The sequence below is a fragment of the Anolis sagrei genome, chromosome 4, assembly GCF_037176765.1.
Source record: "Anolis sagrei isolate rAnoSag1 chromosome 4, rAnoSag1.mat, whole genome shotgun sequence".
Classification (NCBI taxonomy): Eukaryota; Metazoa; Chordata; class Lepidosauria; order Squamata; family Dactyloidae; genus Anolis; species Anolis sagrei.
The window spans coordinates 43,200,153-43,272,241 of record NC_090024.1 but is presented as its reverse complement, the minus strand read 5'-3'; the positions used below and the strand labels follow the sequence as shown (position 1 = coordinate 43,272,241).

General features: G+C 38.3%; 1 protein-coding gene across 3 annotated transcripts; it reads right to left on the bottom strand.

Annotated features, from left to right (window-relative positions):
• Positions 1-18,693: 18,693 nt before the first annotated feature.
• On the bottom strand, positions 18,694-66,840 carry TRPA1 (transient receptor potential cation channel subfamily A member 1). Of its 3 annotated transcripts, XM_067467398.1 has the most exons (29): positions 66,748-66,840; positions 56,787-56,933; positions 50,893-51,052; positions 49,484-49,659; positions 47,425-47,532; positions 46,821-46,929; positions 44,677-44,822; positions 44,154-44,290; positions 42,845-42,893; positions 42,337-42,436; positions 42,153-42,253; positions 41,595-41,764; positions 41,347-41,511; positions 40,284-40,398; positions 38,344-38,510; positions 37,320-37,413; positions 36,448-36,507; positions 34,506-34,604; positions 33,610-33,680; positions 32,402-32,546; positions 31,653-31,742; positions 31,327-31,496; positions 29,093-29,222; positions 27,707-27,889; positions 26,414-26,482; positions 24,935-25,045; positions 24,096-24,193; positions 23,092-23,243; positions 18,694-22,392 (listed from the first exon to the last, which is right to left on the bottom strand). In XM_067467398.1, the coding sequence occupies exons 2-29, from the start codon at positions 56,901-56,903 to the stop codon at positions 22,388-22,390; spliced, it is 3,297 nt and encodes a 1,098-aa protein (XP_067323499.1). In that variant the 5' UTR covers positions 56,904-56,933; positions 66,748-66,840; the 3' UTR covers positions 18,694-22,387. The 3 variants fall into 3 exon arrangements, with proteins under 3 accessions (XP_067323499.1, XP_067323498.1, XP_060631461.2); XM_067467397.1 differs by having other exon boundaries at positions 18,694-23,243; XM_060775478.2 differs by lacking the exon at positions 66,748-66,840 and having other exon boundaries at positions 18,694-23,243; positions 56,787-57,130.
• Between the last annotated feature and the right edge of the window lie 5,249 nt (positions 66,841-72,089).

Below are 72,089 nucleotides of genomic sequence, written 5' to 3'. Positions count from 1 at the left end.
AGATGGTTCTGAGATGAACAATCACAAAAATTAACATTTAAGTTATAGGATAATAAAGGTCATGCCAGCAATTTACACCCAATGCCAATAATCTGTGCTTAGAAATACATACCTCAAAGGCTTGTGAAATGCTGTGGTTATGCTTTAGGCACCTGTTTTTAATTAATTCTTTCATGACTGAGATCTACTTCTAAGCGATGAAAGAGCTGCCTGAAAACTGATTATACCGAATTGTCATGGACCCTGATATTCTCTGGAATGTTTATGTTGAAAATAAACACATGTACAACATTTGGATGATTCAAGGGTACTTAGCAATTTTTGAATGTGCAAAGAGAGATGCCTATAATGAAGATCAAACTGAACGAGGCTCACAAATGAATATCAAATTTGCTCCCAGGCAAATTATTTGTGGGTTGAATTCCAAGAGAGGAAATAATAAGGACAGCTAAACTCATTTCTATGGCTCACTGAATTCAATAAAAATATTTTTGTGCTTGTATTACAGATCTAGGAGAGACCTTTAAAGCTAGTCATACAACCAAAATGGGAGTATAAACCTGTATTTACTTTTGTTTAGATAGGGTACACACACACATATACATACAGAGATGCTACAGCATTTCAATCTTAAAACAATACTATAAAAACTAAAATGATAAAAGACCACTTTAGCTGGGATTATTTTGTCATTACCAAATTTCACAGCATTGCAGAACAAGTAAGTAAAAACATTTATTGAATAAGTCAGCAGATCACATTAAATATTGTTAATAAAAAGAAATCCAGAATGCACACAGAGTGCAGTAAATGTGGAAGAAAGGGAGATGGAACCTATTATATTGCTTTCACCAGATATTTTTTCATAACAAGGAACATTTTAAAATCCAGCTGCCATAAGAAACAAGGGCCAAATGTTTTGCAAAAGCAGGGGAATGGATATGTGAGGTCATTGTGGAGTTTTATGAACTTTATTCATAATACTTGTTGAATCAATAAGATGCAACGATGGTTTTTGAAAAGTTGATGCATGACTACACTTTCTCCAAAACACTCACCTTCAGACAGAAGAGCCAACCATATGGTTGGAGTGGAACCTTCGAATCCTCCCCATCAACAAGATCAAGGTCCCTAGACTGGCATTCCCACCAGACTGCAGAGGAGAGGGACTTAAAGCGAGCTTCCTGTGGTTAGCCCCTCCCTGCCGCATTTGGCAGTTCTGGAATATTGTTTGAGTCAATAATTACTAATAATTACAATTACAAATATTTTGGGTTAGTGTTAAGGTCAGGGTTCTGGGAAAATTTAGTCCTCTGCCAATATTAAGCAAATTGTGTATTGTTTTGATGATATGTAATTCTTTTTTATGTGTGGCACCTTGAGTGCCTTGTTAGCTGCCCCAAGTCCCTTTGGGGAGATGGTGGAGGGATACAAATAAAGTTTATTATTATTATAAATAGGTGTCACTGGCAGGAAGTGGGGAGAGAAGATGGATCAGTGTACATCTTGTCACCTCTCCATTTTGGGGTGAAGGGGGACCTTTGGGACGACCTCTATAGGTTATGTGCCTTATGGGGTTCCCAAAATATCTCCTTGGGACTTACTTGGGGGGGGGGGTTACATCTCTCCTATTGGGTTATGTGACTTGAGAGGCAAATCTCCAGGGACGGCTATCCAGTAATGTCTGGCTAGTATAGCAAACCACAAGTGTGGAGTGCCCCCGAGATCGGGTGCTTTGCTCAGTGGTTGGCTTGGCAGGTAGTCAGGGAATGATACCTGGCCTCATGCCATTGCCCATGTCGCAGTGCTCCCCCACAACTAGTCACTTAGTTCAATTACCATTTTTTTAATTAGATTAATAAATGGCCCATGATTTCTCCATATCTTGTGTCTGGTCTCTTTATTTCAAGGTGGAGATGCAATATATAGGAAGAAATATGAAGTCAAAAGCAACCAAATAATTTCAAGCAAAACTGGAAACATTTCTCAGGGATCCTCTAGAATTCCTTAGGTTTGTCTAAAAGTTGCATTTAAGCTGAATTTGGAAAATCTATCTTGGAAAAAAATCTAAAGACTTCTGAAGACAACACCAAGAACTTTAAAGATTTTCTGGACATAGCCACAATAGTTGTAAAATTATGATTTTTAACCTTTAGTCAAAGATTTTGGCAGGGGACTACATTTTGCCAGAACCCTGACCTTAACACTAACCCAAAACATCTGTCATTATCCTTGGCTCAAACAATATTCCAGAGCTTATCCTGTACAAAGATGTTTTAAAAGAGAGATGCACTCAATGCACTAGGAATAAACACTCAGTTTTAAAAAGCTCCAAGAGCAGCTTGCATATTGCTAAAAAACAAAACAGTCCTATCTAGTAGAGGAAAAGGAAAGGAAAGGAAAGCAGAGGAAGAAAGAAGAAAGGAAAGAAAAATGCTGACATACATTCTTGGTTAAAGTTATTTTATGCCACAATGTTGAACTAGACTTGATAGCCATTTTCCCCCAATTTAGTCTGGTGGACTTGGGGGAGTGTTACTAACATATTTCAGGTAAACAGAGAGTAATGTTTTTCTTTGCCAAACAAAGGGTGATATCAAAAACCCATTGCTTCAGAAAAAAAAATCTGCAATAGTTAGACAATATTTGTTTTTCTGTCTTCCATTTCCTGTCTGCCTCATACCTCAAGGAGCAATTTATGAACTCACAGCTAATACTGCATCTGCATTTTAGAACTGACATGAATTAAATTGCTCTTGAATACGATAACATAAAAAGCTATTTTCCTACCTTTCTGAGGCTGTCAACACTCAAAATAAATCTTGCAAAAGGTAGCATTCCATTGTTGCATGTACTTCCACATTTTAAAATGAATAATTAAAAGAAAATAATGAGGTTTCTTTGACACAATTTTTTTACACAATAAAAACAAAGTTAAATGTTCCTCCTTTATTAGTCAAGGCATCTCAAAAATGTTACTGCATTTTTTCCTTTATCTACAAAATCTGTAACTCCAGTTACCATGCCATATCTAACAAAATTTATAAGACGATAATTGGAAAAATACCACCCTTAGATAATAACGGTGATCTCAATTAATAACAAGAATCCTGTTGGGGTCTTACTTCTTCATAAGTAAGCGTGTCTGGATGAATTAGAATTGGGCAGTTCTGTAACATCCATATTCAGTAGCAGGCTGCTGTTAGATTACTAAATAACAGAGCCAGCAAAACAACTAATGCACAGTGGGAATAATGCACAACTAAACTGATGTACCATGGAGTGTGCACTGCACTTATCCTTATGCACATATCATCAGTCTCAAAGTGCATTAGACACTCTTGCTAGGGTCCTGTTTCTTATCTTCATAATCTACTAAGGGGATTTTAGAGCCTCTACTTTGTAGCTGGGTATGCATAAAGTTACACAACATAACGGGTCATTTAGGATTCTGGCAGATGTGGCTTGCTAAATGCTCAATTCTTAAACACGTTTACTCAGAAATAATGGATTATTCATATCATGCTCCTCCAAATTAAAAAAGAACCCACTCAAAAGTGGGAATAAAATGCTACAGCAAGTGCTGGGAATTGCTAGAACATAGACAGGGACAATTAGAAATGTAATTTGGACAATACTGCAACCTCCCAATATATCTTCCCCATCTGGATGATGTCTCTCTCTTTCTCATATGGGTTTCTGTGAGTGTGTGTCTCTGTGTATATTTTGGTTGTTGTGTTAAGCACTCAGTAAATAGTTGGTGTATTTATTTATTTAGTAAGTTATTTACAGCATTTTAATCCCACTCTTTTCAGCCTGAAAACTCAAAGCTCAGACTCAAAGCGACATGAAGATTGGCAACAATTAGATGCCACCACATACATATCAATTAAAAACATTTAAATCACATAATAAAATCCCATATAAAACCATGAAAACTATAATAATCAATGTTTTCCAGTTCAACTCCCTATCCATTTACATTGTTTAAGCCATTCCGTGTTCGTTATTTCATCGTACTGTGTTTATTTGATTACACTGCGTTTTCAAAAGCTTGCTCAAAGAGCCAGGTTTTTATTCTTTTCTGAAAGATCAGGAGGAAGAGGGTCGATCTAATATCCCTAGGAAGGGAGTTTCACAGCTGAGGGGCCACCACTGAAAAGGGCCTATCTCTCATCCCTACCAAATGCACCTGCAAGGAAGGTGGGATCGAAAGCAGGACCTCCCCAAACAATCTTAAATTTCTGGATGGTTCGTAAGGAGATATAGTTCGGACAGGTAATCTGGGCCGGAACCATTATACTGGAACTGTGTATAACCACAGAAAGCAATTAGAAAAACTTAGTAATCAGTATGTGGGGCATCCGTGATTTCAGAGACCTCATTCATTCATTCAGCTACTCCTGTTCACAAGTACTGTTGAAAAGACAGAGAACAGCCTCATGTAGCCCATTCAGAAATAGGCTTGAATTCAGTGACAATGATGTTCATTCAGATGATGCACTCACCCACTGATCAATATTTAAACAGAGCATGGCCTGAAAAATAGTCAATCCACTATTGCCCCGTAGTTTCACTTTGCTAGGGAAGGAAAGTTGGGGTGGGCATAGTGCGTTTTTTTCCCCTAGAGATCACTGCAGCTCTTTGTAATCATTGTCCTCTATTACAGACCTTTGCATCCAAGGAGCTACAAAGATTTCCAGGGGGGGAAATGCAACAGATAGAAGTCATGGGAGATATACATTAGCTCTTTAATACTAAGCAAGAGCTTGTCTTTCTGGCTTGCATTCATGTAGACATATTTCTACAAATCTATTTCAGACATGAACGTCCATATGGGAGTTATGTCAAAGGCTTGCTGTTTTCCTTGTTTTGTTATATGCATCTTAAAGTGGTACAGGAAAATGTTATAGAAAAGGTCAAGTGAGTGAAAGTGATTTGCTTAGAATGAATGTAACCACCAGTGCATTATTTCACGTAATTTAAACAGAGTTTCAGGCCACAGTTCATCTATCACCCCTTGGATGTAAAAGAGACTGCGTCTGATGCTTTCCGACAAATATTATGTTTCTTGAGCAGCCTTGTGCTGTCTTCCACATTTCCTGCCCCTACTTTGATTAGATAGGTAAACAGCCTTGTTAAAACATAGCTCGAGTTTTGCTCTTGAAACTACAAGATAAGGCTTCCATAAAAATTCATCAATATTCTGATGCTGTCTAGGCCGAGAAAACTTTGGAGATCAGAGTCTTCTTCAGTCTTCCAAGATGAGGCAGTAGGCTAATAACAATGATTTATACAAGTCTTTTAATAGATATGTCTGAGGAAGACATAGAAGTTGGGGGAGGATGTTATGCATTGCTCAGGCTGCCTGCCCTCTCTCCGCTGGAGGAGGAGGTCTGGAGTGGGTGAAAAAACAGGACAAAGCAGTCTAGCGGCCATGAAATATGTCTGATATTGTAAATGGTGCTGGCAGACATGCAGCTGCTAACAAGCATCACTCAAAGCGCAGAGAGTGCTTCTGATGGAGGATGCAAAAAGAATGGAAAAGCAGATGAAAGGGAGAGAAATCACAAAGGTACTAATGAACGAATCACAGATAATTGTGTGTTTCCTTTCATTTCAGCCGATGTTTAACTCTGAAATGCATGACACAGATTAAAACTAATCTAAGGCCCTGGAAGCTACAGTTTGGCTTCCTTTTTTGAAAAAAAAACAAGAATAAACAAGCATTGGATAAAATTCTTATCAACAAATCATTCAGCAACCTTTTTGTGACACACAAGTAAATAAAGAGAGGCAATGGAGGTAAAGCATACATTTTCCTTAATCCAAAAGTGCATTCTGCCAGATAAGAAAATTTACCATATGTATCAGACATAATTTGTCTTTATTACTGCACTGTATTATCCTATCTGTTTAAACTTGTGCACTCAACATGTGAAAATTGAAGAGAGGAACGCCATCAATTTAAAATATGCTGATGACACCATACGCCTAGACTGCTGCAACACACTCAACATGGGGTTGCCTTGGAAGACTGTTTGGAAGGTTCAAGTAGTCCAATAGGTGACAGGAGTGGTGGACAGGGAATGTACAATGCCCATTATGTCAGCTCCACTGGCTGCCAATTTGCTTCCAAGCACAATTCAAAGTGCTGGCTTTAGCTTATAAATCCCGAAATGGTTCTGGTCCAGCTTACCTGTTGAATGTATCTCCCTTTATGATCCAATGCAATTGTTAAGATCTTCTTAACAATTCCCCATCACAGGTGTGGTTGGTGGGGACGACAGACAGGGCTTTCTTGGTGGTAGCCCCACAGCTGTGGAACTCCCTTCCCAATGACATAAGAACACCCCCTCACTCTTAAGCTTCAGGAAAAATCTTAAGACCTGGCTATTTAAGCAAGCCTTTGGGGATTAATATGACCCATAAATATGATGGAATCTGTATAAGCATGGCGAAAACGATTGATTGAATGTTTACAAAGCCCATTTGGTTCTAGTCTTTTCATATGTTTGAAATGTTTTGATTGTTTGAAAGACTATTTAATTGATATGTATATTTTTTACAGTTTTATATTATTGTGTTTTATTGTTATGCTATTGTCTGAATCTGGCACTGAATTATTGCCATAGTTTGTTAGCCACCCTGAGTCACCCTGCAGGGGTGAGAAGGGCGGGGTGCAAGTACAATAAATAAATAAATAAATACTAGCAGAAGATAGTAAAAACTTGGAATGATTGTTGAAGAAAGTCACTGAAGAAAGTGCAAAGGCCAGTTTACATGTGAACCCAAAGAAAATAAAAATAATAACTACATAATTCTAAAGCCCCCGGTGGCACAGTGGGTTAAAGCGCTGAGCTGCTGAGCTTGTTGACCAAAAGGTCACAGGTTCAATTCTAGGGAGCAGCGTGAGCTTCCGCTGTCAACCCCAGCTTCTGCCAACCTAGCAGTTCGAAAACATACAAATGTGAGTCATGCCGGCCACATGACCTTGGAGGTGTTTACGCACAATGCCGGCTCTTTGGCTTTGAAATGGAGATGAGCACCACACCCCAGAGTCAGACACAACTGGACTTAATGTCAGGGGAGAACCTTTACCTTTACCTAATTCTAAAGCAGACAATGAAGACATTTAAATGGTCTGAATCTGCAAGATCCATGATGATAGAGTGACTTGGAGGATTTTTGTTCATAAAACCACCCTAAGTTAAAATCAGGTTTATGACAGTTAGCAACAACAAACTCATACAAAAATTAACACTATAGACTAACCATAACATTGACACATATTTTTGAGCAAAAACTGAATATTCCAGCTGCAGGGGCGGCTTATAAGAGTCTTAGTCTGAAAAAATTAACTTTACAAATTCCTGCTGCTACTCACCATAGAATCAGTTCACTCAATCTGCATATGGAATGACCTCTTCCAATATTTTGTGGGTATCTTTCCCATTGGGTTAAACCCTTGTGCTGGCAGGACTGAAGACTGACAGGTTGAAGGTTCGAATCCAGGGAGAGCACAGACGAGCTTCCTCTGTCAGCTCCAGCTCCCCATTGCAGGGACATGAGAGAAGCCTCCCACAAGGATGGTAAAACATCAAACATCTGGGCATCCTCTGGGCAACGTCCTCGCAGATGGCAAATTCTCTCACACCAGAGGCAACTTGCAGCTTCTCACGTCACTCCTGACACACACAAAAATGTTTCCCATGGCTGTAACATGTTAGTGTTTTAACTGGAGATCCTAATGATTCCCAATAGAAGCATGTGATCTACCATTGTTTTTGCTTGTTCGCTTATTTTAGAGAGCCAGTGTAGTTTAATGGTTTGAGTGACAAACAAGGAGTCCAGGAGACCAGCTTTGAAATCCCCACTGAGCCCTGGAAACCCACTGGCTGACCTTGGGTAAGCCACACTTGCTCTGAATAAATCTTACAAAGAAAATCCTTGGCTATGGTTACAATAGGTCAGAGTTGATTCGAAAACATAATATAACAACAAACTTGCACATAAAAAGCACAATAGTGGCAAAATTGTGCCCAACTTATATTAAATCAATGGGATTTAATGTGTTTCAGTCAGTTTGGAGCACATCCAAAATAAATTGCATTATTCAAAGATAATATATGGTTATGATTCAGAGAATGGTGTAGCTTGTCATTTAATACATTTTCCTCACAAATTGCAGTTCTCTAGACCACTGATTTTGAAAAGCCTGACAAATTCAGACACAGAGAGATTCCATGATGGTTTGCTGCTCGAAGTGTGGAAAACATACATTACAGTAAAATATGTCCTTGGACACATCTAAAGGAGTTTTCTGGATTAGGGCCTATATATTCATTAGCTATACATCCATTCCCAGTTATTGGACATCAATTAATAGTTCATGTTGAAATTCTAAAGAAAAGAAAGAAGAGGGACATTTTGGGATCCAATACTTTATAGGGTTTCTTCACTATTACAACAACATGGATTTCTGCTGTCATTTTAAAAATATTTTTATTCTAATTGCGATAAATGCACTATACTCCTACATCAATAGGAGTATAGTGTCTAGGTCCAGCGAAGTCATGCTACGTCTCTATTCTGCCTTGGTTAGACCACACCTGGAATATTGTGTCCAACTCTGGGCACCGCAATTGAAGAGAGATATTGACAAGCTGGAAAGTGTCCAGAGGAGGGCGACTAAAATGATCAAGGGTCCGGAGAACAATCCCTATGAGGAGCAGCTTAAAGAGCTGGGCATGTTTAGCCAGAAGAAGAGAAGGCTGAGAGGAGACATGATAGCCATGTATAAATATGTGAGAGGAAATCATAGGGAGGAGGGAGCAAGCTTGTTTACTGCTGCCCTGGACACTAGGACGTGGAACAATGGCTTCAAACTACAAGAAAGGAGATTCCATCTGAACATGACGAAGAACTTCCTGACTGTGAGAGCTGTTCAGCAGTGGAACTCTCTGCCCCGGAGTGTGGTGGAGGCTCCTTCTTTGGAAGCTTTTAAACAGAGGCTGGATGGCCATCTGTCAGGGGTGCTTTGAATGCAATGTTCCTGCTTCTTGGGAGGGGGTTGGCCCATGAGGTCTTTTCCAACTCTATGATTCTATGATGCTACAACTCAAATAATTGACAAATATACTAAAAGATGTCTGTTAAACTTTGTTGGTAACTTAAGAGTGAAATCATTATAAGAACTTAGAAAATTACTTTTAAGAAGAATGATTTTTGAAGCCATCTGTTTCTTTCTCCAGAAAGATATCATGGTCCATAATGCCAAAACCACTCCAAGATCCAAGAGAATCAGAATTGCTAGTGCTTTTATGTCTTGCTTATCCAAGTTGTCTGAGACAGTGACCACAATGTTGCTGTAATAAAACCAAGCCTGAGACCTAGCTAATATTATAGACTGTACAAATCAGTTCCATCCAGCAGTTTGTGGAATTGGCCAGCCACAAAGATCTATGACTTTGAAGGCTTTTAGAAAGGATTTATGAAGGACCACACACACAAGATTAGTTGCACCACCTGTCACACATTTCTCTCCAGTTACTCTTCAGCTACATTGAAGGTTTAGGATGTTAATTATTTATTGGCTATTTACTTAGTAAACAACAAACTCTTGGTATCTAGTGGGTTTGATTCCAGGACTGCCCCCCTCCCCTGCCTTGTAGTTACAAAAGTCTATAAGTGCTCAAATCTCATCATATACAATGCCATAGTAGAATGGTATCCATTATATAAAATAGTAAAAATGAGGTTTATCTTTTAGTTTTATTTAAAAAAATAATGGTTGAATATGTGGATGCACAATCTGTGAATATGGAAGTTTGAATGTATTGTATATAATCACCGCAGCTCCAATTGCCTATTGGAGCTATAAATGTGTAACTTAGAGTTAAACACTTGTAAATGTTACATATTTATGATTCCTATATAGCCTCTACTTTAGGGTCTATGCAAGGATTATGAAAATCTCCCATTTGGCACATACTGGGAAGCAGCCCCTGTGACTGATGGGAATCTGACAATCCCACGCACACACCCTTCACACAAGTGATCTCAAGTGTAGGGGAAATTTGTGTAAATGTCCTGCTTGTGCCTATCACACCAGAGATTGGAGAGGGGACAGAAGTTGACTGCTTTCCAAGATATTGTGGAACAGGCCTCGGTTGATTGCAGGGCTTTCTTTCCATTAACTGGAGATGGAGGTCGAGTTAGGAATCACTGTGTAGTGTTGCAACTGTGGTGCTTATGTGTACATAAATTCCCATATAGGATTTTGTCCCATATGTTGTACATACTGATATATTTTAGGAAACATTGCAAATATAGACTCATTTGGGGTTAACCAAACTTGGGCCACCCTTTTGGATGTCATTGTGGTGACTATAGGTTCATTAACACATGTTTTGAGCAGATTATGGACTTGGACTTTTCTATTAAGTTGTCTTGAATCTCAGCTTTCCCAGAAATAATAGAATAGTATAGAATGTATCCCTTTGTACTTGGTGAAAAATCATTGTAAAAGTAAAAAGCCTGGTTCATGAAACAGTCTTTTAACCAGAATAGCCAAGTTTCTACAATTGTAGAGTTGGTCTGATTCCCTCAGTACGGAAACAACAACTGGGAGATTGCTAAGTACAATTATATCTCTCCAGCCTTTGAACAGCTGGCTCATAAGTATAGAGGGAAAGAAGACCTGCCTCTGCTCCTAGTTAAGGCTTTCATTGCCTCTTTTGTACTCAAGAGTAGCTACAACAAGCATGGTGCCTCCACAGCCAGTCCATCTCCACAGAGCCCTCTCACTATTATTGCACACCAAGTGAAGGCCTTGCAGAAGGAGGTGCTGGATCCTTCCTTCCACAAGACCCCAAAAAGGACCAATGCAGGGTAAGCTCCCAGGGGACACCCAGATGTGTTACCATCCTGTGGGAGGCTTCTCTCATGTCCCCACATGAGAAGCTGGAGCTGACAGATGGGAGATCACCACACTCCTCGGATTTGAACCGCCAACCTTTTGGTCAGCAGTCCTGCCAGCAGAAAGGTTTAACCCATTGCGCCACCAGGGGCTCCATTGGGTGAGGTATGATTATAAAGCTTAATTGTTCTGGAGCAAGGAATACGGCATTTTTGCATCAAAATGTTTTTATTTATTTATTTATTTTCCCAGGCTCAGCCAGGCCTTCAAATGCTAATGAAGGTGGTCAGTTGAAACATTCACACCTAGCTCCAGCAGAGAAGAGCTCTTTGCCCCACCCCAGCCATTCCACAGATATATAAACCCATTGTCCTAATTCCAACAGACCTCACTACCTCTGAGGATGCTTGCCATAGATGCAGGCGAAACGTCAGGAGAAATGCCTCTAGAACATGGCCCTATAGCCCGAAAAAACCCACAAGAACGTAGTGATTCCAGCCATGAAAGCCTTCAACAATATTTATTTATTTATTATTTACAGGATTTATATTCTGCCTTTCTCAACCTGCAGGGGACTCAGGGTGGATTACAATGTACATATACATGGCAAACATTCAATGCCATAGACACACAACATATATAGACACACAACATATATTAACTACACTTTTTCCAAGCTACTCTGGACATACTAAAAGTGACAAGAACATGTATCTATGAATTAACAGTGCCTTAAATGGACAATCCCCAAGTTACAAACAAGATAGGTTCTCTAGGTTTGTTCTTAAGTTGAATGTGTTTGTAAGTTGGAACAGGAATATTTTTGAAGTGTAACTCCAGCCAAAGAGAGAGAGGGAGAGAGGGAGAGAGGGAGGGGGAGGGAGAAGGAGGGGGGGAGCGAGGGAGAGAGAGAGAGTGCTTTGCATCTCATTGCTGTCTGTGGCCCTGGTTAGAAGATTTCACCTCACTTTCTGTCCCTGTGATAGTTGGATTCTGAAAAATGGCTTGTTGTGGCAACAAGAATTGGAGATAAAGCTTCAGTAGAGACACCTTTTCCCCATTGATAACTTTTTCAGGAGTGAATTTCCCAGGAGTAGATTTCTTAACAATGAGTCATGTACTTAAGATCAGGGTATAAATCCACATAGGGCTGACAACAAAATGAATCAACAAAAGTCAGTGGCTACATGTAGTGATATTTTAAATGTTGTTTTCACTTAGGATATTACGTGCTTTATGAATATCCCAGGGCTCATTTGGGCACTGTGTAGCTAGAAGTAGATTTTATAACTCTACTAAAGTGAAATGGTGACTCATGGTGCGTGTTCTTGTTTGATTGACCCCACTTTGAACTCTCTCTCTCAGCATGTGTGTGTCTCCTTCTTACTTTCCAGAGAACTATTAACATTTCTTTTGCTCATCTTCTTCTCTATCAATATATATGCAGTCTCATTACATGTCTCCAGTTCAGGCACCAACTTAATTTCACCTGCAACTCATCATCCTCTCCATCCATTTTCCCCTTCCAAAGGTTGACTTCATTATCTATGGCCCAAATTCAGAAAAGCACTTAAGAGGATGAGCTGCACAGAATACGTGATTCTATGAATCATTGTTCCTATATGGGATGGGAGCAAATTTCATACACCTGTTCTCTTCCCCTTTTCATTTCCCAGTTTTGAGCCATGTGTTTGCTCTCTTAAGCCAACAGACACTTACATTGTGACCTTCAACATCCATCATTTTGCAAAAAGGAATCAATCAGACAGGATGTGGAAGATTCGTTGTCAGGGTGCAAGCATTGGGGGGGGGGGGAGGTGGAATAGTACAAACCTACAACATGAACCATGCAAAAAGATGGTTTTAGTTTTCACCTTTTCTACATTTCTGAAAAATCACCTACCTTTGCTACCTTTAATTATAACACCCATACAGAGAATACAACAGACAAGTAACTGTTTTGTAAAGTTGTGTCTCTTATTGTTGTCACGTTAAAGGAGAAACAGAGAGAAAGGGAAGTGTGTTGTGTGAGAGTGATGTCCTAGAAGACTTGGGATGTAGAGGTATTTTTGCAATATTTATAACATTGGGAGATATTTAAATAGAAGGATTTAAGTTTCACAAGTGGGAAACTTGGTCAAGATTAAGCCAGCAGGCTACAATTTCTCTCCTTCTCTCTTCTAAAGAAGGGGTTTCAACTGGGGCCACGCAAGGAGGTTCAGCAGTTCCAATTATTGTTCAAACCTATCCTGCTTGTAATTGGCTCCAGGAAATCTCCTAAGATCTGGACAATAGATCATAGGAATAGAGTTGGACAAGATCAAGGCTATCCAGTACAACCCTTGCCAAGCAGGATTACCCAGTCAAGATATGTGAACACAAGAAAATGCATTTCAGACATCAGCTACAATTCATTCTCAGCTTTCTTCCTGATAATATTGGGACCCATATCCCCCTACTTTTCCAATATTAAAAGAAGTATGGTAGTGATCACAACAGGAGAGAGGGAATTCTGACAGATCCCTTACTAATATTAAACTCCTTTGCTAATAACCAAAGTTGGAGAGGTCATGAGTTCGAAGCAAGCCTAAATAAGCTCCCAAGCATTTGTCTAGCTTGCTGTCGACCTTTGCAACCCAAATGACAGTTGCATCTGTCACAAAGGAAATATAGGTACTGCTTTATGCAGGGAGGCAAATTTAACTAATTTACGACACCATAAAAATATCCAGCAGTGTAGAAAAGAATGAGGAAGTACTCCATCAGTATCACAAGTGGACAGTGAAGTGACAGCTCCCTCGGTGGCTGGAATTCATGCATACTGTGTGTCTATTGCACTGAATGTTTGCTATGTATGTGTGCATTTTAATCTGCCCTGAGTCCCCTGTGGGTGAGAAGGGCAGAATATAAATACTGTAAGTAAATAAATATTGCAAGCATAGTGGAGTTGTTGAAGGCTTTCATGGCCGAAAAAAACCCACAAGAACCATAGTGGAGTTGTTTGAATGTTGGACTATGATTCTGGAGACCAGGGTTCAAATCCTTTCCTAAGTCAGAAATGGCTTGAAGACACACAGCAACAACATTTTGCCTGGTTGTATCCCCAATAACAACTTGGAGAAGCAGAATAAGTCAAACAAATATCATGAATGTTCCTATAAGACAGAGATGATGATGATGATGATGATGATGATGATGATGATGATAATGATGATGACAACTTTATTACCCACGTCTCCTCGCAGCTTGCTATATCTCCATCTATGTAGCCCATTATGGATGTTGTTGCCTGAAGCAAATAACAATGTTACACCCATTGCAGGCTGTTTATATGAAAGTCCAATGGGCTGTCGCTGTCAATTGTATTTGTAGTAATGACATTATGATAACCTTATTTATTACACCAGAAAGTAGTAAGACATATTGCATGGATGCAGAGCTTTGTCCTCCAACACAGTACTCCCATTGGTCACCACTATCCCTACTGAGTGCAGCAATAAAGCAGCACCAGCACATATCCTGCTCTGAATGGATATATGCCAACTCTTCTGGAATCTATGTATCCACTCTTATGATCACTATTTGTAACACATTAGAAGGCAAATGGACCTAAAGTGAGTCAGGACTGGCAGAATGAGAACAAGAAGATAAATGCTAAATCAGCCCAAAGCCCAACATTTGTTGATATTTGTGAGAAACCCACAATCATGGTGTGAAAGGACCAGCAAACATCACCAAGGTAAAGGTGATCCCAGGAGAAATTGCCAATTGGCATTTCACTCTGCCCAATATCATCTGGTGCATAAATTCTTCTCCATAAGATGTGTATTTTTACACTTCTTTCATTTTTTTCTTTCTGTGCAGAAAAAGTTTTGTCTCTACAGTTACTCAATTAAGCATTGCAGTTTGTCTTTTTCTGGAGAGATGCCTTCAAATCTTTTGATAAATCAGAGGGCTCTCTCTCCCCTTCCCAGCTTCACCACAATCCATGCAGTCACATATTGGTATACCTTTTTGACTGTATTCTTTTTTTTCTTGGCTTATCTTTATTCATGAAGCTTCTGGGGTTTTTTAAAAACATTTGTATAACTATGGGTCAAGTAAATGTTTTTCTAAGCTGACTGCTGTGGGAGTATTCCTTGGGTTTATTTTTCACTTCAGTATTCCCTACCCAAACACCCATTTTTGAAAACTATTCTGGGCTTCTTTTTTTCCTGTGTGGTCTCTAGCAGTTTGCACGATGTTTTGAGGTTATATGTTGGTTGAATCATTGCATTTATGATACAAATGTCAATTTTCTGTATTCCTATTGATAGCACTTTGCTTTCAATCTGGCAGTCACTGAAAACATTTAACTGCTATCAAGACTATTGTATAACATTATTGTTAGTCTGATCTGTATGTAGTTCTCTGCTAAAAATGTTTGATCTCCAGTGTTTACTTGGTTTTTGTTGGCCATTTAATTACCCTTATTTCTCTTCCCTGATTTTACTGGTTGTTTCAGATTTCTTGCAATATTACTTCAAGAAGAGTTTTAAATCACATGAGCAGCTTGCTTCATTCTTATCTCAGCAGTTTATGCTTATATATTCTTCTTCCATTTAATACAGATTTATGCATAATTGAGTGTTTTGTGTTTTTTGGGTCAGGAGTGCCTTGAGAAACTGCAAGTCACTTCTGGTATGAGAAAATTGGCCATCTGCAAGAACATTGTCCAGGGGATGCCCAGATGTTTTGATGTTTTTTACCATCCTTGTGGGAGGCTTCTCTCATGTCCCCGCATGGGGAGCTGGAACTAACAGGGAGCTCATCCATGCTCTCCCTGGATTTTAACTTCTGTCAATGTTCGGTCCTGCCAGTACAAGGGTTTAACCCATCACGTCATTGGGGGCTCCTTGTGTTTTGTGTTTAAGTGTATTAATTATATATGTTTTGCTTGAAAAGACACACTAATTCAATATTTGTTGTTTTTATTAAAGATTTGTGATACGATAGTTGTTTATTCAATCATTAGGATTGAATAAACAACTACTGTATCACAAATCTTTAATAAAATAAAAAATGTACTCAAGGGGATTTTTTCACACTCCGTAAGTGTAATCTGTTAAACTTTAAAATTCCTTTATAAATGTTCACCATTTTAATTCAGTGCTTCCTTTAAAATGATAATTCTTTTATTATTGTTGTTGTTGCTATTGAAATTATATTAAACTGTGTTCCTTTAAAATCTATGTTGTAAACTGTCTTGGAGCCTATAAGGAGAAAGAAAGTGTGATATTAAATAAGCTTGAGCAGACTGGGCTAAATGGTGAGCCTGTCATAACAAACTAAGTGTGCTCAGGAGGAAATAATGCTTTCAGTGGAACATTCTGAAGTATGCTTTGGATTCTATCCATACATTGCAATCTCACACATGTCTGTTCATAAGTAAGCCTGGCTAAGTCCAGTGAGTATTGTCTTACATGTTGGGTTTCTGAAATACCTGTGCTATGTGAATATATGTGAAGTCAGTCACTGGCAGATGAATGGGTCAAGTTCACTTTTGTAAATAGAAAGGTATTTATTTATTTATTTATTTACTATATTTGTACACTGCCCTTCTCAACCCTTAGGTGACTCAAGGTACCAAGGTCTTCAACAAGATTGGGGGCAACAATGCAGCAGATATCCAGAAACTGCTCTTTAATTAAAACTGTTGTTGATCCCAGGTATGTATGAAAAATAGGGGGAAACATAGCCATATTTCCTTTAAGTAATCCTTCATGGCTGTCATTGCTAATAGAAGCACTTGGGAAAAAATGGAAGCTCAAAAAATACGCTGGTGGGATGGTGCACAAGATAATTTTGTATTCTTGTCCAGTGCAAAAATGTAGAGATGCTATTGTTCCATCTTGTATCAAACTGAACAATCCTACGTAGGGATGTGTGTGTCAATAGAGGAAGTTCTTGCATACTTTCCAATTTCTCACAACCATGTCAGGTTCTTAGGTGCATTTTTTATCATTCATCCCCCTTCTGTTTTTCCTACTAAGTATGTGAATTGCATGAACTTATCTCTCTCTTCTGACAATGGTTGAAGACTTTTTCAAGCAAAATTTTTGACTCCCCACCCCCCACCCCAAAGTGTACTTTTTTCAGACTGTTCTGAAACCACCTGCCAGCATTGAGTGTGAAGCATGAATAACATACAAGACCAGATCAAATCTGCCCCTGCCCCATCTCCACTGGAGCATATTCACTGAACATCCCTAATTTCAGTGCCACTCACCCCACAGCCATCACTTTGCCTGTGCAAACACAGTAGTGCTGAGAATGTATGAGACATGCATAGGAGGTGGAAGAGCAAAGTGCAGTATTTCGAGGGCCCTACATGGTACCAGGATCTTGGTTCCTGGATGCTAAGAAGCAGTTGATATAGTCTGTTTCATCCCATTTTTAAAATGCAAAGTTGTTGATTTTTTTTTCTTTTTCATGTCAGGAGCAACTTGAGAAACTGCAAGTCACTTCTGGTGTGAGAGAATTGAACGTCTTCAAGGACGTTGCCCAAGAAATGCCCAGAAGTTTTGATGTTTTGCCAGCCTTGTGTGAGGCTTCTCTCATGTTCCCACATGGGGAGCTGGAGCTGACAGAGGGAGCTCATCCGTGCTTGCCCCGGATTTGAACCTGAGACCTGTCTGTCTTCAGTCCTGCCAGCACAATGGTTTAACCCTCTGCGCCACCGGGGGCTCCTAGTTGTTGAAGTGACCAAATGTTACAATTAATTATGCTGGGAATTTCCATGTTGTGTGGTCACCCTGAACTATAAAAAGGACAAAAAAACAATTGCTGTAAATTTTACTGAGCTGTGAACCTTCTGTGTCTAGGTCACAGTAAATAAAATAAAATGAAACCATTTAGAGCTTGGGGAAGTTGCTAACACCACCAAATTATAACGACCCCCTGTGCCAGCCAAATCCAAGCACTGGCTTTGAGATTCATTGTAACTCTGTGCCTTGGGAGGGCTAAGGATGGTTAAGCCTGTTCCCAGCCTCTCTGACAGCTGCTCCATAAGCGAAAGTCACAAAAGCAGAACAAAAAATTAGCCATCCCAAATTACTTGCTTAGAAGAGTGGGTCCCTTACCAACTTATGACACGGTAAGGGACCCACTCTTGCATACTTTCCCCAGAAGGGTCAAATATCATTGAATTCTTTTAGTTCAGAATATAATTCCATAAAACTATAAACTGTTGCATATTTCACTACTAAGGTTACTTTGATCAGTTCTTTCCTCAGTCATAAAATGCTATGATGGGCCACATTCATTCCCATAAGAAATACTAGCACTCACTGCCCTCTAGTGTTACTATGATGGACTATTAACACCATAAATAACTCCATTTTTCCACAAACTAACTACACCAGAGACAGATGTGCTGATGCATACACGAACAATTCTTTGCATCTCCTTGCATTCATTGATTTCTTAAGGCTTCTTGTAAAGGATTTATAAAGAAATATACTTACAAAACCTGAATATGAAATTTTGCTCCTTGGTTTTGGTGACCAAGACAGCATGCATGGTAAGGAGATTCATATGAATGTTGGAAGATCAGAAACTTGCTTTAGGTTTAGGCTGCATTAGCAAACTAATTCAAATGTTAATGTGTGGTTGTGGTTCATACGTCCACCCTTGTAAACTCTCTAAAGTTTCAGGATTGTTCTCCCTGATATTTTAACATAGAGAATATGACATCTAAGCAATTTCAAATGATCAGTCCTCAATGTGATATATAGAAATCAGCATTTTTATTATGAGCTGATACTCAAACAGGTATAACACTACACAATTCCAACAATGATTAATGGGTACTCAATTATATCAAGTGTATATATTTGTGACATCTTGCAAGTTTTTATACAACAAAGCCCATCCTTGTGATGAAAGTAAAGAGAAATCTGAAGAAGTCTTGAACCAAGCAGAATTAGAAAGTCAGATTATTAAATATATACGCACATCAGGCAATCAATAATATACCCACATTAAATTCAATATGCTGTTACACTTCAATATTTACGCTTTGTCTTACTAGATAACTTTCTTTTTGTAGAAATGTAAGTGATCTTACTTGTGAGTAATCTCCTTTGAGCCCAGTGGAGCATATTTCTGAATAGACATGTATAGAATTGTTTATTAATTTATCTCCAATATTGAACTAGTTGCTATGAATGAAAATAAAATAAACAGGAAAAGACAAATGAAATACCCTTTCACTTAATTTATCTCTGCTTTTGTTTTGTGCCTCCATGTCATTTCTGGCTTATGGCAACCCTAGTGTAAGTCTTATTATGGAGTTTTCTTGGTAAAATTTGTTCAGATAAGATTTGTCATGTCTTCCTTTGAGACCAAAACAGTGTGATTTGCTCAGTGTGACCCAATAGGTTTCCATGGCAGCAATACTACTAACCCTGTTCTACCAGAGTCCTAGTCCAGCTTTTAAATCACTATGACACTCTGGTTCTCATCTTTTTCATTATGTATGTTGTTTGAAAACCCCATGAATATCATAGTGCTTTCTCAGGTAAGGAATACTCAGAGGTGGGTTTGCCCCTTCCAATCTCTGAAATATAACCTACAGCACCTGATATCCATTGCTGGTCCCCAAAGTACTAACCAGGGCTGATCTGATTAGCTTCCAACAAAAGACAGGATCTGGTGCTCTTAGGGTATTTACTATTACTTCCTTCATTTCTTATATCATACATTTCTGGAACTGACAAGTGGCATTGCATAGTAAACTGACGCAGACTGAAAAGTTATGGCAAAAAGAGGAGATCTTGGAAAACTTTGATGAGAAAAGTATCTGAGATATTCCATTGCATTTTAGAGCAAAGTAATAAAATTCAGAATCAGGAGAAAGAAACAATTCAATTGCCAAACTAAGGCCCCTTCCACACAGCTGTATAAAATTCACATTGAACTGGATTATATGGCAATGTGGACTCAGATAACCCAGTTCAATGTAGATATTATGGATTAACTGCCTTGATATTCTGGGTTATATGACTGTGTGGAAGAACCCTTAGATATATCACTCCATTCTTAATTGCTTAAACAATGATCTGCCTGAAATATGACTGATTTGGTGCCTAATACAAACATGATTCCTTTTTGGTACCAGTTGCATAAAACCATGAAAGAAAAAGTTGCGTGTTGGTGAATTCCAATTGATGTAGACTTATGGACAATTAATTTTACATAATTGTGATTTAACAAATTCTCATTAATTCAGTGGAGCTACATTGGAAGGGATAAACAATGGAATTTAGGTTACTGGTTTCAGAAATCAGTGTGTGTCTGCATTGCAATCAAATACAGAAATAAAAAGAAACAAGCCAAAACATGACAAGAAAAAACCAAAATGAATTAAATTGTTAGAAAAGGAAATATATTCCAAGTACATATCCTCAATTTAAAAAACATCCATAGCCCAGCTCCAAGATGACAACTGCATGTGGAAAATATGCACATAGGAATGTGTGTGCATGCGCACATTTTCATTCCATTTGAGTTTTAGATTAAAATATATTCACATTAACAAAACAGTATAAATCAAGGGTGGGCTAATGCAGAAGGAGGGCTGCTGTCTCACTAGACATGCGCCTTCAAAAAAAATCTAAGGCCCCTTCCACACAGCTGTGTAAAATCCCACATTATCTGCTTTGAACTGAATATATGGCACTCTGGACTCAGATAACTCAAGGCGCTTCCAGACAGCAATAAATCATGGGTTTTAAACAGGGGCAAAAAATCCCAGGACTTCAGAAGAGGTCCACATACAGACCTCTTGGTCCCGAGATTTCTGCCTCCATTGTCCAGACTTAATGCTTTGCTGCGAAATTTAGAGGCTCCCAAAATGGACTCCATGGAACTTCCGCTAGAACCCTTGGCAGGTTTTTTTAAAAAAAACAAAACATGCGGATGCTCAAATATGTGGAAATCCAGATACATGGATCATTGCAAAAGTTGCATTCTTTGTCTTGGCCAGAGAAACCGTACCCTCAACATGTTTCATATGGAGGATACAGTTTTTGCCTTCTACTCAGGTGTCACCTTCTTTTTAGGAACCGACCAATCAGGAACAAACATCTAAAACCCGGGAACAAAAGTAGATTAAAAATCCCATGATTTCCAATTGCAGGGACATACAGGTATTCAATGATGCAGATATTCAGCTCAAAACAGTGATATTCCTGCACCTGGAAATCTCACGTTTTTTGCCTTTTGTAGTGATTGCTTCTATGTTTGCAGGGAACATCATCTGAACTACCCTCCAGTTTGCTGCAGAAGCTCCTGGGATAAAGGTACTGTCTGGACGGGACCCCAGTTCAAAGCAGATATTGTGGATTATCTGCCTTGATATTCTGGATTATATGGCTTTGTGGAAGGGCCCCATACTTTTGCCCAAATGCTCTCTGTGGGATGGGGCATCTTTTATAATGTTTTTGAACCTTTATAGGCCAATTTAAGCAAGAAGTGAGGGAAAGCACTTTCTGCGCAAAAGAAGATGTCTCTTTGGCCTAAACTGGTAGAGAGTTATCTCCAAATGTGGTGGAATGTGCCCCTCATTCCTTCAGAGGGCCCTTCCACACAGCCATATAACCCGGAATATCAAGGCAGAAAATCCCACAATATCTGCTTTGAATGCGGTTATCTGAGTCCACACTGCCATATATTCCAGTTCAAAACAAAAAAGTGGGATTTTATTCAGCTGTGTGGAAGGAGCCATAAAGGGCATTTGTGGACAATGAAGTTTTGTAAAAACAATAGTTTACTCCCTGTGGGGTCTCAAGGGAGTTTCACATGTGTGTGTGTGTGTGTGGGGGGGGGGGGTATTGGAACAATGTTTGTACCATGTGAGACTGAGGTGAACATTTCACCCTCAGGCCTCACTTTGCCTATTCCTAATACAAGACCACAATTGAAAAATGAATGTATGTAAAATGAAAAATGAATATATGATATACAGGTTCACTATAGGGAGGAAATGCATGCCTTCACATCTTTTGTTCACTTTCAAAGAGCTATGTGGGATAGTTATGATTAACATGATTGGATGTAATGCAGATGCTATATGCATCTTGCAAGGTAGCACAGCCACTGAAAAGACCTTTCAGACACCATTTCTCAGCTAACCTCTACAGGTAACATTGTTGATAGATGTGTCTCTGCTACTGATCTTAGGACCTGAGGTGGTCAATTGAAGTTAGGATTTTTTTCAGGCACTTAGGATGCAATTTATTTAAGACTTCATAAATCAATAGATTGAACCAAGCTTTGGAAATGACACAATGCAGATTCTTTAGGACTAGAGCGATACAAGTCCTATGAATACTACTAGTCAGTACCTGGTTTGCTACGTTCTGTAACAGCTTCAGCCTCCACATAGTCTTCAAACACCAAACAGAGCAAGTACATTGCCACAGTCTAATCTAGAGGTTAACAGAACATGTATTATTCTGGTGCATAGAACTGTGATGATGCATGGAGCATTAATACTCTCTGCCACTAGACTTTAGGTAAGGGGAAAATAGGTGCTATGGAATATGTGCCACATGAAATCATTGTTTTGTCTTCTTAAGTCCAAAGCAAACAGTTTCTCTATTGGTTTGATCTGAATGCTACAGTTTAGTATTGCACTACAAAGGTAGGAAGCTAAGTAACTACAGTTTATATAAACTCTACTTGATAACATCTTTCTATGCATGATGTAAACTCTATTACTATTATACTCATGCAACTCTGAGAATAAGAGCCTGCAAATTAAGGAACAGATGGTGATTAGATACACCAACTGTGATATTACCAGGTCAACCAGGTATAAACAACTACTCGATGCTGCAGGATGATTGAGAATAGAAGGAAATGAAGTGGGATGTGCAATCTAGGTCGATACGTCTTGTCAATAAAAAATCGTGCATCTGCTTAGTGCTAAGAAGCTTCACTGCCTACTAGAGATGCTTATGTATAAAGGCAAGCTTTCCTCTTGTCTCATCCTGACTTGTCACACTATGGCAGCTAATGTGACCCGCCAGCAAGCCACTGATTTAACCACAGCTTTGTCTGGATACAGCTCCAGAAGACTCAGGAGCATTGGGATTTTACTGCCTTTAAGACTGTATCCCACTTACTGTTCTTGTGCTCCAACTGCTGTTTCCTAAATTTGTGTTGGAACAGATCATTTGTGTCTTCATCTTCAGCTTCTGAGATTATCTCCATTTTTTGTACAACCAGCTTAAGGAGGTCATGCTGCTTCTCCAAGAGTGTTGCAATATCCTTAAGTCTAAAACACACACACACATAAATAATCAATTGATTTAAAAATAATTAGGGCATGAACAATTTTCAATTTTGACAATGAAAACAGCTCTCCTAATATTTAATATAATTCTTCTAAGAAAAATATAATGAGAACATTGTCTTTTGAACATGATTTTAAATATTAAAGATGGTATTTGGGGGGGGGGGGCTGTATTGTAGCTGATAGCTGCTAACCACTGCACTGCAATCCCAGAATATAGTGTGAAACATTTCTAAAGAGATGCAGTGAATGCAAAGTTAACTCCTATTGTGTGAAGTCAAAATAATTTTCTAAACCTAACTACTAGTCTCAAGTGGGATATGCAAAGTGGAGTTTACTTAGGCATCAACTTGTTGAATGTTCAATCTGATTTAATATGTGTATTGTGGTTGTGATTTTCCAACAAAAGATATATATAATCTTAACAAGATCAAATATTCTAATAGTGAAGAAGTGTCACAAAATAACAGAGAAATTTTAGCTACAAAATTAAAAGGGAAAATTAGACATGGTTTGAAACTCCACTTCCACAATGCAAGCAGTGCATTGCTGCACAGGGATAATAATCTGTACACATTATGTAATTATATTTTATAATTGAATTTGTCACTTTGATTAAATCATTATTATCATATTTCTTTTACCTAACCTTCAAATAATCACCATAGTTACTATTAGCTGTTTGAAGGGTATGCATAATTTTGGGACACCCTATGTGTATTGTAAATGTTGTAAACAAAGATTTAAAATCAAAGATACGGGTTTTAGACTGCAAGAAAACATTATAACTGTGCCATTAACTAGATTTGTATAGACATAAAAAATAACCAGTACCTGTACTTCTGTTTTAATACTTCTAGCTCTAACGATGTGTCAGCGCTGGGCATATCTGATGCTCTATCATCACATCCAAAGCAATACTGAAACACACTCTGATAAAAAAAGTGATTGCAGTGTGAATTAGGAATAATAGCCAAAAAGGAATTGGTCTCAGAAATAAACAAACACATTTCTCAGACTTGGCCACAATCTTGCATGGCTGTGTGTCACATCTGAAATTACCAACACATTGTACCATTTCCCAGCTCCTTAAACCTATTGTAAAGCAGCTGAAATCCCCTTCATCATCATTTCATGCCTATTGAATTGTGTGTGTGTGTTTGTGGGGGGGGGGGGGTATCTCACAAGTGGCTGTCAAGTCAGATGCAAAGTAATTACGACATTTGCTGGGGTACGGCAGGGTCCTGTTGAGATCCTAGTGGCTAATAAAATAAATCTGCATCTAATTATGTAGATATTGCCAAATATTGAGGTGATCATACATGCACGCGCGCACGTGCACACACACACACACTACAGCAGGCAAAGAATGACCTTCAGTGACTCTGTGGTACATAGGCTGTACATCAGGCATATGGACTTCAGTTTTGGTCACTGTTAAAGAAGGAAGAGAATGCTGATCTCTGCAGTGACCAAAATAGATAGCTGTGTATGCTATTTAGTGGGATGCCAATGGGATAATCACTCAGCTTATTCTGAACCCCCCTGAGACTTTGATATATTCCAATTATTATCTCATAGATAGCTCAACAGGATTGAATCCTTCCCCAACTCTTTTTCTTTTCTGAAATAATAGAAACTAGATACAATTTAGGAGATATTCTTGATCTTACCATGAATCCACAATATCTTGGCCTATTAGGATAAACAGTGATTGATTCTTGGTCAACTCTGCTGAGAAACCAATATGGAAGTTTCTTCTCCAAGTTTGTGTGAAGATTGACCTAAACAAAACAAATACTTTATTTTTGTACATGGAATCTGCAGAAAATAAATATTGGTACAAATAATCTCTGTTTACACTCTAATTTAGATCATTTGTTCTGCACAGAAAAATGGTTACAAAACTTAAGTTAATGCTCATCGTCAGACAGAATAAGATTATGACTTCCTTTTTCTTAGTAAGAAAAGGAGGACAAAGGACCCTTTGCACACCACCTTTGTAACGCATGTCATGAATTATTATATTTAATTCTAATGTTTATCACTGCAAACATAGCTTGAAGGCAGTAATTCATGAAATTACTATAGTTGGTTATGATTTTTAAAAGCTACTGAACTCTGTAAACTTCATATTTACTTTACAGAATCCATTTATACTTCCAGGTTTTCTTTATTTCCTTCAAATACAAATTAAGTATTATAACATGTTCATAAACTTGTCTATAAATCTAATACTAATTATGAAAGCACTCAAATTTATTCCTCCTCCATTTTTCTCAAGATCATTCATTCCCATGAGTTTCCATACTCCTTCTCCATTTCTATCCATCTTCTTGCCTGCGCTGTTGGTATTTTTTTTTGTCGTGTCAGGAGCAAGTTGCTTCTGGTGTGAGAGAATTGGCCGTCTGCAAGGAGACGCCTGGATGATTTGATGTTTTTATCATCCTTGTGGGAGGCTTCACTCATGTCCCCGCATGAAGAGCTGGAGCTGATAGAGGGAGCTCATCCGCCTCTCCCCAGATTCGAACCTGCGACCTGTCAGTCTTCAGTCCTGCCGGCACAGGGGTTTAACCCACTGCGCCACCGGGGGCTGTTGGTACTGAAAATCTATCTGTAGGCCCAGAGCTTCTTTATTCTTTCCTCTACCTGGCAGTAGCCTTCTGTCACCTGTCATTGCCCTAATATAATTGGTACCAGTTCCTGAAACAAAAAAAGACAGTCTTCCCTCACTGTTTCCTTCTGCAGGAGATGGAACTTGAGCAGCTGCAAGGTGAAAGGAGGTTTATTTTGGTAGGCTTACAGCAGATTAGTAAAAGGAACTGACTCCTTCAGTTTCCTGTCTGGTAGATTAGGAGGATCACATAGAATAATAATTGGTTAAGAGTAAACTAAACTGCTTTCTAGTTAGGAAGGAAATGATTCAGCTTTCCCCAACAAAATAATAATAATAACAATAATAATAATAATAATAATAATAATGCAAAATGAACAAATACAATAAATAATACACATAGAAAATAACCACACATCAATTAATAAAACAAATTAACACAACAATATAAACATAAACAAACAACAAAATTAAAAACTATAAAGTTCTATAAAGAAAGGCTTTGCCCAAGACTACTATTATGATGTACGTCTCTCACCTGCATTGCTATTCTTTTCAACGCAGCAAATTTCTGTACCTCTGCGATGTCCCCAACAGCCAAACCAATCTATAAAATGCAAAAAAGAATAAACAAGTCCATTCAGATCCTGTTTCAGTTATATTCCACATCAATATTATTTTAAGAGAATCTAAATATTCCTATGCATATGATGAATCAGGTCATTAAAATTAAAAGCCATGTTTCAGCACCTGCCTACTCCCAAACGCCATGTCTCTGGATCAGGAAGCTATTTACCAGCAATACCACTTATATTTGGGATTCCATCTAGTTACAGTAGTGATTGATTATTTATCATGGTCCATTAATTAATGCTGGAGTACTATTTTAGTAAGAACAACTGAAGTGTAAAGTAGTTGGTATATCCTCCCTTTTCTGGATTGGCTTAGACCAATTTTTGAATGTGATTCATTTCATAAAGGCATTATACAGATAAACTAGATGTGCACTGCATACTGCAAAACTCCTACAAGAAAGAACAGAGAAACTAAAATATATAAATGGTTTTAATTGTATAGTTTTAAACAGATTATATTACACACACATATTAAAAAACAAGATTTGAAACAAAATCATAATAATTTAAGATAATTGATCTAAGCCAAAATATAAGTGCTATACATACTCCTGTATATTTGATGAAGTACAAACTTGCAAATGTAATATATCTTAAAGAGAATTTTGATACTGAATTGGGTTTCATTAAAAAGAAGTAAATTGTAGACAGGTTTAGCCAGAAGGGCTTCCACAAGCTTATACCCTAGAGCCTGAAACCCATTATAAATAAGTCATCATGAGTGAACTTCTATCCCAATCTGACTATCCTAAGCCTTCCTTGGCAAGATTTATTCTGAGATTGGTATTGCCTTTCTCTTACAGTGGACTGTAAGACATCCAGTGAGTTTCCATTCATACTAAATCATGTTTCTTGTCATTGTTGTTGCTGCTGTTGCTGTTGTAATGTATCTTCAAGTCATTTCCAACTTTTGGCAATCCTAAAGTGAAAATATTCTTATTCATCCTCCTCCCCCCCCCCCCCTCCTCTTCCTTCTTGTTATTGTATGTCTTTAATTCATTTCAGAGGTATGACAGCCCTAAGATGAACCTATCACACAGTATTCTTGGCAGAAATGATTAGGGAATAGTTGCCTTTCTGTTCTAGTTGTTCCATTTACAACTCTAACAGTGTCTTTCCCACCAAATTAACTAATAATTAAAATGCAAAAACTATGACTATGTCATAAACCTTCATATTTAGCCTTTAATACTTACCAGTAAATTCATAAGAAGAATTGGAATAAGCAGGGTGAAAACTATAAGAATTAAATAGCTCAGTAACGGATAAGGCAGTCTATTGGTCAACATTGGTTCAAGGAAAGCATCGTGATAATTTATATCTCCTAGCATCATGGCAAAGGTCTGCATTACAGAAAGATATGGAGTGCCATATGTTTCCTAAACAAAAAAGAAAAACAAAAGGCATTCACCATCGCAATGTTCTACAAGTTTTAGTCTATGCATACATATATAAATTTATTCCTTCCCATGAGCTGTTGAAATACAGCTTCATTGTTTAACTTTTATCAATGCAACCATTACTATTCCTTTTAAATGAAAAGATCTTCAAAACACATGAGATATTTCCCTACTAACATTTGAACCCCTTACAGACATGTATTGCAGAATTCATTAAGGATGTATCAAGACACCATAACAGATTTTCTTTTTATTATCCAAGGTCTATTAATACTATAAAGTTTTAAAGGTCTGGTGCTAGAGAAATGCTGCATCTAGGGAACTGTTAGGACACTGCAGCCTTCACTAATGCAATACAGGCAGTCCCCATGTTATAAACCTATCGGTTCTGTAGGTTTGCTCTTTTAAGTGTAACTCCAGCCACACACACACATATTATACATACACATACACACATACAATATATAAAAGCTTTGGATAAGAAAGGCAAGGGCTAACACTCTGTGGAGTTTGCTTTCTGTGCCCCTGTTCAGAAGATTCACTTTCTGACCCTGTGATAATTCGATTTTGAAAAATCTGGCTCATTGTGGAAACAAGGATCGGTGATAAAGCCTCAGCAGAGACACCTTTTCCACGTGATAACTTTCAGTAAAGATTTTCCCTTCCTAGGGATTGATTTCTCTCACTTCCTGTTGTCTTACCCCCATTCTTTTTTTAAATTAATCTTTATTGATTTTATTTTATGATTTTTTTAAAAAAAAAACGTTGGGTACGAAGGGAAAGAAAGGAGGGGAGGAAAGTTGGGTAGGAAGGGGGAAGGGGAGATGAGTTTTTTGCAAGCCAGATTCTTGTAACTTGGGGACTGCCTGTACTTGAATATAGAACAAAACCTACAATATGAAACAAAACATAGGTTTTATTACAAAAAATAGCAAAAAACACAAATAACAATCAGGTTGCATAGTATGGTAAAATAATAACTTGATCTCTCATGCTTCTATTTAAAAACACAAGTTCTTTCCAAAGGAATATATTAAAAATGTCTACTCCCAGATTTATGAACAGATGCAAAACATACTGCATTAACCATTGTTAATAAAACATTTGTGTAAAATTAAAGAAAACATATTTTACTGTATTAGTAACAACAACAAAGCATTAAAATAAGTTGGCATTCCAAACCTGTGAACCGAGAAGAACATGGAAGCTGAGCCCAAAGGCTAACATTAAGAAGAAGAACACGATCGCAATCCGGATCAGAGTCCTTAGAATCTCCCAAAACATCACAACATATATTCCAAAATTTTCGAATCTAAGACAGACATGAAGAAATGTATAAAATAGCCTTCATTTCTCTGTAGTGGTAATATGATAATGTTCTTCAGTACTCCAAAGTTTATGAAAGCAAATTACATGTTTTTTTCTCTCATTTAAAATTGCCCCCATCTAAATTATGAAGATCTAAGGGCATGTATGCACATACACAGCTTTGGCCACCAATGGAATGGCTCCATCGATGGAATAGAGAAGGGCTCCCCCACCCCCCTCGCCTGCAGGGCAAAACACCACCACACAATGAAAATACTTTATTTTAAGGGAAACCCTAGAAGTGTAAGTTTCCTAAATCCCAACTTCCCAACAGTCACCTCTATAGTTTCAGAGCCTAGTATTACCTGTGCCTATAACAATTGTGATTTCTTCTCACGAGCAACCACATTTTTGTGGCATCCTGCCAGCTAATCAGGAGTGAGATTGCAGGCAGTTACAGGCAGGAGAACCAGACTGATGGAAATTTCAGTCAGCTCTGCCTCTTCTTTTTAAATCATTGCTCCAAGCCAAGTCACAGCATTTGGCTTTGGAGCAGCACCTGCACCCTCCCCCTCTTTGGATATTTGCATATTAATTGGAGTTTCTAAAATCTGTCACAATTTTGAAAGACTGGACATGGAGCTAGCTTGGATTTGGGTGTGGGTTTGGGCTTTGGCACTCATTATTTGGGTATGTGTATCAGGGACCTTCCTTTGCAGATCTCAAATTGGAGCTCTTAGTGGCAAGCCTATCTCAGGAGTGTGACCTGGGCATACCTTCCAGTGGCAGGAAAGCATGCAGTAGCTTATGCCTGTGTGGTTTCTCAGTAGTTCACCTTGGGTTCCTCCTAGCAGCTAGACTGATTGGGTGTGAGTTTGATCAGTCAACAAACAAATAACCTGATAAACCTATTTTGCCCCATACCAAATCACCTTTTTAGTTGTAACCAATAATAGGTGTGGTCTGGATGTTGTCACACAGAACCCCAATTTGATTTGAGAACTGTAGTAGAATCCCCTATTAAGCTTACTTGTAAGAATATATCCTTGAGGGAGCTTCCAGACAGCACTGAAACCCATACAGAAATGGGTTAAAATAACCTGCTTTGGTATGGGTTCTAGCCCCCACCCCCTCCCAAAATCCCAGGATATTCCTCCCAGGGTGGCAACATGAAGCCCCCCCCCCCCAAAGCCCCTGATTTACCTCCTGAAACTTACTTAAAAAGGTCCCTGGCCATCATAGAGTCATTTCTTGCATCCATGTGGTGTGAGGAAATGACATCTTAGGAGATGTGAGGGGTGAGGAGGAAAATCTCTCCACATCTCCGCACCCCTCAGTCTCCTCAGGCATCATTTTCTCATGCCATGAGGATGCAATGGTGATGAGAGATCGTTTCCAGTAAGTTTTGGGGGGTAAATTAGGGACTGTGGCATCCTGCCAGCTAATCAGGAGTGAGATCGCAGGCAGTTCCTCCAGTTTTTTCATCCTGTTCCTCCAGTTTTTTCAAAGCCTGAAGAAGTGGGATGGCTGTGGAGACTCACCCTCAGGACTGTGGAATTAATCCTGGGAGACAGTTCCCACAGGCTCAGCACCTCATTAGACTCTAATCTTTCATAAAGTTCTGGATCTAATAAAGTTCTGGATCTAATTAAATACTCTGCATTTAATTAATGCAGAGTAAACCAGGGGAAACCCGGTATACTCCATATTAATTTACTTTTACCAAAGGCATCATTTGGATGTCTCAGGTAAAACTGAGACAGGTCCTGCGTTTGGGCCTGTCTCAATGGGCCCTGAGTGGTTCAGCTATATACTGAATTATTTACCAGTCTAGAGAGTGAATGGCTGAAGTTGCTTATCTTGAACTTCCAGTGAACAGGATGCATTTTTCACACCCTTATGTTTTGGAGCTCTGATAGACTCCATAGTTCCCCAATATATAATGCAAACTATTCTATAAAGCTACAAAATGAAAACTGAGAGCCAATAATCTTATTTATGTCAACACATTATCTAATCATGTATATTAAATAATATGAATCTATAGCTTTATTACCAACCCATACAAACATTCTGTACATCTTTAAATGGTATGCTTTAGGGTTTACCTTTGCAGGTACAGCAAAAAGTTCATCCAAGACAAGAATATAGCAATTGCACCACATTCCCACTGTAAATTAGCTGGGAGGTTAATGAATAAAGATGATACAAAAATGATGCTTGTAGTATAAATTATCCAGTCAAGGAGATTGGAATAATCCAGCAAATATCTCAGTTTCTATGATATAAAAACAGTAAATATTAATGTTGTCATGTAGGATTTAAAGTAGAAGAATATACATTCTTTCTAGAAAAAATATTTCAAAAGAAAACACATTGTTTTCAACCATCATTAAAACCATGTCCAGAAATGCAAAAACAAAATTGCATATACCTGTTGGAAAAGCTGTACTATTTCTTTGCAGATTCCAAAAACACTCATGATAAAAACCAAACACATACATACTTTTATGAAGTATGAATTCTGAAATGAAAAAAGGAGTTAGTATCAATGTATGTTATAAAGGGATGATTATAACAGAAATATTGATTTGTATTATTTTTAAAAATACTGTTTTAGTTATTTACTGGGAGTGTAATCTATTACTATATTGGACAGAATACTAGACATCCCGGTTCCAGTTTGTCAATACAGAACATTCTCTGAATTACTCTGGGCACTAGAGGGTTAAGTCTTAAACTGTACAACTCAAGATTAGGCTCATAAATAAATGCAAACATTAAAAATAACAAGCCTCTTTCAAATAAAATCTAGGGTGTATCTACACTGTAGAATTAATGCAGTTTGACAACACTTTAACTGCCATGGCTCTATGCTAAAGAATCATGGGATCTGCATTTTCACAAGGCAATTAAAGTGGTGTCAAGCTGCATTAACTGTAGCATAGAAGCATCCTAAATAAAATTCCCCTTGAAATATCTAATCACTTGGAAAACAATTCAATTCATATAAAAACATAGAAATTCTACTGCTATCACTATATTTATTTCTATCCTGCCTTCCTCCCAGAATTAGGACTTGCAGCAGCTTACACAGGTAATGTTTACACATCCCCAGCCTATTCCTCAAATTTAACATTTTAGTGTATTCAGCTATACCAATGTAATAAATTAAAATTATACCTTTTTACCAAGAGGTCCTGATTTAACAGTTGCATTGTAAGGTAGTTCTGGTCTTTCAACGTGGACAATCAGGAGGGTTAGAGGTATTAAACCAAGGGAATACACAGCAAGGTTCATTAGATGTGCCTTAAACCCATAAGCCATCCTATAAAGCAAAATTTAATTAACTGTCATTTATAATACTTTACAAGGACCACATTTTGTATTTCACTAAGGGAAGCATAGGTGTAAGACTTATAATTCCTACTTTAAAGATAATTATGAGATAGCTCTGTGTATTTAAATTCATTTAAATTAATAAAATATGCATAAATAACGTTCATGTTGGTGATATTTGTTTCAACTTACTTTCATCTATAGCTGCGTTCCTCAACCTGGAGGGTTGGGACCCCCGGGGGGGTCACCAGAGGGGTCTCCAAAGACCATCAGAAAACACAGTATTTTCAGTTGATCGTGGAAATTCTGTGTGAGAAGTTTGGTCCAATTCTATCGTTGTTAGGGTTCAGAATGCTCTTTGATTGTAGGTGAACTAGAAATCCCAGCAACTACAACTCCCAAATGTCAAGGTCTATTTCCCCCAAACTCCACCAGTGTTTACATTTGGGCATATTGGGTATTTGTGCCAAATTTGGTCCAAATCCATCATTGTTTGAGTCCACAATGCTCTCTAGATGTAGATGAACTACTACTTCAAAAATCAAGGTCAATGCCCACCAAACCCTTCCAGTATTTTTGTTGGTCATGGGAGTTCTGTGTGCCAAGTTTGGTTCAATTCCATCATTGGTGGAGTTTAGAATGCTCTTTGATTGTAGGTGAACTAGGATCCCCAGCAACTACAACTCCCAAATGACAAAAATACCCCCCCCCCCCCAACCTCACCAGTATCCAAATTTGGGCGTATCAGGCATCTGTGCCAAATTTCATACAGTGAATGAAAATACAATCTGCATATCAGGGATTTACATTACAATTCATAACAGTAGCAACCATAATTTTATGATTGGTGGTCACCATAACATGAGGAACTGCACTAAGGAGTAGCTGCATTAGAAAGATTGAAAACCACTGATCTACAGCTTTCCTATAATTCACGCACCCTTCCTATTAGCTGGAAATCCCAGTTGTGATATTTTATTTATCTCTTTCATGAAACAACTAGTACAACATTATTTTTGATACAAAATCTGAAGACAAAAAAAAATACCTACCATTTCATAAGCAAATATTCTGTGCAAACAGGATGGCTGAGCAATTCAACACGGTTATGACGTACCATGGCCTAGAAAAAAGGTGCATACATGTCAGATATACAAGTCAATACTACAACTCACAAATATTTCTTAATTGAATCTGTCCAAGCATGTATAATTGAAACAGATATTACTCCAAAGTCATGATTTATTATTTTTATTTATTTTTAAATTTTATTTTATTATTATAATACAACTATAATACACATGTACAAACACATACAAATCCACATACATAGACAACCCACCACCCACGTAGCCAAGGTGGTGGGTGCCCTGGGGTGGAACAAGGGGTAACTACAAAGTCATTATTAGTAGTTACATATCTTCTCATTCTTACTCTAATTTCCTACTGTAACCCAAATATGGGGAAAGGGTTTAAGCCCCTTACTTCCCACCAAGGTCTGGATCCTGCTTGAGTTCCATGCCTTTATTCTAGAATGAAAATTGTGAAATCTTTGAAGAGGATAACTATGTGCTGCAGTCCACTTTTAATTCTCATCAAGTAAAGTAGGTCCTTCATGGTCACATAGAAGCATAATTTGGTTTAATAATATTAACTTTCCAGTAAAGATAATATTACATAGATTGGCCACCTATATGACATGGTACCCATATGGTTTTCATTAGTTTTAATTATACCTTGAAAGCAAACCCAGTGGCGGTTTATATAGTGTTGGTAAATCTCTCCAAAGCCACCAGGATACCAGTTTACATGAGCAAACACATACAGAAGGAAAAATACACATTTGAGTGACTGCCTGACAATAATTATCTGCATGAGATATTATCAAGTATGCAAGCACAAAAAAAGACTTAAAGAACAGGCTTGAAATCAGATCGGTATAGCTTACATTTAGATTGTGAAGTGGTTCATACATTATTTCATCACCTTCTTTATATTGCTTGGTAAGCTTCAGTGGACACTGAAGATATCGAAAGTTATATTCAACCTATATAAATATGAAGTAAGAAGATATCAGATTATTTTTAATGAAATAATTTATTAATTTAACAGCAAAGCTTGAAAAGGTGCCGGCTCTACCTGCAAAAATCCAAGAAGTAATAGGCACCCTTACAGCTGGTTGAATGCTTTATAACCATGTAGGAATGTGGAATTGAATTTGTGTGTCCACTGTCCAGGTCTCTGCATGGGCACCCACAACCAGAGAGAATAAAATTCTTACAATCTCTGCATCAACATTCCCCATAACTAGCACCTTTTTTCCAGTTTGTCTTATGTGTCTAACCATGCTTTCATAGAATCATAGAGTTGGAAGAAACCTCGTGGGCCATTCAGTCCAACCTCCTGCCAAGAAGCAGGAAAATCACATTGAAAGCACCCCTGACAGATGGCCACCCAGCCTCTGTTTAAAAGCCTCCAAAGAAGGAGCCTCTACCACATTCCAGGGCAGAGAGTTCCACTGCTGAACAACTCTCACAGTCAGGAAGTTCTTCCGGATGTTCAGATGGAATCTCCTTTCTTGTAGTTTGGGGTAGTTGAGGTAGTTCTACCTCTTACCAAGAACATCCTTAAATGGAATTGTTAGTTTCAATGACCTCAAAATCACTGAATCAATGGAATTTAAACTTCCCAAATTTCCATTAATTAAATGGGTCAATTTTAATTGAGAACAATTGCATTTTGGGTGTACAGATTTGAGCATTGGACTACAACTATGGAGACAGTTTCAAATCCCTTTTCAGCTATGGAAATCCACTGGGAAATCCACTCCTTCCTTCCTTCCCACACACACTCTTGAGGCCTCCCTCCACTCCACCTGGGAAGAAGCGTTACCGACTTCCCGCAGAGTCCTTCCCCCCTTCCCTCCCTCCCTCCCTCCCTCCCTCCCTCCCTCCCTCTTTCCTTCCTTCCTTCCTTCCTTCCTTCCTTCCTTCCCACACACTCCTGAGGCCTCCCTCCACTCCTCCCTCCACTCCTACATAGGAAAATCACACACTCTCAGGCTCAAACCCACTGAAAAAATCTTGTCATGAAAACCTTGTGATTCACTGTAGGGATGCCATAGGTTGGAAATGACTTGATGGGACACAATAACAAATTGAATTTTGGTTTAATTTTTCCTAGTACCCTAACTGTTGTCACTATATCATTTCGGAAAACACTGTCTAATTTAAACAAATGCATTATTACTCCGTAAAATACAATTTCTTATGTAAAACGTTTTAAAAAGTTATTAAGTAATACTTTGATTAGTTTCACTTTGATTTACCCACCCAATAGACTGACAAACTACGCTTATACTTATTATAACAGGCTTCTTTAAACTAATCAAAGTTACATTTAACCATAAATCTTTGTCTAGATCACTGTTTCTTAAACTGTGTGTTCTAATGTCCTTAGCTCAGTTTTGGGGCCACAAAAAATTGGTAACAGTAAAAGATTTCTGAACAATACCCATTCATGAAAGGGGTCGTGAGTGGAAAAGTTTTACTAGCCCTGGTCTACGTGACACAATAAGCAAAATTAGTTAAAAGACAAAGCCAAATCTTTTCATCTCTTTCCAGCCTCACAAATGAAAACAGAGAGAGACTTGGCAAACTCAAGCCTGTGTGATACTTCCTCAATTTCATTCAAATCATGTTTAACAATGGATTAGTATAATATGTGAACATCTACACTATTTCTAGTAAATTTCCATTTTTAAAAAGACTACTACAATAAAAATGCACAGGAACACCAAATTTGTCTTGATGATCTTATTTAAAACAAAACGTCTAATGCTTCAGTTACTCTAAAATATCTCAAGATAATAAACATTGGGTTTAACTTACATGAAAGTCTCTGCAAGTCTTTTCTTCACATGATTCAACCATGCAGTTGTCTAAAACTAACTTATAGATACAAAGAAAAATATTTCACTAGCTTGAAACAACACAAGAGCAAGACTGAGTTCAAAAAAAAGAATATTGAACAGCACATCTGAATGACTCCGCTAATAACTTAGGCCCTTTCTACACTGCTGTACAAAATTCAGATTACCTGTTTTGATCTGGATTATATGGAAATGTAGATTCATATAATCAAGTTCAAAGCAGATAATGTGGATTTTCATATTTGATAATCTGGATTATATGCCAGTGTAGAGGTGGCCTTAGGCTAGATCTGCACTATATCTCAGGATATCATCCCAGATTATCTGCTTATCCAGAATGTCTAGCAGTGTAGACTCATAGAATCCAGTTCAAAGCAAATAATCTGGGATCTGATCCTTTGATATATGCAGTGTAGATTCAGCTTAAATTCTATGATTTGAGATTGTAACTGAAATTGGTTAAAATTTCCAGCACAAGATTATACATTCAAATGCACTTCAAAACTTGGTTCATGTTTTGAGCAATTCAGATGTATTATTTCAAATATTAAAAAGCATTTAAAATAATTTACATAAAACTATTCTAAATAGTTGATATATCATTACAGAAATATTTATCCAGTATCTGAAATACACATCTATGAACCATACTTCTACTGTAACAAATGGTTTTACAAGTAAAAGTATGCCTGTATGTCTAACTTTTCTTGCATACTACTTTAGCATAAGACGTTCAACTAGTATTTCACTTATAAAGAGACATCATCCCATCTAATCCTATATGATTGTCACAATTATAAAAATTAAATTGATCACCATATATAGCCTTACTTTAAGACATTCAGGAAGATATTCAACCATCTCCAGAATGGCACATTTATTTGCAGATGAGTAATGAGAAAACGTTGTCATGGACTCTTCCCACCTGAAATAGTTAGTTGAAGGGGCTCAGAATATTTATTGTAGTAAGGAAGAGACATATTAGTACATCTTAAGATATGGTATGATTAAGATTAAGATAACATTCACATGTATTCAAATCACCTATAACTCAGTTGTAAATTTGCTGCATATAAACTTAATAGTGGCAGTGTTTTAGAAAATAGTATCATGCCTGAAACTCCAAGATGAACGTAGACTTTGCTACTAACACGGCACTCAACAAACGTCAACATGGACTAGGATGGGGCGGAAAACGGTCGATTGTATAAAAAGCAGAGTTCATGTCTAGAGCTGCCTGCCTGACCAAACTGGGATGAACTCAATGTCCCAGTGCAGCTAGTACCTGTTCTCTTGAGCCAGAAAAAAATATTTCACATTGAAATCTATCTCTTAGCTCATTATATCAATGAAATTTGTAATTCAGTTTCTTTATCTTCAGCTACAAGAAAGTTTCATTACATATGTTTGTTTTTATTTGTGCCTTCTTGTTCTAGTCTCTCCCTTTTCAAAGCTTTTGTTTTGCTGATGCTATCTTGATCCGTGGCTTCTCCCCACTAATTTTAGACTAAGGTGCCCATTCCCCTCCCACACTACATTGCTATGAAAAAGACTTACAAGCCTCATTTCCATTTGAATATAACAAAATATGGGGTAAAGCTATAAAGTATTTAGATGCAAAATGGAAGTTAAGGTTCTTAAATGTTCCTCTTCAACACTGCCATGCAACATGGGGAAGAACATTTCCTGAAGTACTCAAATTGGTACAACAGTTTTCATTTTACTTCCCTCGAATGTGGAATAGTTCAAACTCTCATCCAAGGAGCCTCATTATTATGTTTCTCAGTCACTCATCTTCATTTCATAATTTGCAAAATTCATTACAATTGGTGATAATTTCCTATCATAAACTTACCTTTTATGTAAAATGATAGCATTCACAACATCTTTGCGTCCATTATGTATGGCTTCATGAAGAAAAGATGCATCAGATTTGTTCAGGAGTATTTTTGCGTTGTCATCAAGAAGCAGTCTAACTGCTTTTGGATGACCTTCTTTGGCAGCAAGATGAAGAGCTGTGTTCTTTATCCCACCATCACACCAGAAAAACATAAAATATCATTTCATTACAGTATGAACAAAAGAGCATAGGTAAATGAATATGTAAATTATTTCATATTTCTTTTCCCTCATCCTCCTCTCCCTAATTCTTGTGTGTTGAGTTTTAGATTGTGTGGTCACTGAGACAGTGACCTGCTTCTTTTTTGCTAAACCATAATGCACACTGATCACTGCAAATAAAACCAATACTCTTTTCAATGACAGTTCAGCTACACTGTCAATACCAGAGTTCTCTGCTGATATACCATAACAAACATCTTTTCTTCCACTTAACTGCCCACTTCTTATTCTAATTTTTGCAACTTATAAATATTTTTTTCATTAAATACGCTAAGTTTTTCTTTTCTCTCCATCACCTGTTAGTTAAATAGTTTTCACACTAGTGTCATGGTCGCAGCAGCAAAAGAGGTGAGAAAACGGACACCAAAGGGCGCATCCAGACAGCATCTAAAGCGCGTGTTCTCCCGCGTGTTCTCGTGGAGTGTCCTAATGACACCCCACATAAACACCACGGCATTTGGCACGAAGCAGAAAAACTCTGCTTTGTGCCACGGTAATTTGTTAGCAAGAAAGACGTGGGTCTTCTTGAAAGACCCACATCTTTCCCACTGTGGGCAGAGTCTGGACTGTCTCCTGAGAAGTCCTGGGACTTCTGAAGGGGCCATACACACAGCCCCTCATGTTTTCCGGCCTCCATGAGACCAGAATATCTGAGAGGGCTCTCCCCAAACCCCCAAGAAAATCATTTAAAAATAAAATAACATACCCAGCCACCATTAAAGTGCTGCCAAAGCTCTCCTGGTGTGTAGGAATGATGCACCAGGAGAAGGGGAGAGGAGAAAATCACTCCTGGCCCTGCTTTCTCCTGGCATATCATTCCTACACACCAGGAGAGCTAAAGTAGCACTTTAATGGTGGGCCGGATAAGTTACTTTATCTTTAAATGCATTTTAAAGGATTTTTGTGAGTGGGTGGGGGCATTTGGACACAACCCCCCCCCCCAAAAGCATGTGCTTTCTGGGGGAGGAGTGTGGACTAGAAGCCAGGAATAAAAGTGATTGCTCCTGAGTTAAAGGGCTGAGTGGAACCATCAAAAGATGTTTGCCTACAGAAAAAAAATGTTTTTAAGATGCAATTAAATTATTTTTAGAAGTTTGAACATGATACATTACCACTGCAGTTCTATTCATACTTGACTTACTTTCAAGTAAAGAACAAAAGATAAAATAGATGATCATGTTGATCTCAGTTAAATATATTTACTTCTAGTAAAGATAATATAAGCATGATCAAAATACAGTATAAAATTACAAAAAAGCAAATACAAATGTTAAAACATATCTGACTTTTCAGCAGCCTATTTAGTGGTTTAATTTAGCAGCAATGTTTCATGCCTCATAAAATAACTTCCTTATACATTTTAAACACTCAGAAATATGGAACCTCTACATGCATTGTTCCTGAAGTTAATGTGAGCCTACTGACTTCAAACAGTGGATACAATCACACACCATATATACAGAATCTGTATTTCTGTGAAATACCTTACAATTAAGTTTACTTATTAAGTCATATATGAGATGGAATTATAAACCTGGTGATTTAATCATTCTGTTTCCCAGTTAAAACTATATTTCTACAAACTTACTATCAATAATCTATATTCTTGCGAGTTGAACAGTACATGAAGAGGATGCTCCATAATACTTTACAATATTATAGACAGAAACCTACCCCTTCTTCATCCACTTTATCTGTGCACTTCACATTTGTATTCAAAATTATCTGCATTGTGCGAGTGTAACCTCCAAAGGCAGCATGATGCAAAGCTGTCCATCCTTTATAATCACTTTTAGAGGAGGAAAGGGATTGAAATGTATCAGAACAAAGATCTACTGTTTTATGAAAAAAGTTAACCATAAACATTGTGGGAATGAATGGGATAAAATTTTAGGGACAAATGTGATGGGGAATATGGTGGAATAATACTGTGGGGAGAAATGGGAATATTGCAGGGAGACAATATTATAAGATAGAAATGTGATATATGACATATTAGCATAATATTTACATAGAAATGGAAATATTAAGGCAAGAGTGGGGTCAATATTATCAAGGGAAATATGTGGGATTAAACAATAATAATAATAATAATAACAACAACAACAACAACAACAACAACAACTTTATTTATATGCCACCCTATCTCCCCAAGGGGACTCAAGGTGAATATTATTAATATGATGGGGATTATAGTGGGTAATTTATTTGGCGAGAAATGGGAATAATGTGGAGAGACAGAGGGGAAATGTGGTAGGTAAATATTTGTGAGGGGGGGAATAGGAATACGTAGACATATGATGGGGAATATGTTGAGGTAATATTGTATGGAGAAATTGGAATATTCTGTGGATAACATGTGGCCAATATTATAGGGGGAAATGTGTGGGATTATTGTGAGGGGATATATAATTGGAAGTAAGGTCGACTTATAATGTCTTATCCTAAAAGACACCAGATCTTACCTGATCCTGGAAACTAGGCAGAGTCAGCCCTGGCTAGTACTTGTATGGGAGACTGCTAACAAATATCAGATGCTGTAGGTTCAATTTCATATTACAGAACTGACAAAACCATATCTACATATTTCTTACCTAAGAAAACTGTATGAAATTCATGGAGTCACCACAGGTTGACAGGTGACTTGAAGGCATGCCACACACACAAGGCTATCAAACATGTATTTCTTTATATTGCGAAACAAAAAAGGAGAAAATGTATAACCATTTGCACTTACCAGAGGAAAAGGGCACCTTTCCTCAGGAGAAACTGTACCACCTTCTCATGACCATTTTGAGCAGCCAAGTGAAGAGGTGTCATCCCTTTCTTGTCTCCTTCATTCAAAAGTCTGGTATCTTCCATATCTCGCAAAAGTCGTTGGCAGGTGTTGATTCGTCCATAGCTACACAATAAATTATGTTCAGTTTACCAAATAAAGTGGTATCTATAATGAAGGTTGGGCAATGAGGAGAATCAGAGTCTTACCTAGCAGCAAAATGCAAAGGAGATTTCTTGTCTCTACTTTTAGAATAGATGGAAACATCCAGTTCAAGGAGGCTATTGACTGAAAGAGGAACGCCTTGTCGGCAAGCATAATGCAGCGGAGTGCACCCTTCATTGTCTTCATCAGTTACAAGTTCTTTAATATGCTTCATCTGTCATAGACAAAGATTAGTATCTATTAACTCAGTTCTATGGGAGGCATGTGGCATTTACATTCATGTTTACCAATTATTTTGATTTTTCTGCTGGGGCAGCATTATATGAAAGATACAAAGATGTCCAGTAAACCTGGATCAAACTAAGTGAACAAAGAACTTGAAACAATTGTGTTTTATCTTACATTTTTCTCCTTTATGAGTCACTTTTAAACAATAATATGTGTACATTTAATATAAAGTTTAAATAGCATTCTTGAATACCATAAGAAAGTTTCAAATCTGAACAGAGTCCCATAAGCATGTTTTGAAATAAAAAGCAATTTCTTAAAAATATAAATCCATGAATCCATTATTAACTGACACTAAAAGAGACCAGTTTTACCTTCAAAAACTGTTCATTCAGATGTTTTAATCCTCCAGGGTGCAATACTGTTAAATGCAAAAAATTACGACCGAGGTGATCTTTTAATTCTACATTTGCCCCTAAAAAAGTAGAGAGAAATCAGTGTTTCAAAACTATGAATATTAATAGAGCTTTGCATCCCATTGTTTTTATTCTTTCCTACCTTTTGAGAGCAACAAATTCACAATTTTCCATGATGCACATGAAGTAGCAAGCAGTAGTGGAGTTCGACCCTCAATGTCAACACTATCTATCTTTGCTCCCTGTAAGTAAAAATCCATCAAAATGTATGATTAAAAAAAATATCAGTGCAGGCAATAAAACCTGCATATCACATATGTTTCATTTCAGATGCAACAGCCGAGGTTTTTCCCACTGCAAGTGGGTTTTTTTAAACTCATGCTTTTGGCAGTCCTGCAAGAAAACACACATATGTATCCTTTCTTCATATCCCAGCCTATACTGAAGAAATAATTTTCAAATGTCCATTATTCAATAACATCAGATCGATTCATAAAGTACATATCTTACTCTGTCAATTTCCTGTGTTAACATCACAGGAAATTAATTATTTTAAGTGTCTCTTTTGTGCATACTACTATGCCATCTGGCATCAGGGTTAGTGCCAATCTTTATTACCAAAAGAAATTCAATTAAAATTAAATATTTACCATTGTTATCAGATATTCTGCCAGTTCATAGTGATCAAATAGTGCAACCCTGTGGGCAAGAGGAAAAACAAACAAATGTTCACAACAAATACACAAGAAAAATTAAGATCCTCTGAAGATGCCGGCCACAGATGGAGGCGAAACTTCAGGAGAAAATGCTGCTAAAACATGACCATACAGCCCACAAACCACACAACAACCCGTGGTTCCAGCCATAAAAGCCTTTGACAATACAAAAATTATGTAGTTCTGCTAATAACATGGAAAGATCATAACAGATTCTGACCATTGTCCTCAACTTTCCATGCAAATGTTAATCAATAACTTCTAAAGTACTGTTCCGTTCTTATCAACAGTGACAGTGAGGAATTCCCTTTGAACTACGTCAGCTCCACTGGCTGCCAGTTTGCTATTGAGCACAATTCAAAGTGATGGCTTTAGCCTATAAAGCCCTAAACCGTGCCAGCCCAGTTTACCTATCCGAACGTATCTCCCTCTATGAACCACCTCAGGGGTTAAGATCCTTTGTGATTGCCCTGCTCTCGGTCCCACCCCCCTCTCAAGCACAGTTTATGGGGATGAGAGACAGGGCCTTCTTAGTGGTGGCTCCTTGGTTGTGGAACTCCCTCCTGAGTGATATTAGATCAGCCCTTTCCCTCCTGGCCTTCAGAAAGAAAGTGAAAACGTGGCTTTGGAACCAAGCCTTTGGATAATAATTGTAGTGCAATAAATGGATACGGAATATGTGTAATGACTACTGGAATTGCCCCAGATTATGATTATGGATGGCGTGGTTTTAAGAGATTAAATGTTTTAATTTGCGGTTTTAATTTAAATTTCTATTTTAATTGTATTTTGGGTTTTTTATGGCATTGAATTGTTGCCTATTTGTAAAGCTACCTTGAGTCCCCTTTGCAGTAAAAAGAGTGGGGTACAAATATAGTAAATAAATAAATAATAAATTCAATTACATGTGCCTTCCAAAAATTAAAACTTTGTAATCATACTGATTGAAACACAAGGACTGTTTATTATATTTTTATTGAATAACAATATCCAGCTTCCCAATGATTATGGACTACATTCTCCCCCATCCCACCATCAAATCAGCAGTTCACGGAGGATTATAAGTTGACAACTATAAGTTGACCACAAAGTTGTCCAAATGGGATTAATGGTCTAGCCAATTAGAGGATAGGTACATTAGATAAAAATGCAATCCTTCCTTCTTCAAGCAGACTTCTTCAAACTTATAAACAACTTAATAATAAAAGGTGATAAATACAGTGAAATTAGGCAAAGGTATTACCTGTGAAGCAGTGTTTCCTTATTTCCATCTAAAGCATCAATGATAGGTTCATCACCGGTATAAGATGACATCATTAATTTAAGTATTTCAGTAGCTCCTTGGGTAGCAGCAAAGTGAAGAGCTGTGCATTTATCATTCTATAAATGGGAATATAAAACACAAGAAAACCTCACACTCACCCAAATCCTTTGTTTAAAGACTCAAAAAACAGGCCATAGTCTCCAAATATTGCTTTATTATGGTTCCTCCTTAAGCCTTATTTGTAACACACACACACATATACACAGACTCACGGAAGATAAAGATAGAGAGAGGAGGGATGCAATGCTATTATTATTCTATATAATTCTATTTCTGTCCTTCATACTAAATTTATGTGAGAATATTGCATGCAATAGTTACTTAGATTTTGTGGATGAAAAATTCTCATTCCATGAAAACAGTCGTGATTTTAAAGTGCTTTGTTCTGACCTTGGATTGTGACCAATAAATTAAAACAGTGGTGTGTTTGGTGAGCTGTTACCTGTTTGAGATCAATCTGTGCTCCATATTCAATGCACATTTTAATCATTTCCAAGTCCCCACTTTGAACCGCTAAATGAAGGGGAGTACACTTCCCATTATTTGTAAAATTGATGTGATTTTCATGGGAATAGCCCAGCTCTTCACCTTAAAAATTGAGAAAGAGAGAAAAGAGTGAGAAAGGAAATTCTTAATTTAAATTGTCAATTGTGTTTACTGTATCTAAAAAAAATAGTTCTGCCTGCTTTTTGTTTTGTTATTCGAAATGCTCCATGATGTCTAATATTTGTCTAATGTTTTCCTTAGTTGTCTTTTGGACAAGAAACCATTTTGACCTTGGTCTTGATGTATAATTTCTTGTAAAACATTTTAAAGTCTTTCTACAAAAAATTATACAAATTTTTTAACCAAGCATTTTATAATCACCTGGAATACATGTCTATAGTTATTTGCTCTCGTCAAATCTTGACCTTCTTTAGGTATTTGTGTTATTGTGACCTTCTTCCATGTATTTGGAATTTTCTCCCTTTTCAAATTGAATTCAATGTCTGTTACATTGGTCTACACAATTATAATCTTGATCCCCATACCTGCTGCTATTACATGGTTTATGCAAATATATTTAATTATGAATATAAAACAAATATTTGGTTTGATATAACCTCCAAGAATATTGTTTAGCTGATAAAAAAGTAATAAGATGTTTCTTTCTGAAGAAAGAATCCAATGACTTATAGAAGTTTAGTAAAAATTGCACTCTGGATCATAGCTCAGTATTATGAAAACAAGCTTAAGATACATTTGGGCTTGCAGTTCCCCTGATCTAACTCATCCTCCAGCACAAAAACAAGAAGATCAGACTCTTCTGCTACCATTGTACAATAAATCGTTTAGTGTGCCACCAGAACAGTACTATTGTTAAGCTATTGCAGCTGTGTGGATTGTTTATAACAGCCTCGAAATATGTGCAATTGATCTTTGGAATGGCCCCAGATTATGATTGAGAATTGTGTGATTTTAACAGTGAATGCAATGTTTTATATGCTTTAATGTGCATTTAATTTTAATTTTTAACTTAGGTGTATTTTAGCTGTTTGTTGTCCAAGGCACTGAATAGTTACCATATGTAAAGCCACCTTGAGTCCCCTTCAGGGTAGAGAAAGGAAGGATACAAATAGAGTAAATAAAATAAATAAATTGATATTCTTTTTGTTCAAACAGGTTCACTCATTGAGAAAAGTATTATTATTGTTACTATTATTATTATTATACTGACACAAAAACACAGTATGTCACAGAAAACGAGATATGTATGCTGGATTTCATATCACAAAATCACAAGTCGAACACTTCCCAAGCGTCTAGGACTGTGTGATGTATTTTCGAATAATGTGCGCAGATCCAAGTAAGGTGGCCTTTTGTAGTTGACAGATCGTGACTTTGTCAATGTTTATTGATTCCAAATACTGGCTGAGATTTTTTGACATGGTACCCAGTGTGCCGATGACCACTGGGACCACCTGTACTTGTTTATGCCAGAGCCTCAATTCGAATTTGAGGTCCTGATAAGGGCTGAATTTTTCCTGTTGTTTTTCTTCAGTGTCACCCAGTATGGCGAAATCAATAATCCAAACTTTTTTCTTTTCCACAATCGTGATGTCTGGTGTATTTTGTTCCAAAACTTGTCAGTCTGGATTCAAAAGCCCCTCAGTATTTTTGCATGTTCATTTTCTACTACCTTTGAAGGTTTATGATCCCACCAGTTCTTTACTACTGGCAGGTAGTACTTGTGACATAAGTTCCAATGAGTCATACCCCACTTTTTCTCTCCACAAGGAGACTCAGAGTGGCTTTAAAATGGCATGATTGACCCAAAAATGTTTCCACAACTAAATCACAAGACTGTTTTAGTATGCCAATTTATATTACAGTTACCAGTTCAAATAACAGTGATACAGTATAATGTCTTACAAATGGAATATCTAGCATGAGAACATTTTAACACAATCAACTAACATTTAACACAGCCAACTATCTGTTGCTCTGAGAATAGGAAACATACACTCCAAATATAGCCTTCAAAAAGCAGACCTGAATGAGACCTGCTGTGATTTTTTGATAAATATTAAAGGATAGTGTACATACCCCTTTTTATAAGAATTTCCATGCATACTTTTGCACCAGAGAATGCAGCTGCATGGACTGGCATCCAACCCATACTGTTTCCTTTACATATCTTAGCACCATTTTCTATCTGTAAGAAACATAGTTAGACAAGTAATTTCAAACATTTCACAAGAAATATGCAACTCGTTGCATGTAAAACATGTAAAACATTTATGTGTTGATTTCAAAAAACTCTTTTTACATCTATAATTTTAACTGAACGAGGTCTAGCATCCATAATAGAGTACTTGTCCATAGACGAGAACTGAAACAAAATTGACCAGAAATGCCAATCAGTTCCTTTTGCTGATAAAATGGTTTCTAACAGCCAAATAGTGAAAGCGGATTCCCTCAACCCCTGTAGCTGCTTGAATACTTTAAAAATCTTATTCATAAAGTTGGATGGGCCTCTAGAGTACTACTATTCAAAGTTATAGTTGCTAGTACCTGAAATTCATAACATCTCAGCAGTTATTAAACTTTCAGACAAATACTTACCAACAGAGATCTGCAAGGAGAGAAGAGCTCGTTTAGTGACAGCTAAATAGAAACACACTGACAAAAGATCAATTGTGATACATACCAGAAGCTTGAGTGCCTCAGAATTATCTTTATAACATGCTATTGTTATAGGTGTATTTCCACTTTCTCCTTCCAAGTTTACATCTGTGGTGGTGTGTTCAACAAAAATCTAAATATTAAAATAAAATGTATTAGTTTAGTTCTTCGGTTAAGTCATTCCTATACCAATTTAAGGAGAAATAAGTTATAGGAATAGGCTATAAGATTTTCATTTTTCTGAAGAGTAACAGTCATCAAGCAACACACATTTGGCAACCACTTTCCTGCTTCATAGGCTACTACAGAGCAAAAGGCTGGAGGCACAGTTTCTAATCTGTGCTGAGCTTCCTAGCCTACACATTTAAGGCTCTCTGCAACTGGTATGTAAGCAACCTCTGGATTCTGCTGTTGGAAATATCAATATATAGAACATTGCATTACTTCTTCCCGAAGAATGGATAACAGAAGCCAAGTATAAGGCCTTTTCTCATGAACTGAATTCAACTTTATAAGGGTGCACCTATACTGTAGAAATGATGCAGTTTGACCCCATTTTAACTCTCGTGGAGTCACGAGAGCTGTATTTTAAAAAATCTTTAGCATACCCTGTCAAAGAGTGCTGATGCCTCACTGAATCACAACTCCTGTGGTTATATTGCACTGAGTCTTATTCATTAAAATAGTGTCAAATGATATTAATTCTGCAGGATAGATGCACCCTTGGACTTCCATGATCCCTCAGCCAACATCAGTTGTCTCATGGAGGAAAGGAATTTTTAATACACAGAGGCTATGCCAATATGTACTCTTTAACTGTCACATACCAACTAGAATACAACTAGTTTTAAGAGTGCCACCATCACCAGAGCATACTTCTTCAAATGGAAGTTACACCACGTTGTGTTCGCACCAGTAGATGGCTTCATCGTTACTTCCTGTAAATCACTAGTTCACCTTCTCTTTGCTGTCATTAGATAATTGTCCATTCATATTCCCATCCCACATGTTTCCTATCACATTAGACCAGGGTTTAATAACTCTGGAGGGCTCAAGACCATTTTTGCCTTTTCCTGGACTTTGGTGGGCTGCATTCTCCCATTTTTCAAAAGAGAAAGCAACCAAAAGGGGACTTCTGTTTTCTAAGAAGTTATTTTTTGCCTAATGCGTGGAAGCAAACAAAATAGGCTTTAAATGGTTATCCACACTGTCCCAAGATTTCTGGTCACATTTCTGTTTACGAACCCACGCGATCTCTTCAATCATCTGGAGAGGCCCTGTTCTCATTCCCGCCCCCTTCACAAGCGCAACTGGTGGGGACAAGGGAGAGGACCTTCTCTATGGTGGCCCCTTGCCTCTGGAACTCATTCCCCAAGGACATCAGGCAAGTCCCCACATTGGCAGTCTTTAGGAGGAGCTTTAAAACTTAGCTGTTCCAATGTGCCTTCCCTGAATAAAAGAAACAGCACCCTGATCTGACAAACATTCTGCAATATGTCCTCTGAAGCACTTTATCTACCCACTGAAGTAATTATCCTATATTACCCTTAAAAAAAACCCTGCTTAGACATATTCCATCTCTGTTCACACCCAGTGTTTTTAAATTTTTAATCTATTACATTTGGCCCTGCCCACAGTATTAGATTCCTATGTTTCCCATCCCTCCTTTACTACAAATTATTATTAGGATGTCTACACTGTGAACCATCCACAATTCTCAATGTAATTTATAGATTTATCTAATCTTTAACCATCTTTATCCAGAGGCTTTCAACAAAAGTCTGATTTATAGATAGAAGAGAAATTAAGCTTATATTCATTCCTCAACAGCTACATTCTGCTGATCAACAAGCTTCTCTTAGGAGAGAAAGGAGTGGTAGTGGCAACCAGATATGTAGCATTTCTAAGTATGATATAGAATATCCCATAATATATTTCACATTTTGTTATATCCAGACTTCATTATTTTAGCCACCAATATATTAGGAAAATGTGTTCACAAGTGAACATTTAAATTTCAGTTATTACTGTTTTAATAAGCACTCCATTCATTTATACATGAAAAGGTAACAGTTTAGCTTTACCTTAACTAGCTCATTGCGAAGGGACTGCACAGCCAAGTGAAGGGGAGCCATCATATTAGAATTCAAAATGTTTGGATTAGCCCCTCCACGGAGAAGTAATTTCACACTTTCAATCTGGTTCTTTTTTGTGGCCCAGTGTAGCGGTGTATTTCCAGATGTGTCTGTCACATTTAATGCTAGGTCACAAAGTAGGAAAACAAAGCAGAAGTTAGGTTCATAAAATTATCAAAATTAATTATCTCTCCGTTTTGTTAAAAACGACAGCAAATACAGCTGCTAATATAATAAAATAATGAAATATTTTGCACCATAGATTTTTTCTATATTATCTGGACTCTGTAAAACATTGCTGAACTCTCAAAAAGTCAAAGACTGCTTGATCTTGTTCTCTATACTTGTGAATACATTGCAATTATTTACCAGTAGACACTGGTTTTACTGATATGCTTCTTTCATACAATGATATAAAGGTATGCCTAGCAAAATAGGACATATATATTTATTTATATCCCGTCTTTCTCCCCAAGGATGGCTAACAACCATATACTTTAATTCATTTAAAACAAAGCAAATATAAAAATTAAAAACAATTAAATAGCACTGTATGTGTTCGGCTAAAATACAGTTAAAATACAATTAAAACACATTTTAAAACACAAAATCCCACCCAAAATTCCACCCACAACCCCTCCAGCAGAGCTGAAATCTATTTCTAAAATAGCACAATAGTATCTCCTATTAATGAAATGTCTGGATGACTAGAAAGTTGTCTTTTTAACAAAAAAATATGTACCAAATAGAACCTGGACAAGAGTAAGAATGGGATCCCTTTAAAACAAATATTCTATCATATGTAACAGTTAACAGAATGATTTGAAACTCTAGCCATAGTGGTGAGTCTTTCAAGCCAAATTAGAGGTTCAAAACCTTATTTTGGGGACCTAAAATGACCAGTTCCTATACGCAACACAATATAACTTCTTTGTGTTAGGATTCTGGAAATTAAAGTTGAGAAAAGTAACATTTGCAAGAGCTACCTGTCATGAATTGAAGAAATAAGTGCTATTCAAAGTAGAAGTCTATAAGACATGGGTGCTGGTCCTCAAAGATTTTCAGGAGAGAAAGAATTTAACCAGTGGACATCAATGTAGTGCTGGTCCTAAGCACATTGACCTTCGAGTTATTAAATTTAGGAATCAATTCCTGGAATAAGTGTTTGGACCACTTCTAATAACTTGGTTCTGTCAGCATATTCCCAGTGTCAGAACCTGTCAAATGGGACATCTTCTGTAGGTAGCCCTTCACGTGAAATGACTAGTTTTTTTGAAACACAAAAACTTTTAATGTAATGATATGTCATATGTCTCTCTGTGTGCAAGGATATATATAGATACACAATTATTCGTCACCTTCAGATGAAGAATCTATAATCATCTGCATTAATTCAAGTTGACCTTGTCCTGCAGCATGATGCAATGGAGTGGCATTGAGATCATCCAATTTCTTAAGCCCCTCACGGTTCTTCTTAATGAAGCTTCGTAGCCGAGAGGTACTCCCATCCGAGATTACCTAATTTTGGATTTTTTAATGGCATAGTTTTTGTTATTTAAAAATAAAGCATAAGACTCTCAAATGCTATTGCCAAGTAGTTTATATATTGTTGCCTGTTTACTTTAACTACAGTCAGCCCATATTTCCACATGTTTTTAACTGACCCACAATTCAGAATATAAACATAGTCCTGTTGGATTAGATGATGGTCATATCTAGTCCATCATTTGTTCCCACACCGGATTTATTCCAGTCTTGGCTCAGGCTGTGTTTAGACTCACTCTCCTTGGTTAACCTATGGGAGGAATTCAACCAGGAAATGCTTGCATTTGATATAATCAATTCATAGAATTCCAGTCTTATGAGACATTTATCTGGTAGGGGACTTGGAGACACTATTTTTGTAGCAGCTGTAGTCACATTTGACTTAGTACTTCCAGAAAAGGATGCTTTAGCCCAGAAAGCTATAGCTTGGACTTTTGGTCATTGACCAATGAGCCCTCAAGAGCCTGATATTATTGCCTATGTTGTTTTGTTTTTGTTTTTGCTTCTACCAGAAGGCAATAGGAAAGCTCATACTGTGTTTGGGAGTTGGTTGTCACTGCTGTGCTAAGTATAAATTTCATTCTTTTTCAACTCCCCCCCCCCCTGCCCCGTCAAAAAAACAGAGGTCAGGAATCATTCCTTCAGAAGTTTCCAGAAGGCATTATTTTCCTCTGAAAGAAGTCATCCTTATCATAGAATCATAGAGTTGGAAGAGACCTTGTGGGCCATCCAGTCCAACCCCATGCCAAGAAGCAGGAAAATTGCATTCATAAGGATGAATATAAGGATCCAATCCCCTTTTAAAACTTTTCAAGTTGGCAGCCATCACTGCATCTTGTGTTCCTTAGGCTGTGTACATCCTTTTATCTTCCCCCAAATAAAATGAATTGCATTTGCTTGAATGATCTTTTAAATCAATTGGCTTAGCTTGCTGTTTTTGTTGTTTGAGTATGTGTAAAAAAAATATATTGAAAACTCCTGGATATTGACTCCAGGGGATTTGTATTCTCTGCAGAATTTGTACTGGTTCAATTACTTGAATCATATTACCTCTTTAAGCATTATACTGTGGTTTTTCTCATTGTACATATATTGTAAGAGGTTTTTGAAATTTCTTTTGCACCAGGGAAGATAGCTGTTATCTCTGGAGCATATGGTAATATGAAATTGTTAAAGAAAAATATTTTTTCATATATCTATGGATAATGAGGTGGGAGTTGTCCAGACCCCCAGATGTTGCTGAACTGAAGCTTTCAGCATGTCTCACCATTTGCTATGATACTTATTGTTGATGGGAGTTCAAATTCAACATATGGAGAATCAGCTAATTCCCACCCTGTTTCCAAGGTCTATAAAAATCTAATGAAGGCTTAACACTTGAAAAGCAATTTTAACCACATGAAACATGCAAATTTTGGAGAACCATAACTACCTTCCTTCTCCCCTCACCTCCGGCACCTTCATAGAAATATATTATTTTGACCTCCAGTGATCCCAAATGCTCTCTAAGAGACATGGGACATGGTTTGCAATCTTTTCAACCCCCCAAAACGCTGGGCAGATCCAGGGTTCTCTAAACATGGTGGAAATGCCCTCTGCACCCCTAGAGATCATTTGGGGCATTTGAGAGAAAAACAAATGTAATCTAATATACCACTGAGGCAAAAGAAATAGTCCGGGGAGCTATACTTTGCATACGACATAAACAAATCACACAAAGATGCATGTAAACACTGTAAGAAGAATACAGGTGAAAACTGTCATATTCTAAAGGCCAGTTTAAGACGTACTGATAGGTCTCCCAGTGATTAATAGACAACACTCAATAGTTTTTGACTTCCTGATCAAATGAAATTACGGAAGGTAAAAGAAATTCTACAGCTAGTCTCGTTTTATGTTTACTTGGTTGTTTCTGACATCTTTGTAAGTGGCCTTGCAACTAAATCATAGATTTGTATGCATTGCAACATATTTTAATGGGGCTCCATCAGTTCAGTGACACTGCACTTTGAGACAGAATGTTCAATTTACCTCAGTTGTACCCTTCAGTTCTCTGAACTGGCAAGCCTGAAATCTACCAACAGCTGATTGGAATAATTGTTTTCCCTTCAAATAGCTTTTATGTCCCTACAAAAGAAAATACTCTTCTTTTTGACATTCCCGCAATTGTAATCCAGAAAGTCAATTCAAAATCCTTTAAATATTGTTTTTCTATAGGAAACAGTACACAAGCCAGGTAAAGTGAAAACAGATGTCACTAAAATAATTTTGCAATCATTCAAATAGTCTTAAAAGTCTGAGTTCAACATCCTGATATGTCATTGTGTACAGAACGATTTGTGGTCTGAGACACAATCATAGATGAAACCATTCAGAGTCCTCTAGTGACAGACTGTGATAATACCTACCTGGATTCGTGCCACCAAGGATGCTGCAGGGCAGGGTATGGCTTTGACCCCCTCCATGGCAGAGATCAGGGTGTTTTGTGCCTGGCACAAATTGCCAGAATACGGCATACGATGGGGGAGGAGGGTATTTAAGGACTCCTCCATCTCTTCCCCAAATGCCTCTCTGGATCTTCAAAGGCGACCCTTATTTAACCCAAATGTTCTGTGCCTGGTTTCCGAGAATCATAGATTTGGAAGAGAGCACAAGGGCCATCCAGTCTAACCTCCTGCTATGCAAGAAATCACAGTCAAAGATCACTGACAGAAGCCCATCCAGCCTCTGATTAAACATTTCCAGAGAAGGAGACGCCGCCGCACTCAGAGGTAGCAGATTCCACTGTTGACTGGTTCGTGCTATCAGGAAGTTTTTTTTCTTCCTAATGTTAGGTGGAATGTCTTTTCCTGTAATTTTGATCCACTCGTTGTGTTTCACTATTCACAAGAGGTGTGTGTATGTGTATGTATGTGTGTATATATATACACATATAGATTAGAGATGGGCCAAAACTAACAAAAGGAACTTCAACAGGAACAAATGCAAGATACTCCACTTTGGGCAGAAAAAAATGAAATGCAAAGATACAGAATGGGGGATGATGCCTGGCTTGATAGCAGTACGTGTGAAAAAGATCTTGGAGTCCTCGAGGGCAAGTTAAACATGAGCCAACAATGTGAAAAGGCAGCTTAAAAAGCCAATGGGATTTTTGCCTGCATAAATAATGGAGTCTAGTGTCTAGATCCAGGGGAGTCATACTACCTTTCTATTCTGCCTTGGTTAGACCACACCTGGAATCACACTGTCTCCAATTCTGGGGACCGCAATTTAAGGGAGATGTTGACAAGCTGGAATTTAGCCAGGGGAGGGCAACTAAAATGATCGAGGGTGTTGAAAATAAGCCCTAAGAGTGGCTTAAAGAGCTAGGCATGTTTAGCCAGCAGAAGAGAAGACTGAGAGGAGACATAATGAGGGCCAAGTGAGAAGAAGTCACAGGAAGGAGAGAGCAAGCTTGTTTTCTGCTGCCCTGGACACTAGGATGAGGAGCAATGGTTTCAAACTACAGGAAAGGAGATTCCACCTGAACATTAGGAAGAACTTCCTAACTGTGAGAGCTGTTCAGCAATGGAACTCTCTGCCCCAGAGTGTGGTAGAGGTTCCTTCTTTGGAGGCTTTTAAGTGGTAGCTGGATGGCCATCTGTCAGGGGTGCTTTGAATGTGTTTTTCTTGCTTCTTGGCAAGCGGTTGGACTGGATGGCCCACGATGTCTCTTCCAACTCTGTGATTCTATGATTCTATACACATACACAACAACTTTATGAGAAATCTCAAGACCTCCTTTAGTTCTTGGAATTCAAAGTACAAATTTTCTGTCCCTAACTCTCTGTGTCCTTAATATGTTTGACAGGAAAAAAATCCAGAGTTTTGATTTGAGAGTTGAGACTCCCCAACTGGCCCTTAGAAATCCACTTAAGTGGGTCAGGCCATCTCAGCTCTAGAAAAGCCCAGGATAGGATCACTTTAGGATAGTTATAAGTTAGAAAAGACTTGAATCAGGCACACAAGATTTACTGATCAGGGCAGGGGGGATTTTGACTGTTGAATTTCTTATTTATTGTCAAAGGCTTTCATGGTCAGAATCACTACATTGTTGTAAGGTTTTTGGGCTGTGTGGCCATGTTCCAGAAGCATTCTCTCCTGACTTTTCACCTGAATCTATAGCAGCCATCCTCAGAGGTTGTGAGATCTATTGGAAACTAGGAAAATGGGCTTCACCGTATATATCTATGGAATTTCCAGGGTGGGAGAAAAAAAACTCTTGTCAGTTGGAGGTAGGTGTGAATGTTTCAATTAGCACCCTGATTAGCATTTAACGGTCTAGCAGTTTCAAGGTGTGGAGATCTCCTGTTTTTGGTTGTTCTTTATTTACTGTTATGATTTTAGAGTTTTTCCAGACAAGAAACAATCAGGGGCAGCTAACCACCTCTCAACAAAGGATTCCCTCAGGCAGTAAGAAGCCACACCTTGAAACCACTAGCATATTAAGTGCTAATCAAGGTGCTGAACTTGTTTACCAAAAGGTGAGCAGATTTGAATCTGAGGAATGCCGTGAGCTCATGCTGTTAGGCCCAGCTTCTGCCAACCTAGCAGTTCGAAAGCATGCAAATGTGAGTAGATCAATAGGTATTGCTCCGGCAGGAAGGTAATGGCACTCCATACAGTCATGCTGGCCACATGACCTTGGAAGTGTCTATGGACAACGCCGGCTCTTCGGTATAGAAATGGAGATGAGCACCAACCCCCAGAGTCGGACACAACTGGACTTAATGTCAGGGGAGACCTTTACCTTTTACCTTTACAAGATGGCCAATTGCAACATTCACACCTACCTCCAACAGACAAGAGTTCTTTCTCCCACCCTGGACATTCCCCAGCAGGGGCAGCTCAACCCATTACACAATGTAAACATTTGCAGTATAGTTGATTTTGCCCAGGGGCGTTCTTGATGTGCTCTTGGGGGAAAATAGACCTTGACATATGCGAGTTGTAGTTACTGGGATGTATAGTTCACCTACAATCAAAGAGCATTCTGAACTCCACCAATGATGGAATTGAACCAAATATGGCACACAGAACTCCCACGACGAACAAAAAATATATATCAGTGATTGGTTGGGGGGGGGGGGGGATACTGTTTTCTTGCCCTTGAAAATTACCTAGGGCCGCCTCTGTTCCCTATATATATAAATCCAGTTTTCCTAGTTTTCAACAGACCTCACAACCTCTGAGGATGCTTGCCACAGATGCAAGAGAAACGTCAGGAGAGTATGCTTCTGGAAGATGGCCATACAGCCCGAAAAAACCCTACATTACGCCTAACTGAACACGAGAGGACCGTCAGCAAAGACTCCCTGCCACGCAGGAAAGGGACTCCACGTGGGTTTCCTTCGGGACAGGTCCAGAAAGGAAACACCTCCTGGCTGTTCCTCAAAGCCTCCAAGGCGTGTTCTTCCGAAGTCATTGATTTGGGTGAGGCAGAATGCTATGGAACCCTAGAGCAGGCATGGGCAAACTTGGGCCCTCCAGGTGTTTTGGACAGCCGGTAGGCTGTTAGGAATTGTGGGGGTTGAAGTCCAAAACACCTGGAGGGCCCAAGTTTGCCCATGCCTGCCTGAAAGCCTTGGTGTCGTCTTGCAAGGTCTTCTGCCTCGCCAGTCTACAACTCCCAGGATTGCATGTTCCAATGTGACAGGAGGCTGCTTACCTTGAAGACGTCCTGGGAGGCGATGGAAGCGGCGTCGGCTTCGCACACGACTCCCTCGTAGGAGGTGCGCGCCTTCTTCTCCCCGGACTGCAGCCACTTGCGGAGGGAGCGCTTCATGGCCGGGAGAGCAAGGGCTCCTTCGGGAACCTGCAAGAGGGGAACGAGAAGGAGGCACCGACTCAAAGGACTGGCCACCCACCACCCCCGCCTCCCAGCCCCGGGCTCCCTGCCCTCCCTGGCGCTCCTCCGCAGCCAAAGAGCGACCCGGAGTCTGGCTGCGGGGGTGGCGGGGAGGAGAAGCTGAGCCAAGGGAAAAGGAAGGGAAGGGAAGGGAAGGCGCCTCTCTCCTTTCAAGAAGTTCCCGAGGAAGGACCAGCCGGAAAAAGACCACCCCAACCTCTGAGAGTTTTATTTTTCCCTTCTCAGGAGCGACTTGAGAAACTGCAAGTCGCTTCTGGTGTGAGAGAATTAGCCGTCTGCAAGGACGTTGCCCAGGGATGTTTCACCGTCCTTATCCCCGCATGGGTAGCTGAAGCTGACAGAGGGAGCTCTCCCCGGATTCGAATCTGCGACCTGTTAGTCTTGCCAGCACAAGGGTTTAACCCTCTGCGCCACTGGGGGGCTCCACCTCTGAGGGTGCCTGCCATAGATGAAGACGAAACGTCAGGAGAGAATGCTTCTTGAGCATGGCCACACAGCCATGTGCTGCAATCCTGCGGGGAGGCTTCTCTCATATCCAAATTCCTATATTCCATCACCACATTTTTAAGTTAAGTTGAATTGATCCTGTTTAATTGCTCTATTTCTATGCGATTATTTCTATGCTACTATATGCTTCTATCCACCTTATTGACCACTTTAACTAGTTTCACATATTGGCCCCCTCCCCGCTCCAAAAATGAGCCTGTTGTTGCTTTTGATGTTTGTTTATTATTGTTTATGCTGTTTTTATGCTATTTTAATATGTTATTGTTCTGTTTTTCATTGTATGTTGCCTTGGGTTTGGCCCCATGTAAGCCACCCCAAGTCCCTTCAGGCAGATGGAGGCAGGGTAGAAAAATAAACTACTACTACTACTACTCTTCTTCTTCTTCTTCTTCTTCTTCTTCTTCTTCTTCTTCTTCTTCTTCTTCTTCTTCTTCTTCTTCTTCTTCTTCTTCTTCTTCCCTCCTCATGTGCCAGAAGTAAGAATGTGCAAAAACAGCTCAACATTACAGCTCTGGTTGTGAGGTTTTTTAGAAATTAATGTTGGAGAGTGGTCCCTGGTCAAGTGGTCCCTGGTCAAAATAAATGTTGGGAACCACTGGTATAAAGCAATGGACACAACGCACATCTCTTTAAAAAAGCATTTCTAAAAAACCTCACAACCTGAGCTGTAATGTTGAGCTGTTTTTGGTGAACTTTCGATTTGGTTTGGTTATTTGGGATGCTGATTCAGAAAATTGCATTGGATAGATCACCTCAGCTCTAGTTTCTAATACAGAGCATATAGGAACTTAAGATCGTCTGGGGAGGCCCTGCTCTCGATCCCACCTCCCTCGCAAGCATGCCTGGTGAGGACAAGAGGCAGGTCCTGGCAAAAGTATGATAACTGGGACCCTATGCTGGTTGCTCAATGCAGATCTGAATTAATGAGGAGAACATGTGCATGAGACAGTGCAGCAAATGAGAGATGCAGCTGCGTCACAGTAGTGGCGACATTGTTCGTCAGAAAGGGGGAGAGGTAACATTTCTATCCCATTTATCGTCTTCGTAAGCTGCTGTTTATCATTTAACATTAAATCATTCTTACATTACTTCACCCTTATCCTGTCGCAACTGAGTTAAATTACTTCACTGATATCCTGTCCCAGCTGCGTCTCTCACTTGCTCCGCTGTCTCGCGCACATCTTCCCTTCATTAATTCTGAGCCGCGTTGTGCAACTAGCATAGTGTAGGGTCCCAGCTATCATACTTTTGCCCAGGGCCTTCTCAGAGGTGGTCCCTCGGCTGTGGAACTCCCTCCCTAGGGATATTAGATCAGCCCCCCCCCCTCCTAATCTTCAGAAAAAAGAGTAAAAACTTGGCTTTTTGAACAAGTTCTTGGAAATGCAGCAGAATAGGAATTATGACATAGGAAGAATGAACACGGAATGGCTAGACCAGGGATCCTCAAACTTTTAAAACAGAGGCCAGGTCACAGTCCCTCAAACTGTTGGAGAGCCGGATTATATATTTTTTTTAAAAATGAATGAATTCCTATGCACACTGCACATATCTTATTTGTAGTGCAAATCACAATACACTCATTAAAATGAATAACAATTTTAACAAATATAAATTTATTAGTATTTTAGTGGGAAGTGTGGGCTTGCTTTTAGGATTGTTGTTGTTGTGTGCTTTCAAGTAGATTCAGATTTAGATTGACCCAGAGCAAGGGCCGGGTAAATTACCTTGGAGGGCCGCATCCGGCCCCTGGGCCTTGGTTTAAGGACCCCTGGACTAGACTACGCTAGTGGTTAATGATTTTAACAGGACGTCGCCGGTGATCATGTTTTTAAATGGTTTATATATGTTTTTTACAATGTTAGGTTGAATGTTTTTAACTGTATTTTTATGAATGTATGGCATCAAATCTGCCAATTCTGTGAGCCAGCATGAGTCGCCGTAAGGCTGAGAAAGGCGGACTACAACTGCCGTAAATAAATAAATATACTATCCAGTAATCACCATCTACTTGCCCACAGGAAACCATATTTAATAATCTAGAACTGGTGTGATCTCTCCAGTGCAATTTTCTGAATCAGCAACTGCCATACATTCAGCTTGGAAGTAGTTAATTTGAAAATATAGTGACTTCTCATTCCCCTTTTTTAAATAGATAAGATGTTTTAAAAGTCACATCACAGTTGCAGTTTTACACAAAAAAAATACTTTCTGCTTTGTAAATAAGTTTGTTGCATTGGCAAATCAAAACAAAAATGTTGCTCTTCAAATTGGCAATGTAAAATAACCAGATCTGGGGATGGAGCTTGGTACTGTAATGAACTGCTTTTTAAAAGTACTTCCCCAATCTCTGTTATGCTTGCGCGATATGTATTAAAAGATCACAAGGTTAATAAAAGTGAATATTGTGATACAATTAGCTTCCTGTCAAGGTCTGTTTTTCCCCAAGAGTGCCTCAAGAGCGCCCCTGGGCAAATTCAACTATACTGCAAATGCTTACTTTGGGTAATGGGTTGAGCCGCCCCTGCATACAGGCAGGGGCGGCTCAACCCATTACGCAAAGTAAGCATTTGCAGTATAGTTGATTTTGCCCAGGGGTGCTCTTGAGGGAAAACAGACCTTGACATATGCGAGTTGTAGTTACTGGGATGTATAGTTCACCTACAATCAAAGAGCATTCTGAACTCAACCAATGATGGAATTGAACCAAATTCCACACAGAACTCCCATGACGAACAGAAAAAATATATCAATGATTGGTTGGGGGGGGGGGGACAAAATACTGTTTGCTTACTGTTGAAAATTACCTAGGGCCACCTCTGCATACAGGCCCTATATTCCAGGATCTGATCCCAGGTTTTCTGTTTATCCCAGATTATCTAGCAGTGGGGATTCATATCATCCAGTTTAAAGCAGAAAATCTGGGATCAGATCCTGGAATAGAGGGCTCATCTGAAAGGGCCTAAGTGGGAAGGGAGAAGTTACCCCATCTCTGAATGCCTGATACTTTCAACTAGATATGCAGGAAACACCACTTGGGGTCTTTGGTATGAAAAGGTCTATCACTGATCACCACTCCTGGCAGAATTTTGCTTTTTATGCTTGTTTCCTAGATGAACACAGTGGCGAAGTGATAGCATACTTTGCTTGTGTGTGTGTGTGAAGCATTATTTCAGCAACACTTGACTGGTTTAATCATGCAATGAGGGTAGTATCCAATTCTCCTTATTGTAACATTCCTTATGTGAAAGAGAAGCAGTCAGAAGATAAGTATGTTCAAAGAATCTCTATGTATTTATGAATTGTGGGCAAAAGTATGATAACTGGGACCCAGTGCTGATTGCTCAACGATGGTCAGAATTACACTCACACAGCAAGTGAGAGACAGTGGTGTGTGCTATAAACTTAACTATTGCTAACTGCCATTTTTTTAACCATCCCTCACTATCACTCAAACATAACTTAATTACATGTGGATGAAGCATGGTATAAACTTAACACTGACCCGCACACATCTTCGCTTCTCTAATTCTGACTCTCTTTGCGCAACCAGCATTGGGTCCCAGCTGTCATACTTTTGCCAACTTGTCTTTTGTGTATGTGAGGAGCCTACTCATGAATGGAAATTTCTCTTTTTCAGCATAATCCCTGTCCACCTGAAAAACTGATTGGGATTTGAGGGGGGGGGTGGACAGGAAGAATCAGAATTAGGTGCTCACCTGTTCATAAGTTTATTCAAATAAAGCCCAAATGAGACTTTTTGAATTCTTTATCATTGTTTCAAATCAATAGCAGACACATTGTTCTATTCTCAAGTGTTAAAAAACAAACAGATGAAATCATTGCTCTCCCACAAATTTGCTTTGACCATGAAAAGGAATGCAAGCCTCAAAATGCTTAGTTTCTGCTTCAGCCTTCTCTCCATGGGAAAGTGATGGCAAATATTGAAGTACAGGTGTAAACAACTACACAATAGCCAACTCTGCCTCATATGTACAGTGTGAATTGAATAATTATTTGCTCACTTTCACTGGGTGGTAGTATGAGTTTAAATGCCAACACAAGACTTCATGATGGACAATTTTTTAGGTCCTAAGGCTAAGAGCTAAACTAAGAAGCAGTTTGACAGCTGTCTTCAAAAATATGCAGAACTGAGATATTGAAGACAGAGTAAACTTAAACAAGCTTGTTTTCTGCTACTTCACGTGGAAGCCTGGACCAAAGAGTTCAGTTTACAAAAAGGGAAATTCCTATTCAACATTAGGAAGAATTTCCTGTCAGTAAGAGCAGTGGAACAGATCACCTCGCAAGGTGATACAGTTTTCATCATTGGACTTTTACAACAGGATTTGGAGTGCCATCTGGCTCAAATACTTTTGCTGACAATCTTTTGCATTCGTACTAGACTGGGGTAGATTATTATAGGTGCCACATTCAATTTCTAATTATTCAATTAGACTAGCATTCCTTTTCTGCTGGAATCAAGCAAACTCCTCACAAGCAATAAATGAAAAAAGTAGCACCTTTCTTGCAAAGGCACACTTCCCAGCTAATGATAACCAACTCTCTTTTAGAATTTATCAGCTTTACATCAGATGTATGCTTGGCCGGGTCTGGAAAATCACACAATGTAGAAAACGATGATGTGGATTCAGTGGAGTACATAGGTTGGGAGATACTTGTTCAGGTAGTATTTATGTGTCATACTTTTCCTTTTAAAAATTGAGAACATCCTTGACCCAACACTACTTCTAGAATTGTAGGAAGCAATTGTGACTTAACTATCCTTTTTGAATTTCCTAAGCTACCTTGGAGGTGGGGAAATTAATTATGTTGCAATGTGTTTGGACCTGCTCTTAAACATCACACAGGACTTACAGCCTGGGCAGAATGCTTCCAGTCAGTTGTTAGTAGGTACAGTTTAGCTTTTTGGGAGTCTACTTAGCTGGAAATATCAGCCTTGCTTATCAGTCAAATTCAGGGCAAGAACTAAGGTGCCCATAAGCTCTAACAATGTGGGTCAGATTTTTTTTCAGGCAGCTTCTTCTCCAGTGTGATATGCATGTGTGTATTTAAGATCTCCTGATAAACTATTGGGCCCATATATGAATATGAGTTAATGTCATTTTTATCATTTTGTTTTATGTGCCTTTAGAAATTAAGACCAAATAAATTGGGTGATTTATGCTGGTGTAACTGGTATAAGTCACCCAAATGATTCTGGTATTAACATGGGAAGCATCTAGCTCAGTCATGGGCAAACTTTGGCCATCCAGGTGTTTTGGATTTCAACTTCTGCCAGCTGTTAGGAATTGTGGGAGTTGAAGTCCAAAAAACCTGGAGGGCTGAAGTCTGTCTATGTCTGATCTAGCTTCTTCTTGCACAACATGTTTATATTCCATTTTAAAAGAAAGAAAGTGTGCTGGAGGCTCCTTCTATAGAGGCTTTTAAGCAGAGGCTGGATGGCCATATGTCGGGGGTGCTTCGAATGTAATTTTCCTGCTTTTTGGCCGGGGGGGGGGGGGGTTGAACTAGATGGCCCTCAAGGTCTCTTCCAACTCAATGAGTCTATGATCTTGAAAGGGCTATATAAAAAGTAGTTATGTTAGCTCCTTCTTCTTTCCTTTCAGTCAGGATAGAAGAAATTCCAGAAGGTTTCCTAAATGTTTATCTGCAATAGCAGAACATAAGGATAGGGTTTTTTTTTTAAAAAAAAATGGTTATTAGCATAATTAGCAATGATCTTTTTCATATAACATTGCAAAATATTTACAACTGAGTCTTTATATGTTATATATCTACTTAAATCTGCATCAGCTAAAATGGAGCTTACTTTAGTTGGTTATCTGTAGAGTTATAGCCTCTGAAGTGTTTTATGAGAATTATCATTCAAATGGATTGTGCTTACTGTTCCGTATCCCAGAACTTTCAGTCCAACAGTTTGCAATGCACAGATTTATACATAATGTTTGTTTGCACTGTACAAACATTATTCACTATATGATATTGAAACAATTGTACTGCTAATATTTTAATATCTTACACATTGTTAATATTGTAATATAACATGATAGCCCAGTGGTGAGAAAGGAGGTATATAAATACTGTAAATAAATAAATAAAATGATACCAAGGACCCCAAATCAAGTAATGCTACTGAAGAATTTTGGAAGAGGAATTAGAATTTTATTTCCTTTGAGACTGACTGCATTTTCATCTTTTAAAAGTAGTGGGAAAAAGGGAATCTTAAAACAAAAGTGCCAAGAGTAGACGGGGAGGGTACTTAGCTCCTATGGGGACTCAAACAGAGTTATGAGCTTACTGGCTATAGTTTCATATTTCTCTATAATGTATTCACATAAGAAACTAATTCAAATCGGCAGGCAAAAAATTGGCAGTATAGTTTTCCCCTGAGTGAACAAAAAACACTTTCTTGCACTTTCTAGCAGTTATGAGCTTGCTAATGGTAAAACAATGGGCCCATTAGGATAATCAGGGTTCAACAAAGATAACCACAGAGCAAACCTTCATTGAAAATATGCCTGTTTAATATATGGAACTGCACCCACAAAACAGGAGAAATCCCGTCAAAGTTAAGCATCTAGCAGTTACAATCCAGTAATGTCTGGATGAGCATTAGTCCCATGAAAAGTACATATGAGATTGCAGACATATTCAAGATATGTTTAAATAGACTAAATCAGGCTCATTTACTGAGGCAGCATCTGAAAAGTTGGCATGTAATAACAAAAATTGATTATTATCAAGTCATATTTCCCAGTCAGTCTCTAGATTCATATTCCAGTGGACAAATTGTGGTTGTTTTAGATTCTAAAACTGAGAGAAGTTAGTTTAAGAATTCTTTTAATCAAGTCAGGTTGGCAGCCAGGCTTCTCACTGGAGCTTATTATAGGGAATGCACAATGCCCCTATTGAAGCAGCCCCACAGGCTGCCAATAAGTTTCTGGTCCGAATTCAAGGTGCAGGTTATGACCTACAAAGCCCTAAACAGTTTGGGCCCTGCCTATCTTCGTGACTGCATGAACTGACACGGGCTCTTAGATTTGCCAGGGAGGCCCTCCTCTTGCTTCTACCACTGTCACAAGCACGGTTGGTGGGTATGAGGGAGAGGGCACTTTCGGTGGTGGCCCCCTGACTCTGGAACTCCCTCCCCAGAAAGATTAGGCAGGTGCCCACACTGTCCTTCTTCTGAAAGGACCTGAAAACCTGGATGTCCCAGCAAGTTTTTGAGAATAATTAGTCTCTAAGCCCTTTCCCTAAGCCATTAGATAGTACTCTGTTTTGCACTTTATCCACTTCCTCCGGCCCTAAGATACTCTGTTGCACTCCCCCTTGCCCAGTCCTTTTTATAGTTGGCCATGTCCATTTTCTAATCCTGGCTGTTGATATTCTGAACCCATCTGATGGAGCTATAATGAAATTGGTTTAAAATTTTTTGCATATGTTTTAGCAGATTTTTATGTTTATTTATTTATCGTGTCAGGAGCAAACCAAACACAGAAAGTCTGCAAACTTGGCATTCTACTTAATGTCCTTTGACTAGTAGCTGGCCACTTGGAGTGCTTCTAGTGTTGCTATAAGAAAGTCCTCAATTGTGCATGTGGCAGGGCTCAGGTTGCATTGCACTAGGTGGTCTGTGGTTTGCTCTTCTCCATACTCGCATGTTGTGGATTCCACTTTGTAGCCCCATTTCTTAAGGTTAGCTCTGCATCTCATGGTGCCAGAGTGCAGTCTGTTCAGCGCCTTCCAAGTCATGATGTTTATTTTAATTTGTCTGTATGGCTTTTCTTTCTGGCAATTGAATGTTTTATCTTATATGTTGAAAACTGCCCCGAGTCCCCTTGGGGAGATAGGGCAGTATACAAATAAAGTATTATTATTATTATTATTATTATTATTATTATTATTATTTGAAACACAACAAAATTATTACACAGCAAACAAGATCACTTTGCTGGCTGTTTTATTGCATCACACGTCGGACACTTCCCTAGTGTCCAGGACTCTGTGATGTATTGACGAATAATGTGTTCCGATCCTAGTAGGGTGGCCTTTTGCAGCTGACAGGTGGTAATTTTGTCAGTGTCAATTGTGTTTAAGTGTAGCCCGGGTCTATAGGCACTGTACCCATTGACCAGATCACCACTGGGACTAGCTTTACTGGCTTGTGCCAGAGTCTTTGCAGTTCAATCTTTAAATCTTCATATCGTGTCAGCTTATTATTACACACAGTCATATAACCCAGAAACTCAAGGCAGATAATCCCACAATATCTGCTTTGAACTGGGTTATTTGAGTCCACACTGTCATATATTCCAGTTCAAAGCAGATAATGTGGGATTTTATTCAGATGTGGGAGACGCCTTAGTCATCTAAAAGCTTTTGCTAAAAAGAATATTTTTTTTCTCTATCTAACTAAATGATCTGTGAAAAAATAGAGAAGTTAAAGATATATTTTTTTCATAATGTGTCAAAGAATTTTGTAAACAAAAGAGAACACCTTTACACCTAATAATTATGTGAAGAAATTATTCAGAAACTATATTTTAAAAATGGTTATGTAAACACAATAAAAGTGAGTAGGCAAGCATTTATTTTTGAGTGATATCAAAATTTGGAGAGAGAGAGAGAGAGAAAGAGAGAGAGAGAGCAATTAAAGTACCTTAAGTAATTAAATTATTATTTATTAATATTCATTAAGTTCAAGGTCCTAGGATCACAAGCTGGACCAAAAGAAAGATGATTTAGAGGGGAAAAAACCCACATTAGTTTGACTGTGTAGAATTGGCAAGTCTTTTTCACATGGGTAACATAATAAGTAAAGATACAATAGGTGAGAAAAAGGAAATAATACATAATAAATATAGACATGCAAAAAAGGATAAAAATGATAGCAAGGACATTTCTTTCTTCAATAAGAAGAGATTTTAAATATGAAGCAATTTTAAAAGCTTGATAATAATGACCATAGCTATAGGAAATACATTTCTTCACTGAAGAAGGAAAATATCATTAAATTAGATACAATGGGATTTTTAAAAGCTTGATGATAGTGATCTGTAAATGCTATCTTTCTTCTCCAAAGAAAGAGAAAATATCAGATACAGATTTAAAATATACAATGACAATTCTTCACTTGCTGGTACATTTCAGAAACATATAAATCAACCTTTTAAAAGAAAATTAAGCAACATTGCCATTTTATTGGGTTAGCAGGTATCAGTATACTAGTTACCTTTCAAAGAAGTTTTCAGTGATAGAAGCAGCACTTTCTAAAGGAAGATTTCTCAAGACACAGTTCTCCATCCAATCGGTCATCTGCTTTTGCTTTCCACAATACCGCAATCAGTGCTATGCTCTTGTTGTGAGTGCCATTTATGTAAGAGATGTCTGGCCAATGAACACAGTGGAAGGAGGAGCACACATTTCCATATTGTATCCCTAGAGCTCTTTTTTTCATATTAGACAAACCATCCAATCAAACATAAGGAGATTTTTCTGAAAGACTACAACTCAACTTGGGAAGATGGAGGGAATATGATAGGATGACCTTTCTTAGTGAACTGAGTGTTTCTAATGGATAGCCTAAACAGCAGCATACAGGGATACAGTCTGCATAGAAAAGCATTCCATGATAAATATTTTAAAGATCCACATGAAACAAAATGGCATGTAATGCATTTTAGAACAGCAGATAGGTTTATATACTTTATTCTCTGTCTGATGTTGTTGGGGTTTTGTTTTTTTTTGCCCTAAAAGTAAATTGTTACTTGTTTGTGCTTTGTTTTAAAGTGAAACAAAACTGTCCCATTAATTTAATTCATTTGCTTATGTGGTTTTAGTTTATATCCAGCACTGGAAAAACTATCCGCTTGTATATACTTGCAGTGTTTTGCTGATTAGTCATTTCCCAAACAAGAAACTGCAGGTTTAATTCATCTGTTGCTGTGCTTTTTTAATTAAACCCTCGTGAGTAATTATAGGCTTAACACGAGGTATTTAATGTTCCTCAGTAATCAGACCCATCACATTGAAGGCAACTGGAAAGGAACACATAAAGAAAGAGAAGTATCGCTAGATTGAGACGAATGACTTTTGCAGTTGCTGTGTGCGGTCTGATGTACAATTAGCAGTTCTTTCTATTCTTTTATATGTTCTGTATATAAGTGAATAGTACAGATAGACAGGAGCTCCTGGCAGCATACAGGGTTAAACCTTTCTGCCAGCAGGAGTGCTGACTGAAAGGTCGGCGGTGCAAATCCAGGGAGCGGGGTGAGCTTCCATGTGTCAGCTCCGGCTTCTCATGCAGGGACATGAGAGAAGCCACCCACAGGATGGTAAAACATCTGGGCATCCCCTGGGCAACATCCAATTCTGTTATACCAGAAGCGACCTGCAGTTTCTCAAGTCACCCTGACACGAAAAAAAAACCTCATAACAACATGCTTCCAGAAACTTAGCCTTCTATTGATTCAGACTATCAGCTTATTTGGCTTACTGTCATCTGTATTGTCTTCACTGACTTAAAAGATTCTTATAAATATGTGACAAATGCATTATTGGAAATAGGTTATGATAGAAAGAAGAGAAGCGGTGTTGTTCCTGAATGCTGCTTAACAGCAGATAGGAAAATGGAAAGAGCTATTATGTAGCAGTTATGTTACAAAGGGAAAATTAACTATTTAGTTTATATTACATTGCCATTTAAGTTTTTAAAACTGTACTAAAACCATTACACAACTTAGTTGAAAAATGCCATATTTGATTTCATATCATCTCTTGAGGTCAGTAAAGGAGGAGATGTTTGGATGGATTTTAAAGAAAGCCACATCCAATCCACACCAGTAAAAAAAAAAAAAACATTTTACTGTTTTCTTTTCCCCTTATGGTTTCATTTCACAACTCTCCTTTCATTAGCTTACCAATTCTCATGTTGATCCCTACAAAATATCTGACAGATTTGGGTTTCCAGATTCAGTTTTCAGTGTGGAAAACAGAAACGTCATTTGGATGAAAAGAAGCTACCTTTAACTTCTAGTTGGCTTAATATATTTTAACTAATGTAACATACTGTAATGAAATCAAGATGTTTACAGATATTTGCAATGGTTTGTCTCTTGAGAACTAAACACTATCACTCACCAATGTCCAGAGGCGGCCCTAGGTAATTTTCAACAGTAAGCAAACAGTATTTTGCCTCCCCCCCCCCCCCCCAACCAATCACTGATATATATTTTCTTTTCGTCATGGGAGTTCTGTGTGCCATATTTGGTTCAATTCCATCATTGGTGGAGTTCAGAATGCTCTTTGATTGTAGGTGAACTATACATCCCAGTAACTACAACCCGCATATGTCAAGGTCTATTTTCCCCCAAGAGCGCCTCAAGAGCACCCCTGGGCAAAATCAACTATACTGCAAATGCTTACTTTGCGTAATGGGTTGAGCCGCCCCTGCCAATGTCAGTAAAAATTTTAAAATCAGTTTATCAAAAATCCAAGAGAATCAGTTCTTTGGGTAGACAATCACTTGACAAATATGTAGCTATTTGCTCTTTAGCACAGTCTCTAATAATGTTACCTATATAATTAAGTTAAAACTGAAATACTAAGACACTTCAGTTTAAATAAATTTATTTAAATTATCCCCCTTTGCTAGAAATTTTAAAAACTAAATTGACTTTTAATATTTAGTTTCAACCATTGCATATAAGAATTTTAAAAATGGTTTCATTAATATATACACAAATATACACATGTGCAGAAATCTGAAAAGTTCTAAAAATAATAAAACAAATGTTTTACAAACTACATGCCATTTGGAAAACTTTGTAGAGTTTTGCAACAAAATACCTGGTTGCTATGGTATTATGGGATTTTGTTTTAAAAAATACTTTCGAAAGGAAAAAATTGCAGTATAAGCAAACCATGTAAAATGTGTCAAAATCTGGGATAAATTCCACCAAAATGACAGAGAGACATCTAGATGTGATTATTTAAAGCAAATTCCCAGAAACAAGAAGAAAATAATTAAAACAGTTTTTGGACTAAAGTAGTCGATAATGAAAGGCCAGTCCTGTTACCCTGTGATGTACTGTGTAATGTAATTGGGGGAAAATGTGTTTGTATGAATACATTATGTATTATGGACAAGTGGCGGTTGCTTCTAGGACACCTAGGACCAATATACAGAGGCATCAGAGAAAGTTTATGCTTTTGTATAAGACTGTAGAAATGTTCCCCATGCTTGTTTACAGAAAGTCAGTTTTGCAGAAAGTGACCATGAGGCTTTAGTGTCTGTTGCCAAAAAGGAGGCAGCAGATGTTCGTCCCAGAATCCAGAGATCTCTTTATCTGCTTCAATGGTATGACTTAACTATTGACTATGAGCCAGGAAAGATTCTTGTTATAGCAGACTCTGAAATATACTATCCAAAGCATATGACAGTACTGCTGAAGTAAAGATTAAGAACTTGATATCAACCATGTCAATTTAATAAAGAAAACCTGCCCCATATCAGAGGGTATTCAGGTATTCAGCCATCCCACCTGAATACCCAATATTTTCAGCTTAAGGAAAAGCAATTTGCAATGCATGGTATATTGTTCAGATGTCCTAGGGCTTGTCAATAATGGCCTAAAGACTCACGTTCAATCAGAGGTTGCTCCAGATGTCCAAACAATGTCCAGGGACTTCTGGTTTGTAACACAGGATAAAATGAATTAACCTGATCTGGAGTTTCAGTAAATCTCTGCTGCTGTTGAGGCCTGTGAAGCTTCTGGGGATGAGAATGAGGATTTTCTGGAGAAGCCTGGTGTTTCTGTGGGAAAAAGCAAAAGTGTTTTTCAATATGATGGAAATGTTTTGGGTAGATCTGTTGTTGGGAAAACAGGCAATGATTCTGATGAGAATCAGCCAGGATTGACTCTGAAAGGAATGTGGAGGAGACAGGAGGATTACTGATAACCCAGCATTTACAGATCAAAAGGCATAGTGCAAAACAGAGACAAATCTGGTGTTCCTGGAGACTGAAAGATAAAGGGAACACAGGTGTGAAAAAGAGTGATATCATGGGCAAGTGGGAGTATTCTTAAAGAATTGGAGTCCATGTTCGGTGGGGAGATCAACATTGGATTTTCATATATCAAGTTGCCTGTCTTGGGAGCTCTGAGCTCTGTCCTTGGGTTTGTATCTTGTTTTCCTGTTTAAATTCCATGCCTCCTGTTTAGATTACAAATCTTGTTTCAAGTTTCAAAATTTTGGGATTATAGTTAAATTCAAGTATTAAGCCTGTTCTGTTGCGCGCTGGGCCTGTAACAGCTGTCTTTTCTATAGGACGTATACTTTTAAGCCCAGTGGGAAGCCAGGGCGCCTCAAAGAGAGGTTCTCAGGGATTTTTCTGAAGTAATGGTCTCTAGAGTCTTTGATGATACAACAAAGTCTTTATTATGGAACTGACAACAACAAATCTTCAATGGTTCAAACAATACTTCAAGGCTTTCTAAGTCTAGTCCACAATGGACTGGTACCTGACTTTAATTAACTGAACTTTCTCTGTAGGAAAAAAAACCCTATTTAACCTCTCCCAGGCTGTTTACTATCTATGCTTCATAGGTGTGGGTCCTACTACCGATTCCAAATGCGTCTGGGTATCGAGTAGACCTACCAGCCGAGGTTTGTAGATATTTCAGATGGAATTCCGTGGATCTGTAGTGCTGTCCTCCCTCAGAGAATTCTTTGGAAACCTCAGGGTTGTTTTCCTTCTGATTGCTGTGAGGCTGAGAGGCTGTGAGCTCTCAGCCAGAGCCTTGGGACCTTTTCCCTGGAATTTCTGTTTCTGTTTCCCCGGATGTTCCTTTTCCCTGGATGCTCTCTTTCCCTGGATGCTCTTGAGAAAAGAAGCTTTTCTATGGGACGAGCTGGTCTACGTCCTATAGTTTAGCTTCCTTGTGTGAGACTGCCCAAAAAATGGCTCCTTTCCCTCCCAGAGCCCTGAACAAGGGGCGGAACCAAAGCTTAATTATGATGAACAGGAGGCCTGCCCTATGACTGCAAACAGATATCAGAAAGAAAATAAAGTTGGAGCTCCTGGTACAGACGTACCAGCACAAAGCCTTTGGATTATGTTCATGCTTTCAAGCTTTTGAATATAATTCTAGTTTAAGTGCAACAGTTTCTTGCTTTGGTTTTAAATGATTTTTGGAATTCCTATTCAGAGTTGGTCACTGCTTTTTGTGGAGCCCCTGAGGCGCAATGGGTGCCGGAGGACTGAAGACCGACAGATTGCTGGCTTGAATCTGGGGAGAGTGCAGATGAGCTCCCTCTGTCAGCTCTGGCTCCCCATGTGAGGACATGACAGAAGCCTCTCACAAGGATGGTAAAATATCAAAACATCCTGGCATCCCCTGGGCAACGTCTTTGCAGATGGCCAATTTTCTCACCAGAAGTGACTTGCAGTTTCTCAAATCGCTCCTGACACAAAAAATGGCTTTTTATAAGCTTCTGGAAATCTAGTCCAAGAATATATTTTGAAATTGTTTTTATATTGCATATTCCTTTCTTAATAAACTTGCTATTGTG

What these genes read in the sequence shown, in the direction of transcription:
- TRPA1 (XM_067467397.1), bottom strand. Translation starts at nt 56,903, where the DNA reads ATGAAGCGCTCCCTCCGCAAGTGGCTGCAGTCCGGGGAGAAGAAGGCG. An exon ending in CACAGATTGATCTCAAACAG is followed by an intron (nt 44,291 to 44,676) that starts GTAACAGCTCAC and finishes TCCCATTTATAG; the next exon opens with AATGATAAATGCACAGCTCT. An exon ending in TGAATGAACAGTTTTTGAAG is followed by an intron (nt 41,765 to 42,152) that starts GTAAAACTGGTC and finishes TGTCTATGACAG; the next exon opens with ATGAAGCATATTAAAGAACT.